The following is a 72,089-nucleotide window of genomic DNA, read 5'->3' as shown; positions in this document are numbered from 1 at the left end:
TCCCCTTGGTAATGACCTTGGTGATGGTTCTGACTTTAATGGGATATTAATCGATTTAGCTGCTTAAGTTTGCTGTGCCCTGTGCTGCTCAGGTGGGCTGGAGAACTGATCATTAAATGTCCCTAAACTGTTTATCCCCGTATTCCCAACATAAACTGTAAAAAATTTCATCAAATCAAACTAAATTACCCATTTTATCTGATGTGATTTAGCAACAGTTATACACAAAGGTTATTCTGACGCATTGATCCAATGAAAACCAGCTGCACCAATTTTATTTTAAAGTGTTCAAAGATTCAGATGCCCTCAAGTTATCCGGTCCAAGCGCATTAAACCTGCCTCTCTATTGGTTTCATTACACAAAGTGTAATGATGTTCTTATTAGACAGGTATTTGGGCTGGAAACCAGAAGCTTAGTAGAACAAAAGAGAATGGACTTAGAGGCTTTAATGAAGTTAAAACATGTCTGTAGTTCATAATTTAGAGCTGAAGTTTTATTTATTCACATTACTTCAAAAAGGGAAGATCACTAATATAATATGCAACAGTATTTGGGTGATCAGGATTACCAACTTCTGGAGAAAGGTCTTCTATTCTCGTGGGTTATAATCCCAAACTCCTGTTTCTTCATCCGGACAAGAATCAAGCTGGCAGCTTCCGGTTTTCCCGTCATCCGGACCAAGGCATAAGCGTACCCTGTCCAGCGTTTTGATTCACTTGTCCCAGGTTAACTGCAGAACTATCTTGAAAAAGATGACAGAACACTCTGGCCAACAAGACCCTGGAGAAACACTTAGAAGAACTCTTTCTGAACATGCAGATCAAATCCATTCTCACGGTTCATCTCTTCGTTCTCTTGCAGAGCAGCAACGACAGACTAACCAATAGTTGGAAACAAATAGCTTCCATGCTACAGCACTCCCTAAGCACTCAGTCCTCCACAAGTCTAGATGGCGCTACAGCACCTCCGGTATCTCAGCAGCTTCCTCACTCTCGTGATGTCAATTCCCCTAACCCCAAAAAGTTTTCCGGAGAGGTGGGTAATAGTAGAGGTTTTTTGCTCCAGTGTACTCTTGTTTTTAACCGCTCTCCACATTCCTTCCCAAACGATGATGTTAAGATTCCATATATCATTGGATTATTAACAGGTAGGGCTTTGCAGTGGGCAGAGGCCCAGTTCTCTTATTGTAATAATTTTAATTGCACTTTTGACGAGTTTGTGCAAGAGTTTAAGCAGACGTTTTCCCCCGAGTTTGATCAGACTGGTACAGGTCGCCAGTTGTGGTCACTAAAACAACGAAACAGACCACTTATAGAGTTTTCAACAGAGCTTTGTACCTTAGCAGCTGCATAATAATGCTTTGAAAGCAGCATTTTTTCATGCTTTGGATGAATCTTTAAAAGATGAGCTAGCTCATTGACGAGCTATTGACGAGCCTCCCACACTTATTGAGGTTATTTCTTTAGCTACAAGGGTGGACAACAGGATGAGAGAAAGGAGAAGGACTACAGTTGAAAGATCTGTTTATAAACCACAGTCACTTACTAGTTCACCACCCAATGCCAAGCCCCCACCTCAGCAATTAGCTCCTGAATCTGAGCCCATGCTGGTGGGACGTACATGCCTGACCCCAGAAGAGAGACAGAGATGCAGACAAACTAAGCAGTGTTTGTACTGTGGTTCTCCAGATCATTTTGTAGTTGCTTGTCCAGTCTGCCCTGGGTAGCCAAAAGACAGGGTCCGTCAATTATGAAGGGGGGTTTGGCGGACCACTCTCTAACTTGCAAAGCCCCCAGATTCAGCCTACCAGCTACAATCATTCTTAACCAACACACTTTGAACCTGTCTGCCCTGGTGGATTTGGGCAGCAAACAAAACCTGATAGATTCTGAGCTGGTTGACAAAGCCGGAATTGAAGTGGAACCTTTCTCTTCACCACGTTCAGTTTTAGCCTTAGATGGTCAAAAGTTACAACAGATAACCCAGCTCCATAGTTTTAGGTTATCCTTGGTTACTTAAGCATAACCCTCATCTAAATTGGTCCGAGCGTCGCATTGAGTCGTGGTCCATTAATTGTCATTCGTCTTGTCTACAGTCAGCCTTTTCTCCAAGTTTCCCCGAGCTAAGTTGTGAGGAGGCTGAGACTCTCACGTTCCTACTGAGTACCATGATTTAAGAAGGGTTTTTAGTAAGACCAAGGCTCTCTCTCTACCTTCTCACAGACCCTATGACTGTGCTATTGACCTACTTCCGGGTGCTCTTCTACCTTCGAGCAGACTCTATAACATCTCCCGACCAGAACAGAAATCTATGGAGAATTATATCAATGAGTCACTTTCTGCAGGTATCATTCGGCCCTCTTCTTCACCTCTTGGGGCGGGTTTTTTCTATGTGGGAAAGAAGGATGGGTCTTTGCATCCTTGTATAGATTTTAGGGGATTAAACCAGATTACTGTAAAGAACAAGTATCCTCTTCCCCTTATCACCCCTGCCTTTGAACCACTACATGGTGCAACAGTTTTTTCTACAGGGGTTGGACAATGAAACGGAAACACCTGGTTTTAGACCACAATAATTTATTAGTATGGTGTAGGGCCTCCTTTTGCGGCCAATACAGCATCAATTCGTCTTGGGAATGACATATACAAGTCCCGCACAGTGGTCAGAGGGATTTTAAGCCATTCTTCTTGCAGGATAGTGGCCAGGTCACTACGTGATACTGGTGGAGGAAAACGTTTCCTGACTCGCTCCTCCAAAACACCCCAAAGTGTCTCAATAATATTTAGATCTGGTGACTGTGCAGGCCATGGGAGATGTTCAACTTCACTTTCATGTTCATCAAACCAATCTTTCACCAGTCTTGCTGTGTGTATTGGTGCATTGTCATCCTGATACACGGCACCGCCTTCAGGATATAATGTTTGAACCATTGGATGCACATGGTCCTGAAGAATAGTTCGGTAGTCCTTGGCAGTGACACGCCCATCTAGCACAAGTACTGAGCCAAGGGAATGCCATGATATGGCAGCCCAAACCATCACTGATCCACCCCCATGCTTCACTCTGGGCATGCAACAGTCTGGGTGGTACGATTCTTTGGGGCTTCTCCACACCGTAACTCTCTCGGATGTGAGGAAAACAGTAAAGGTGGACTCATCAGAGAACAATACATGTTTCACATTGTCCACAGCCCAAGATTTGCGCTCTTTGCACCATTGAAACTGACGTTTGGCATTATCATGAGTGACCAAAGGTTTGGCTATAGCAGCCCGGCCGTGTATATTGACCCTGTGGAGCTCCTGACGGACAGTTCTGGTGGAAACAGGAGAGTTGAGGTGCACATTTAATTCTGCCGTGATTTGGGCAGCCGTGTTTTTTTGTTTTTTGGATACAATCCGGGTTAGCACCCGAACATCCCTTTCAGACAGCTTCCTCTACCATCCACAGTTAATCCTGTTGGATGTGGTTTGTCCTTCTTGGTGGTATGCTGACATTACCCTGGATACTGTGGCTCTTGATACATCACAAAGACTTGCTGTCTTGGTCACAGATGTGCCAGCAAGACGTGCACCAACAATTTGTCCTCTTTTGAACTCTGGTATGTCACCCATAATGTTGTGTGCATTTCAATATTTTGAGCAAAACTGTGCTCTTACCTTGCTAATTGAACCTTCACACTCTGCTCGTACTGGTGCAATGTGCAATCAATGAAGACTGGCTATCAGGCTGGTCCAATTTAGCCATGAAACCTCCTACACTAAAATGACAGGTGTTTCAGTTTCATTGTCCAATCCCTGTAGCTCCTTTAGTCATTTCATCTAGAAAGAAAAAACAGATAAACTCAGAGCCAGTTTTCAAGGTTAGAGTCTGAAAGAGAGCAGATAGAGTTAGTCACAGTAAAAGCTCAGTCAATTGCCGTGTCTAGGAGAGAGAAACGGTTAAACATTGAAAGACAGGGCCATGTGGGTCATCGATAGAGGGTGAGCATTAAGTTGTTGCCAACAGAAGCTTGGACGATGCCCCTCTCCAGAAAGGTGTCACAGGTAGACCCAGAGTCAGGCCATTTGTATCTTCTAGGAAGAGAAAAGAGGGAGAACATAAAGTAAAAAACTGAAATAACAGCAAATAATGCAGAATTAGACAGTAGTGTTAGAATGTCCTGTGCCAGACTCCCGCAAAGCATTGCAGCGGTTCTTAGGATTTGCAAACTTTTGTAGGCGTTTCATCAAGGACTAGGATAGTCAAACAGCCGCCCCCCTTACTGCATCAACCTCCTCCAAATTTACATTCTCCTGGACTCTGGAGGCTGACAAAGCCTTCCAGGCTTTAAAGAAGAAGTTTTCTCAAGCCCCCATCTTAGTTCACCCAGATTCTTCTAAACAGTTTATCTTAGAGGTCGATGCTTCAGATATTGGGCTCGGGGCGGTGCTGTCTCAAAATTCAGAGGATGGAAGACTACACCCTTGTGCTTTTTTTCCCCCTCAGTAACACTGAGAGAAATTATGATATGGGTGACAGAGAACTATTGGCTATCAAACTAGCCTTAGAAGATTGGCATCACTGGCTTGAGGGTGCCGAGTATCCCATTCAGGTTTGGACGGATCATAAGAACCTGGCCTACCTACAGTCAGCCAAAAGATTGTATCCTGATTCGATCCTGCCTCCCAGTTGGACTGTAGGGGCAGTCAGGTGGGAGATGGAGGACATTGTAGCCAAGGCTCAACAACCCGAGTCGACTGGGAGGGTTACAGTGCAGAGGACCGCTCCTGGGTGCCCCGGTCGTTCATTTGTGACTCTTCTCTTATTGATGACTACTGTGCTTCCCTTCCTTCCACAACCTCGGGGCCGCCAGGTGGCGGCCGTTGAAGGGGTGATGATGTCGGGGTCTGGAGTTTTGTGTGTGTTTTTTTGTTAATAACCATGTTCAGTTCTCAGAAGGTGCTGGAGTTCCTGGGTGCGGTGGTGACAGGTGTGACTAATCTACTGTTTACTTGGAGGCGTACTTAAGCGGGAAGCTGCCAGCACTTCAGTGTCAGAGTGTTTGCCTTCAGTGGTAACAAGCTCAGGCCACAACTTATCCTTGCTTTGTTCTAAGCTCCAGGTTAACCTCTGTGTGTGCTCCTTTGCAGGTTGCTTACCTGAACCCTTGGGTGTTTCTTGCTGATGCCTGACTTCGCTCCCAGAAGTATTTGGGTAATCAAGATTACCGACTTCTGGAGAAAGGTCTTCTATTCTTGTGGGTCACAATCCCAAACTCCTGTTTCTTCATTTGGACAAGAATCAAGTTGGCAGCTTCCTGTTTTCCCATCATCCAGACCAAGGCATAAGCGTACCCTGTCCACCCTCCAACGCAAGTACCTTCACCCTGAACTCCTCACTGTTCTTCGCAAATCTCTCAAGCACCATTAGAGAAACTTCTGTGTCGCGCACTCAGACTCCGACTCCCTCACCCCCACCGGCGGTTAGACTACTCCTGCATAGTAAGTTTTTTTTTTATTTCAGTAACCACATTAACTGTAGCGTTTTCATTCACCTGCTTTTCCCCTTCTTTTTGTGAAGTTGGCGATCTACCAGTTCCAGATCATTTAACATTTATCATTGTTTAAGAAAATAAATTCTATTCTTGAGCCTGTCTTCTCTCCTGAGTGTTAATCTGCATGTGGGTCAGAACTATCTTAAAAAAGATGACAGAAACAAGAAAATATAGTTTAATGTATGTTATCAGTATTTTATTTGAAGAACATATGCACATTTGAAGTAGAAAGAAAACAATTCATGGCTTTCTCTATTTTTGTTTATAAATGAAAATCTTAATAGTGTGGCAAACATGTATGTCCAGCCCCTGATACCCCTAAATAAAATCCACAGCAACCGATTCCCTTCAGAAGTCACATAATGGTAACTATGGAGCAGCTGCTGAAGCAGGAAAAATGGTAGGGATCAAAAAAAGGCTTACATGGTCAGAAGGTTTATTATAACAAAAAGGGAAAAAAAATCAACTAAAACCCAAATATAAAATTAGACCAAGCTAAATTGAAGCTGAAACCCCTTAAAAATCCCCAAAATGACTTAAATCTGTTGCCACTATCCTGCTGTATGTTCTCTTTTGCTTCTCCAGACCCATTTCCAACTGAGAATCAAAGGCAAGACTTGAAAATGTTTGTTCACAGACGCTCCTCATCAAATCTGACTGAGCTTGAGCTGCATATAACATCAAATTAAAGATTTCAGATGTTCAAAGCTAGTTAGAGAGACTCCATAAAAGTCTTGCAGTTGTAACGGCAGAGAAAGGAGCCTCTACAAAATGGTGACTTCAGGGGGCTGAACACAAATGCACGCCACACTTTTCAGATTTTCATTTGTAACATAATTGTAATATCAAGTATTATTTTCCATTCACTTCTTATTTAACTGCTATGTTGTTTAGGTTTAAAATAATACAATGTAGTTTCTTGTAACGTATCAAAAATGTGGAACAGTTTAAGGGTGTGAATATTGCTGAAAGCTACTGTATATTATGTATAGTATATTATGCTGAGCTATCAGACAAACATTTGAGTCTTTCTCATTTCAGTTTTGGTACAAGCTGAGAATAAAGAATTAAATTTCTCCATAGGTGCACAGGTGACTGTGAGGCGGGTTAGTATTAAAGGACATCATGTTTCCATTTGAATCAATTTGAAACCAGTCATTTATGCAGTTAACCAGTCTGTGGTTAGTTGAAGATTGCAAAGATGATGTGCATTGCATATTTTTTGTGAATGCATATATATTTTCCCTGTTCTTGAAAAGCAAAGATCTATAGCCACAATGTTGTGTCATTGCATGAGGTTCTTGTTGAGTTTAATGCTTTTGCTTTTATCTTTTTCAGTTTTTTCTGTTTTAGCTTTGTGGATTCTAGTTTTAGTTTGTGCATGTTAGGAATATTCTTGTGTTGGTTTATGGTCTTTAGATTCCTCTGATCTCCATGTTTCCTTGTATTTTACGTCTTTAGTCATTCTCATCCATACATTTCCAACAGTTTCCTCAAAATCCTGGTTTGTTGAAGCTCATCCATATAGCAACTGCTATCTATCCAGTTCTCAGCCTCCTCGGTGCACACATCCGATTAGGTACAGCTGAAGTACTGACTTGTTTTTATCAAAATATTAAAAGCTGGGATTTCTAACCAAAAAAGTTAGTTTTGCCTTTCAGCACCTAACATGTGGCCATTTTATGTAAGAATTAACATTTTCACTCTAATATACAATACTAAATTTAGTTCCTCAGGCAGCTTAGTTTTGTCACACTTCCAGCTGCTACTTTAAATGTTTTTATTATTGGTCTCAGTGTAGATTAAGGTGAGAAGACATTTTCTTCTACCCATTTTTTTTTAATTATGAAGATTAACAAACATCTGCCTTACTTGCAAAGCTTCTTAAATTAATTTTAAGGTTTTCACACATCATCACCAGTGATGCCAGTAATTGTTCGCTGAAGCGAAATAAAGATTCCACATGTGTTTATATAAACTTTTTAATGTGCGTTAGGTTTGACATCTAATATCTGATCTTAAAGTGATGAAGATTTCAGTCAAATATTCCTCCTGACCTTTGAAAAAGTTTATCTGTAAACACTGATAAATCCTCCACATTCATCTGAAGCACAAAACTCACCTCCTCGTTATATTCTCACTTTCGCCTCTGTAATTGCCTGTGACAGTTTGGTGGAGCATATCCATGTGTCATTAGTCCACGCTCCTTCTTCTGATGAACTTCCGAGTCCAGAGAGCTGCTGAGTTTCCAGCAGATGTCATAAATAAAACACATTAGCCTTGCAGCGGCAGCCTAATAACATTTTCTCTGCTCTCATCAACCTGCCAGCCACAAAGTTGAAAACATGTCTGTGTTTGTGTGTGTGTCTGTGTGTTTAACTTGAAAAATGAAATTTTTGTGTTCATTTCATGGTGATTTTTAATGGAAGCATTTTCATTTTCAATCTATCTCTTATTCAGGCTCCTCACTTGGACCCATCCATACATTTCTACCAACATAGTGAGCCAAAAAACTTTGGTGTCACAGATTCAGAAATCATTTGTCCAAGACTGGCAGTAACCTTGGATATGCTCCAGAAAGGTGAAGGATTTTGTCAAAAATTGGGGAATTGTCAAAAAAGTTCAATGAAACCAAGCTCTGCAATTTACAGAACATTCAGTGTTATTAGTCACATTCAATAATTTTCTGTCCATTAGTTAAAGTGTCATTTCTCAGTAGACGTGTAGGGGAACATGGCTGCACCAAATCACATGGCTAAACAAAAAGAACATTTTGAAAATCTAGAAAAAAAATTGTTAAAGCATAAAAGCTATGTATATAATTACTCCTTACACATAATAGGTGGTTGTTCCACCTTTGGCAGCAACAACTTCCATCAACCATTTAAGATAACTGCCAATGAGTCTTTTACATCACTGTAAATGGACTTTGATTTACTCTACTTTGCAGAATTGCTTTAATTAAGCCACCTTGGGGGATTCGAGAGTATTATTAGCAACTTATTTTATATCATGCCATAGCTCAATCAGACTTAAATCCAGACTTCGATTAGACCACTTCAAAATCTTAATTTTCTTTTTAGGCCATTCCAAGTTGGGCTTGCTGGTGTGCTTTGTATCATTGTCCTGCTGCATAACCCAAGTGAGCGTGACCTTAAAGTAATAAAACCAAAGTAAAAATTCTAACAGTGGTTTAATATGAATAAACTCAATACATTTGAGCAAAAAATATTAGGGCTTCAGCCTTTCCTTCCTGCAGTTGCAGAACTCCAGAGGCCTCGGCTCTCTGCGATGCTCTCAGACAGCCAACATGAAGGAAGAGATATCATTGACTGGAGACATCCTTTCATCTCTTCTATGTCATGCCGACACACACACTTTAACATTTAATTATCCTGACACACGGAAAATGATCTGCAGGTGTTTGTTTTAAATACAATTTATCATTTTAAATCACATGAATCTAATTGCCTTCTAATGTAATTTACATGGAAGACTATCGAGCTAGAACTACTAATTTGGGTAAAAGCCATTGTTGAGGTCACCTGAATGAGATCTAGTATCTTTGTGTTTAAAGGCCAGCCTAACCCTCAACCTGTTCCTGCAATGTTTGCTTCCCCCTGATCTCCATTTCATAGCCTTCCTCTGCTAAAGGAGAGGGCGAATCTTTTATCTTTACATTGTAAGTCTTGAGACTTCAGTTAAAAACAATTACTCGCATGCTTTTGTTTTTTTTTTTCTAGTAAGATGAATATAAGATACCAGAAAATATTAAATAAACTAGCTTTATAATCTGAAAGAAAGGTAATATTTACTCTGTTTCCTCTTACTGGATGCAATTCCAGTCTGTGGTATTATTTTATATAAAACAAATACACACCGAGTTTGTCCACCTTTAGATTTTGATTCATTTCTGCACTCATGGTTTTTAACTATGGTAAGTTGGAAGTAAGTGCAATATGTGTATAATTTAAATGCTGTAGCAACTTTGGTAAAAAAAAAAAAATATCTTTCAGGAATATCACAAATGGTGACATCCCTGTTAGTCCAGCAGAACACCTTTGAGATCCGGTGGAGTGATAGCAATTTAGTGATGCTATAATTTCAGTATGGACCAAAATCTCTGAAAGTTTTACATGCCTTATGTCAGAAACTATGCAACAAAGAACTATAGAAATTCTGAAGGCAAAGGTGGCCCAAACTAGGTACAAGCAAGGTATACCTAATAAAGTGACCAGCTTGTGTATGTGGGAAGAAAACAAACTGTGAAATAGCTGCTTTGTTGATTGTCAAACCATTTTAGTGTGAAAGCTCAATGCTCAATATGTTTTTTATAAGTTTCTCTAAATTGCCAAATACTTATTAGCTGATTCAAACAGAAGTTAGGTCAGGCTGTATTGCCTTTGGAGTCACTTCAAGCATTCTGCATGCTGAAGTTAGCGAATCTTCATCAGTGCTGACAGAGCGTCTGCATAGAGCAGCATGAGATTAAGTGATGGGTCACTTATAATTGGGATTGTCCTAACGTTTCCCCCTATATAGTGTCCCTGGTTGTGACATTCACACTTGAGAACATTTTTGACATCCAAAGGAAATATGTGGCAGTCTTTTTTAGTTGGTGATAACATGATATATGTTATAGTGTCAGATCCTCAGAAAATAAGCGCTGGTTCATCATTTCCTTGCTTCTTATGCTAACGCAAGGCAGGCATTCAGTAGAATGTGGAGGGCTCCACCTTGTCAATCTACATGACAGAAACTAAATGATTAAAGAGAATTAACTTTTTTGTGCTTTAACCAAACATATAAAATAACTTCCCACATTGTTCCATAACAACAAACCAACAAACACATACAGCTTATTATATGAACAACGTAAGCTCATCCCCTGACTCACAGCTCATTTAATACAGGAAACATAGAAATCAAAATGCACATCAAGTGCACAATCAGATGTTTTATGGAATCAAAACTGGAGCAGGAACTATTTTGGCTGCCTTTTAAATTGTTAAGAAAATTATCTGTGTAGAAGAGAAAATCTTTCATATGCTGCTGTTTTTCTTTACTCATCGTAGTTGGAGATTGAATATTAAGAGTTTTCACTGTCCATCAGATGCTGGAAACAGTCAGGCATATTGTTCTGTTTGTAAAGATATCTACTTCCAAAAAGTCTGTTTTGTTGGCTGACTCACAGTTTTTGTTGTATTTTGTTTGGTAGATGGCAGAGAGAAAGTATACAAATCCAGGTGCAAAAGCAGAAAAAAGCAACAAAAGCAGAAAAATGTCCTGTAGTTATCTATAGAAACTGTGAAGCAAAGGCTCTGATAAAAAAAAAAAAAGATAAAAAAGCTTAGACAAATCCATAATTACCATAATGTTAGGAATAATATAATAATGCTAATATATTAAATTACATTAAACCACATTAAAATAATTTGTTTTAGTCTTAACCCCACACATCCTTCTGGCTGAAGTCAGGGTTGTGAAAACTCCCTGTATTAATGTAAGCAGACAACACTTTGTGTTATGGTACATCTTTCTGGATTTTCTTTTTATCTCTCTGAGTATTCTTTCCTCTTCGCTCCCTGGTGCTCACAGATGCCCGTCACGTCACCATGAAGAGACAAGAGAAAGAGAGAGTGTGACACAGATGCATCCCCCTGACAGAGAGACAGACAGGCAGACTGAGAGGTGTAGCGGATCCCTGAGAAGCACTGCAGACTTAATATCCCCTCTTTGTGCCACTGGCTACCATGAGGTTCCAGGCTGACGTCAGGGATATTTCTGTCCATCTCCTGGTCAGGGAGGGGTCATTATTTCTAATGCATTATTCACACATGCTGCATCAACCTAGACAGATCTTATCTCAGCAGGGCAAAGCAACTATCAGCCTTGAATAACTGGCTGAATAAACACAAGGTGCACCAAATAACTCTGCCTTCACACTTTTAAATTAATCCTTTCAGAGGGAATTTAAAAATAAAACCAATAATAGTCCTTGTTTTTTACTGTGTCAGTCTTAAATGCCCCCACACATAAGGTTGAGAAGCTCAGCTGTGGATTTCTAAATGATGTTTTGAATGTCAACAGCTGTCACGAGGCTCACATGCTAAGATAAGCCTTCCTTTCTCTCATGGACCCGAGGGAAGATAAAACCCACACACAGGCACACACTTATTGAATACAGAATGCAGAATAAGCACTAATGTCCTTCCTGTCATCAAATGTAATTACCAGGTGAGGTAAAATAGGTGCAGGACCCCACATCTCCAATGTTGTATTTGTGTTTCTGATCAATGAATCGTTAAATCTTTTTTTCTGAGCAATTACCCCTCAGTGACAGTGATAACCTCTGATAATCTGTTTATTCTCATGATAGTCAGATGTATTTATAGACCTATTCCCATAAAGCACTTTTGAGCAGTAGTGGCTAAGCTTTGATATGAACATCCTGCTGGTATATATATATATATATATATATATATATATATATATATATATATATATATATATATATATATATATATATCTATATATATATATATATATATATATATATATATATATATATATATATATATATATATAGATATATATAGATATATATATATATATATATATATATAGATATATATAGATATATATATATATATATGTCATGAAATAGGTACGAAGCAATAAATTACATGTAGAATAACAGATCTGGTCAGAGGTTTATGTGGATTCTTCATCACATCCTTACACTTATAGGCTTACATATACTGCTGTGAAAATGTATAAGGCATGTTTAAGATCCTGCCACAGCAACTCAACCAGATTTAGATGGATTTTGACTTGGCCACTGCAAAACTCTTACTTTTTGAGCCATTCAGCAAGTGGGTTTCAGAACATTCTCCTAGGTGTGCTTGAGCTTAAGGTGATGAACTCATGACTGAACATCCTCCTAGAGGACCTTCTGGTGGAGAGCAGAATTCATGATTCCATTAATTTGGGCAAATCATCCAGCCCAAGACCATCACACTACCACCACCTGTCATGGTTGATGTCTTTGTTGGACCCAAATACAGTCAGACCAGATGCATAGATGTAAAGTGAAAGGTTTTAATATTGAAAGAAGGACTTCCAAGTAATGATAGAAAAGATCAAGAAATGAAACCAGAATGAACCCAATGAAATAATCCTGCAATGAACAATGAATACCAATAAGGTTACAAACAGAAAATGTGATCGATGACATGGAAAGGAGATTATTCTGATCAGGGGAATGTTGAACAGCTGTGAGACATCACTGAGTAAAGGAACTGAGGCAACACAGAGTAGATGACCCCAAACACAAAGGAGTAGAGGACTATCACGAGAGAATAACCTAAACAGAACAAACAGAACATCAGAAATGTGTAAGAAGCTATAAAACCAAAGAAATTAGGTAAAATGACAGGAACTAAATAATATTGAACACATGATCCGGAAGGCATACAATAACAAATTAAGAAAACCCAAAAATCTTTAGAACACAAACACAAAGAAAACCAAAACACAAACACTCGTAGATCATGACACCACCATGATTGACTGTCGGTTTGATGCTCTTTTTCCGATACGATGTGTTAGTTTTATAGCTGTTCAAACAATTAAATGCTTCAAAAGAATGAGATATTCCTGCCAGTGAACGGTGTATGTAAACATCTGACTGAATCAGTTTATTTTACTTTAAGACGGAAGCACATTCAGATATCCCAAAATACTCATCAAACAAATACAGACTTTATGTGATTAAAAACAAAATGACCTGAGAAGAAATATGAGTTGTTCTGTGAACATCGAGAACAAAAGGCTGAACTGTTTTTATTGCTTTGTATTTTGAGACCTCAATTTGTTGCACGGAGAACAAATATAAATAGATATATGTAGACTAAGACAACAAACCTTAACCTATATAGGTCAGTGGGAAACTTGGGATTAAGTGATTTGCCCAAGGGCTCTTCGTCATGTGATAGGAGAAAGCTGGAATCCAATCCACCTTCCGATTGCAGAACAACTATTTTACCCGTGGAGCCTGAGGCAAGAATTTGAAGGATCATATTTTAATACAATTCCATCTGCGGGTCTTTTGGGGTTGGTGTCCACCAGTTGAAACTGAAACCTTTTCCTATTCTTCTTTGCAAATTTGTTCAAGGTCAGTCAGATTGAATGGGGGGCATCGGTAAAAATCAGTTTTCGAGTCTTTCAAGACATATGTCCAACAGATTATCAGTTGGACATATCTCTGACTTTGGGCCATTCTAATATGCTTTGATTTAAACCATTCCTGTATATCTGGAGATGTTCTCCTGCTGGAAGGTGAACCCCCCCCCCAGTATGTTCACAACTGGGATAGATAATGTGTAGATGAAGGGTACGCTCAGGATAATATGCAGGGTTAGTTTTCCTCCACACATAGTTTTGCATTTTGGTCGACGAGTAACATTTTCATCTGAGCAGAGCACTTTCTTCCACATGTTTGCTGTGTTCCCTACATGACTTGTAAAAAACGGCAAACAGGACTTCTTATTGCTTTCTTTCAACAAAGCCTTTCTTGCCTCTCTTCCATCAAGGCCAGATGGCTAACAGCTTTTGTAGAGTTACAATGAGCCTCTTTCCTGCTTCTCTGATTAATGCTTTCCTTGCCTGGCCTGTCAATTTAAAACTTCTTCCTAACTTCCTCCCTACCTGTCTGTTGTGTTCCTTGGTCTTCATGATGCTGTTTGTTCTCTAATGTTCTCGAACAAACATCTGTGTCATATAATGCAGGGGATTTGGAGGACCAAAGTGCAAGCAGGAACATTGGAGCAGCATGGTGGGTAGAAGTTGTTTTAATAACAGAACTGGGAGGACATAGGAAATGGGCTGAGTTACAGGCATGGAGCAGGCAGGCAACCAGACATGGAGCATGTTGTCAACAGTTGAGACCAATGAAAGACAAAAAAGCTGAGGGAGGAGGGAACATGGCGAGAGCAGACAGGAAGGAACACAGAGACACTAGAATACACTAAGGAATAAGTAAATCATGGGAGGAACTAGAACAGCACCCAATGAACATAACAGGGAGAAAACAGATCCACAAAGATACTCAAACACCTAACACATGAATCATGACACTCTAGGGCCAGAAACAGAACCACTCAGTTGGGTTTGTTTATTAATACGGTGACATCCAAACTTAATTAGTTGCACTGGATTTTATTTAGGGGTATTATTTGCTGAAAGCAAATGCATTTGAAACACCTCTGATTTTTTTTGTAAAATAATTAGAAAACCATCAATCATTTTCTATCTACTTTACAATTATTCTGATAATTTACTACTTTGTGTTGGGATATCACATACAATCCTAATGAAATACACTAAAATTTTCTTTTTGCAAGGCTATGTGGTTCTGTTTTGTTTTTATTTCTTTTTTTGTGAATTAGGTTAAATAATTTCATACATGCAGTTTATATACCTTCAACAGTTCTTGAAAAATGTTTTAATTTAAATAGAGCAAAATGTCTGTGTTACTGTATCACAGAAAATGTCTTTACATAAATAAGATTCACTGCAACCCTTTCTATTTTTTTCTTTGCAAATTAAATTGTTCTTTGTTTTCATTTGCCTTTCTGTGGTGTTTGCCCTGATAGGCAAATATTATGCTATTTGTACTATTTTGCAGAGGTGGCTTTCTGTGTTTGTCATTCAAATCATAAATGTCATTGCTTTGCATTGCTCTAATGGCTTGAAGGTACCCAGCTTGTGAACTTGAACAAGCAGTTTCGAGTGTCCGGCTCTCCTTTCAGCATTTTCTTGTTTGTGTAGTCTCCCGTCGGATAACAACACAATCAACCAATTCCCTCCAACACACACATAGACAGGCACATATAAATCCAACAATTTATCAGACTAATTAATAAGCTGGACACAGAATAATTATCCATAAAAGCTGAGTGTTAGCTCTGTCCTGATTTTTGTCCTAATTGGGACTGTAAGGTCACCATTTCCGTGAAGTATTTGATCATCAAATGAACCTGGGGACAACAAGGAGCTTTGATTTTATTTACCTTTTGATGATAATTAGTTGAACGTGATCAGAACAAACTGGATCACTCAGGATCCCTGTGTGTCTGTATTTTCAGTGTCCTTGTAAAATTTATTTCATTAAAAAAAGCAACAGTTTTTTCACAACTCTCCTACCAGCTTTATTCTTTCTCCATAATGGTGCTTTTGGGAACATCATGTTTGAGAGTTGTTTTTTGTCTGCAAGGCTGTTTTGATGGCAGACAGGAACTGCTTTAGAGAATTAACCATGTACAATGTGTTTTCCTTTGATGCCACAGATAGTTACATTGTTGCAATCTAATATTCCCATCATAGTATTGCATGTATCTCTTGCGTTTAATAAAAGACACACGGCCTTCAATAAATAACACATCAGCATCACCTTCCTCCAGCTGCTGTCACACTATTTCTTATTGAGCTATGCATCTTGGCATCTCTAAAAATGTGTCTTCATGGGTCTAAAGGTGAAATGAGGCACATTTTGTGGAACATCAAGTCATTTCATGTCAATTAGGTATCTATCTTTCTGTAGTTGGAACACACCCTCCGGTCACCCTTCTTATGTAGGGGGACCACCACCCCTGTCTGCCAATCCAAAGGCACTGTCCCTGATGGCCATGCAATGTTGAAAAGGCGTGTCAACCATGACAGCCCCACAACATCCAAAGACTTGAGGTACTCAGGGCGGATCTCATCCAACCCTGAAGCCCTGCCACCGCGGAGCTTTTTAACCACCTCGGTGACTTCAGGCTGGGTGATGAAAGAGTCCAACCCCGAGTCCCAGGCCTCTGTTTCCACCAGGGAATGCGTGATGGCAGGATTGAGGAGATCCTCGAAGTACTCCTTCCACCGCCCGATAATGTCCCCAGTTGAGGTCAGCAGCTCCCCACCCCCACTGTAAACAGTGTTGGCGAAGCACTGCTTCCCCCTCCTGAGGTGCCGGACGGTTTGCCAGAATCGCTTCGGGGCCAACCGGTAGTCCTTCTCCATGGCCTCACCGAACTCCTCCCAGGTCCGAGTTTTTGCCTCTGCCACCGCCCGGGCCGCGGCACGCATGGCCCCACGGTACCCGTCAGCCGCCTCAAGAGTCCCACAAGCCAACCATAGCCGATAGGACTCCTTCTTCAGCTTGACAGCGTCCCTTACTGCCGGTGTCCACCACTGGGTTTGGGGATTGCCGCCGCGACAGGCAGATCAGCTACGGGCAGCAGCATCGACAATAGATGTGGAGAACATGGTCCACTCCACTCGGACTCTATGTCTCCAACATCCCTCGGAATCTGGTCAAAGCTCTCCCGGAGGTGAGAATTGAATACATCCCTGACCAAGGGAAGGGGTCCGCAAGACGTTCCCAGCAGACCCTCACTATGCACTTGGGCCTGCCAAGTCTGTCCGGCTTTCTCCTCCCCCAGTGGATCCAACCCACCACCAGGTGGTGATCAGTGGACAGCTCAGCCCCTCTCTTCACCCGAGTGTCCAAAACATGCGGCCGAAGTTCTGATGATACGACAACAAAGTTGATCATTGACCTCCTGCCTAGGGTATCCTGGTGCCAAGTGCACTGATGGACACCCTTATATTTGAACATGGTGTTCATTATGGACAATCCGTGACTAGCACAGAAGTCCACAGAAAACGCCACTCGGATTCAGATCGGGGAGGCCATTCTTCCCGATCACGCCTCTCCAGGTGTCACTGTCATTTCCCAGGTGGGCGTTGAAGTCCCCCAGCAGAATAATGGAGTCCCCAGGAGGGGCACTATCCAGCACCCCCGACAGGGACGCCAAGAAGGCCAGGTACTCCGCACTACCACTCGGCCCGTAGGCTAAAATGATAGTCAGAGACCTCTCCCCAACTCGAAGGCGCAGAGATGCGACCCTCTCATCCACCGGGGTAAACCACAACACGAGACGGCTGAGCTGGGGACGACAAGCAAACGCACCCCAGCCCGCCGCCTCTCCTGGTGGGCCCCTCCAGAGTAGAAGAGAGTCCAGCCCCTCTCGAGGAGATGGGTTCCAGAGCCCACGCTGTGCGTGGAGGCGAGCCCGACTATTTCTAGTCGATATATCTCGACCTCCCGCACAAGCTCAGGCTCCTTCCCCCCCAGCGAGGTGACATTCCACGTCCCTAGAGCCAGCCTAAGCATCCGGGGATCGGGCCGCCGAGGTCTCCACCTTCGTCCGCCGCCCAATCCTCTTTGCACCGGCCCCTCACGGTTCCCCCTGCAGGTGGTGGGCCCATTGGGGGATGGTCTCGCGTCTCTTGTTCAGGCTTGGCCCGGCCGGGTCCCGCGAGGAGCAACCCAGCCACCAGGCACTCTCCGACGAGTCCCGACCCCAGGCCTGGCTCCAGGATGGGGCCCCGGCTCCGCCGTACCGGGCGACGTCACGTGCCTCAATCTTGTAGTCGTCATGAGGGGTTCTTGAACCGCTCTTTGTCTGACCCGTCACCTAGAGCCTGTTTGCCATGGGAGACCCTACCAGGGGCATTTAGGCCCCAGACAACATAGCCTCATTCGAGCACTCAAACCACTCCACCACGTTAAGGTGGCGGTTCAAATAATTGTTAGCTGAATTAATCGGAAAGTGTGTCAGAGTGCGCCAGATGGAGCTGGCACTGCTCTTAGCATTTAGCATTCCAGGGTAAGTAAATTTTCATAATCCAGTCCCATTTAAAGTCTTATAGAAACATTGAGGCCAGTGAGGGAAAGCTGATGTGGAAATCCATAAAAACAGATTCAACAGCCTTCATCCCAATACACATGCTCTATACCAAACAGGGGTACAACATAACTGACACGCACACTATCCAATGTGATAGAATTTGATGTTCTATAAGTGTGCTTAATTTCTTCAGTATCGATAAAACACATTTTTAAATTGACATGTCACAATTTAAGATACTGTTTTTGGTCATTTGATTCATTAGTCTTTGTTTTTCCAGAGACTTGCCAGATATTACTTATTTTTCTCCTCAGTTTTTCCTTACTTTCAAAATTAAGATCATTTAATGTTTTTGTTGTGTTTTTTCAATGCTAATATTGTGATAAAAATCTGTTTCAAACAGGCAAAAACCTCATTCAATGTTTTTTTCAGTGGACCGTGAAATTTCTCCATTGTTTCCTCCAAATGAGACCAATCATTCATCTTCTTGTTTGATGAAGGGAAGTAAACATATCTCTGATCTAGAGTTCCAAAGGACTCCCCTTTCCTCTGCGTTGTGACACACTATTGTCTGACTTTCTGATCTCTCAGCAGGCCTCATTCAAATCAGAAGTAATATGATGTAAATCAGTCCGGATGAGGCTTACAGTGACAGCATCCGGGGCTAGGAAGCCAGGCGACCGATGATAGGAATGGGAGGAGGCACTATGGAACTGAGAGCCCAAACACAAAGACAAATCGGCCATGAAAAGGAGGGCCAGTGAGGCTGACATTATGTGCAGAGTAATTGGGGGTTTTTGTCTAGACTGAATTGAATACATTGTAGGAATAGACTAGAGACAACATGAAAATAAGGACACTTCATCTGTGAGGGCAGCAGATGTCTGAAAACATAGCTGTTTTAAGATTTCTTAAATTAAAGATAAAGACTGAAGATTTGTTAATGCAGGTGTTTAAAAATTCTGATATGGTAATGCTGCTGGGTTATTTGACATCTGTGTTTTAAGTAATTTCAGAAATTTTGGAAACAGTGTTGCTGCTCAGATGTTCGCATGTTTTCCTGAAGACTGATGAGTAGGCAGGGAGGTTTTCAAAGCTTCCCCTGCTTCTATCTGACTGAATACATTTATTTAAGTTCATTTATTTACCAGTGCCTTGCAAAAACATTTAAACTCATATTTTATCATGTTATAATGACAAGCTTCAGTGTATTTTATTGGGATTTTATTGACATACGAACTCAAAGTGCTGCATTATTGTGAAATGAAAGGAAAATGATAAATTGTTTCCAAACAAAAATCTTTAAAGGGTGCCATGAATTTGTATTTGTTCCTCCCCCGAACCAGTACTTTGTAAATTCACCTATTACAGTTTGAAAAGTGGATTTACTGGTATACTGCTATAAGTATGTCTTGGTACGACCCCTGCAGAACCCTGTGGTTTGGTTGGGCATTCACCTTTCATATGCAACACTGATTACTGGTGTGAGACACCTGAGGACCTGGTAAAGGCCTCGTTTTTAAACCTTAAGTGCCAACTATCTTGTCTCTGCCATTCTCCACAAGTATGCTGCCACCTTTTGCTTTGTAGATCCTTTTGATTGCACATTGCAGCCCTGTCACATACATTGTCCGCTATTGCATTGCACTGATTTTCACACTGCATAGTAGAAATGTCAACTTTAGTTTGTGTTAAATAAATAGATATTTCACATCAAACGCAAGCAATTCTGATGCTGAGCATTTTGATGTTTCTATTTGGCTCAAAACTACAATATTTTTAAAGGTTCACCAAAAACATCTGATAAACGGCAAAATTCCAACTCAACATTAGATATATTTTTGTGTTTGAAAAGCCTGACATTAATTAATGTGTTTGCAAATTAGCTATTCAAGTGCAACCATCTTTCTCTTTCTTTACATTGAGCAACAACAAGAAGTGACAAGAAGCGTGAAAAAGCTGAATTTGTAGCTTTATATGTTAAAACCACTCCCGCAGCTGTTTTGCCCTTTTAAAAGCTGCCCTGCAAACTGGTCCCTGATGGAGTTTGCAGAGATTATGAATGATGTAAAATGGTCTCAGGGTAAGACAGTACCAAGAGAGAGCAGTCAACAATGCTGAGGGCATGACCACTGCTGGAGAGTGAAACAAGCCCTTACAAAAAAGAAAAGCCTGAATGCAAGAACCTCCCCGGTAATGCTATGTACAATCATGTCTTCAGTATATCTTTCACATTGCATCAAGCCACAAACCTTCGACAGTGTTTAGCTTTAGGCAGCCTTAGTGGTAGTGGGCTGGTAGAGGAGGGGGAGATGGGTGTTCATCATGTTTCATTTTAGACTCCCAGTGCCCTCTGGCGGTCCTCAGAGCAGATCATACCCAACCACCTTATTTCTTACTTCAGCTCTTCATTAATAGCTTAGTGCTGCTCCAGCTCCCATTGTTATTCCTGCCTGGCTGCATACGGCCATGGATGTCTCATGTTTATCACTCCAGAAATATTGTGCAATTCTGCCTTGTTAGAATGAAACTGTGGAAAAAAGGTAATCTCTCAAAAATGTCTGATCATTTTGACTGAAGTTTAGCAGTTTTACCGGTTTTACTTTTGGGCCAGATCCCTCCTGTGTTTTTAACACTGCTGGAAAAGTTTGAAATCAGCTGTACTTATGGATTTCTTTATCATTTTGAGAGTCTATGTGCTAAGTACTGCAGATAGTTCTGACGGCTGTTTGCACATCAGTTCCTCTGATTTGCTTGTTTTGCGGATAAAGATTTTGACTGATTAAGAACACGTGAAATGAACATATATACAGTCACTTCAAGTCAGTTTTTTTAACAACTCAAAGATTTTATATAAGTAACAGTCACTGCGTGTGCATAATTAGGACACTGTGTCATCTGAATTCAAATGACCCAGTTGCCCTGAGGATCTGCCACATTTCCTGGAAGATAAACTGCATGTCAGCATTACAGCATGTGCATGATGAGTGGAAACATGCATTAATATATAAAGCTGTTCCTTCAAATTATATCAAAATGTCACTACAACAGCAAAGAGTAAAATACTTTTAAGTTCTTTACAAAAAAGAATAGAAAAAGAATTGATCCTTTTTTTTTGTAATTGTTATATTTAACAGAAATACATTTAAGGTCACCACATCTTCATTTTTACATTGTCCTTTTCAGCTGTTTTCAGGCTTGTAGTTCATGATAGCTGTTCTTATTTCATGTCCAAAATCAACAAATATGCAAATAAAAAATAGTGACAGAAGAAATGCAGCTGAGAATGTACCCAAAAGTTGCCAAAATGTAATGCTGTGAAGTTTGGCATGCCAAACCCTCGTGTCAAGGCATAACACAATGTCCAGCTGAAGAGTAGAAGTAGTGACAGCTCGAATTTATTTTTTTCACAAAGGGAAGATTTACAGGGGTTGGACAATGAAAGTGAAACACCTGTCATGTTAGTGTGGGAGGTTCCATGGCTAAATTGGACCAGCCTGGTAGCCAGTCTTCACTGATTGCATATTGCACCAGTAAGAGCAGAGCGTGAAGGTTCAATTAGCAGGGTAAGAGCACAGTTTTGCTCAAAATATTGAAATGCACACAACATTATGGGTGACATACCAGAGTTCAAAAGAGGACAAATTGTTGGTGCACGTCTTGCTGGCGCATCTGTGACCAAGACAGCAAGTCTTTGTGATGTATCAAGAGCCACGGTATCCAGGGTAATGTCAGCATACCACCAAGAAGGACGAACCACATCCAACAGGATTAACTGTGGACGCAAGAGGAAGCTGTCTGAAAGGGATGTTCGGGTGCTAACCCGGATTGTATCCAAAAAACATAAAACCACGGCTGCCCAAATCATGGCAGAATTAAATGTGCCCCTCAACTCTCCTGTTTCCACCAGAACTGTCCGTCGGGAGCTCCACAGGGTCAACATACACGGCCAGGCTGCTATAGCCAAACCTTTGGTCACTCATGCTAATGCCAAACATCGGTTTCAATGGTGCAAGGAGCGCAAATCTTGGGCTGAGACAATGTGAAACATGTATTGTACTCTGATGAGTCCACCTTTACTGTTTTCCCCACATCCAGGAGAGTTATGGTGTGGAGAAGCCCCAAAGAAGCGTACCACCCAGACTGTTGCATGCCCAGAGTGAAGCATGGGGGTGGATCAGTGATGGTTTGGGCTGCCATATCATGGCATTCCCTTGGCCCAATACTTGTGCTAGATGGGTGCGTCACTGCCAAGGACTACCGAACCATTCTTGAGGACCATGTGCATCCAATGGTTCAAACATTGTATCCTGAAGGCGGTGCTGTGTATCAGGATGACAATGCACCAATACACACAGCAAGACTGGTGAAAGATTGGTTTGATGAACATGAAATTGAAGTTGAACATCTTCCATGGCCTGCACAGTCACCAAATCTAAATATTATTGAGACACTTTGGGGTGTTTTGGAGGAGCGAGTCAGGAAACGTTTTCCTCCACCAGTATCACGTAGTGACCTGGCCACTATCCTGCAAGAAGAATGTCTTAAAATCCCTCTGACCACTGTGCAGGACTTGTATATGTCATTCCCAAGACGAATTGACGCTGTATTGGCCACAAAAGGAGGACCTACACCATACTAATAAATTATTGTGGTCTAAAACCAGGTGTTTCAGTTTCATTGTCCAACCTCTGTATGTGATGATGAATACCATAAGGAGAAAAAAAGTCAACTGTTGTCTGAGAGCAGGAGCTTGGAGACTCAAACAGCACGTTAGCGAGGGATTTAAAAGCACAAAATATTTCCATTAAAACCTGAAAAGATTAACTCCCTCTGGCCATTCACAAATCACAAGTGGAGACAGGAATTTCTTGCAAAACTGTAAGCTTTTAAAAGCAAAGCCAGCAGTAAGGGGGATACGATGTGTTGTGTGGCACTGGCGTTCAGCTCTGCGCATAAAAGCACTTGTGGCTGCATTCAGATTTCTGCCCCAGTTCTGACCGGTATTGTTACTGTAATGCTTATAGGCTGAGGAGAAATCTGTCCTTCCTACCCATGTTTACTTCCACAGAGCTCATCTGCATTTCACGATCTCTGTTAGAAAGTGCTTTCTGCAACCTTTTTTATGTATTGCCAAAAAACAGCATCACACTAAAAATTACATTTTCTGTCCACTCTGTGATTATTGTGAGAGCAGTAGACATATGCTTACACTATTGCCAGAAAAAACATAGAAGATACTTATTTCCTTTTTGTTTTCCAGGTTGAAATTGAGCTGCTTTATGATTTAAATTATGCATTTTGCAGATCGAAATCAAGCAACTTGCAACTTACCTGATTTTAAATTATCCTGACATGTTTTTTTCTGTAGATTGTAACACTTTGTTTTATTTTTTAAAGACCTCTAACCTAAACAAGACATTACAATGGCTGAAACTCAGACATTGTTCACCGTTTTTGTAAAGAGATCATCCCATAAAACAAAAATAGCGTGTGAGTGCCCTCTGCAGACAGCCTGAAGTACTGAATCTGGCAGCTCTGTGGTGCTCCTGTGTTATTTGCATAGTAGAGGTCACACATAGATTTATTTCTACTGTATTACACCACGACAACATGTAGCCCATATCGGAGGGAAGCTGTTCATAAATCCAGAAAATCTCCGTGAAGTCTACCTGTTTCTGTTGGTATAATGCTTTTTATTGGATGACACAAATGGTGTGAGATATGATAGATGTGTAAGTATCTGCTGAAGTGATCTACTTTTTAATTTGGCGATAATATTAGTAAACTCAGATAACTACTCATTTTGCTTCAACGGTTGAATTATAATGGTATAAACAGTAAAGAAATCCACCTTCAGCGTCCATGATGCTTTGAGGACTACCGGATGGCATGCTTGGTGTCAACCCAAAGGAAACAAGGCTCTCTGTGTTGAGTCATCATTTAAAAGGATCAGTAATCCCACATGGCTGACGAGGGACCAATCAAAGACAAGGACATGCAATGACAGAAGCCCCTCAGATGAAACTGAAGCTCAATACAGTTTAAAGAAATACTATAACTACATTTATTTCTGTCTGAGAGCTCTGAGGCAGATTTTATTCATTTTATTTATTCATTTAAAGAGCACATTTAAAAATATTTACCCAATTCCATGGTTTTATGATTTCATTCTGCTACTGCTGCAGTGTCCTCACTAATCGCTTTTCATTTCTGCCCTTTCCTTTACTTAATGACTGTGTAATTCAGAAACAAAAATATTAAGGTTTCTCTTTATGAGTTGTTGATCTGTCACCTTCTTCACAAAAATATTATTTTCCTGTTTTAAATCAATGCTTTTAGCAGTATGAATCAGTGGGGACAGGCATTGGTTGGAACTTGTGTTACACTCAGGGTCACGGACTCAGTGACTCAAATAATTCAAAAGCCCAACTCAGTTGGTCTCAGTTTGGAGAGTGACTCACAATAACTCGAGTCAGTAAAAAGATTTTAATTTCCCAGACCATACTTTACTTTGTTTTATTCAATGATGCAGTGTTTTACTCGTCCAGTGAGATCAAGACGTTCATGCCTGTGACCTCCCCAATGCAGTCTGTGGAGAGCTGCAGGCAGAGAGGAAGAGCACTGCTGCACACTGGGTTTTGTAGCTCTGATGTCACGGGGATTGCAGCATGAAAATAGGTTTCTACTGTGCATTCTGGGATTCAGAGTTCTTACCAGTCTCTTTTGTCCTCTGTGTGTAGTTAAGTTCCTGTCTCCTCTCATGACTGGGCCCAACCTTAGTGCCAGTCCATGAAGACTCCTCAAAACAAAGGATAACATTTTGAAATGAATTCTACCATTAGACTGAAAGCGAATACAAAGAAACTAAATCTGGGGATCGTTTGCTGGCTTTGCCTAGCTCTAGTAGGAAGGCGAGTGGCTGAATTTTGGAGAACTTGCAAGTGATGAAGTAAAGACTGATACTGGCCAATTTATAAAGACTAACCATAATCAGGGTGTGAGGAGATAACGCCATGTATCTGTCTCTAAATGTCAAAAAGGCTCAACTCAAATAAGCCAAATCTTTGCAACTGAGCTAATTTGAATAATTTGAAGTTTAAAATTTTAACCAACTGGGAATCTTGTTTAGATTTTTAGAACAGTTTTACTTTTATTTTAAGGTTTACAACATTTTCTTCAATTGGACATTCAGTTGCAACATAGATGGCAACCTACTGACCAAATATTATTTAATAAAAAGAAATGTCCTCCCACACTATTATTGCCATTCTTTGTGGAAATGTTGTGCATTTATTGCAGGAAAAATAACTACAAAGAACTCCTAAAGCTTAAAATTACCTTTATATTTTAAAACATTCCTACATTTTTTAGCATTTGTGGCCAAAGTTAACAGCCACAGTGGAGGGTCTTAAGAGCCACATGCAACTTTGTTGCAGCAGGTTGCAGACCACTGAAATAAACGATGCAAGCTGCAAGCTAGAGGAAAATAACATGAACAAAAAACAATTGCCAAATGAAAAGAAAAAACTGGAGATACCTATAATAGTTTGTTGTTGATATGTTTTTCAGTTTTGTTTTTTGTATGTTTCAAATTGATCTAATAAATATTGGTAGTGAAAGAAGTACCACTCCGGTACAGACGGTGGCAGCAAAGATCCACGCTTGCTGTTAAGTTCCGAGCTCATGGTAAAAAGAAGAGCGCTGCAGTTTGGTAATGTTTACACTGGACTGGAACAGGTGAGAGATCAACGCTGTTTCAGAAATGTTGAACATTCATTTTTAACACGTTACAATATTATAATGACAGAAAACTAAAGAAAACTTGCTACATTTTTTTACCAAGAGGACTTAAAGTGAATCTGCTTCTTCGAAAAACAAATGTTTTGTTTCAGTATCCCTGTTTGTTGTGATCATGATGCTGACCATTATTAAAATACGTGTGTCGACGGTACATTTTTTATTTAAATATAAATACTGAAATTGAGTTGTACAGCGTGTTTCCAGGCTCTTGTGTTCTTTACCTCCTTATATTCTGGCCGGACATTAACATTCAGTTGTCCCTATGCTGGTATGGTGTTTACACTTTGCTCCCTGGCTGGTTCGGGGGGGTCAAAAGGGATTTCCTTGTCTTCCTGACCCTTCCTGTGCGGTGCGGGGTGGGTATCGGTGAGGGCGCCTGGTGACAGGGTTGCGGCACCGACTGTGGCGTAGATGGATGGGGGCTTGGGAAGGTCTTGGTTCTCTGGGTATATATATCAGTGGCGGAGGCTGGTCTTTCAAGGAGGGGAAGCTCAATTTCAAGATCGCTGATTCACTGACTTCGCTGTCAATCAAAAAGGGATTCAGTCTCAGACAGATCATCCAATCATCATGCAGAAGCTGAGCTTCCGGGCCAGCCGAGGTCAGCCCACTGCTCCACAGACCCCCAGAGGAGACGCTGAGTGTCCGATGGGCGGGACTGTGAAGCTGCGGGGATGAGTGAGATGAAAGCCGCGTCTTTACCAGTGATAAGAAGCTGATTCTGAACAAAAGTTGAGCGCGTTGTAGCGCATATTTAGTCAATGACATGAACACACAACAGTTTATATTTGATCACTTATTTGTTTTGACATTTTAGGGGAAGCATGCATATATATATATATATATATATGTATATGTATATGTAGCCTGTCTTCCTTCATTGGTTTCTATCATTTCTACTATTATAAATTCCTCTCTTTCCAATGGAACTCTTCCTGCTTCATTCAAAACTGCAGTGATCAGTCCTAATCTGAAAAGATCTGCTGCAGATCCCACTAACTTCAATAACCTTCGACCAATTTCTAATCTACCCTTCATCTCCAAAATTCTAGAAACAGTAGTAGCAACTCAACTTCACACATACTTATCTCATAATAACCTGTATGAACAGTTCCAATCTGGTTTCCGCCTCTCCATTGTACAGAAACTGCTCTCATAAAAGTCACCAATGACCTCCTCATGGCAGCTGACTCAGGCTTACTTTCCATCCTTATTCTGATTGACCTAAGTGCAGCATTTGACACCATTTGTCACGCCACCCTCCTCAATAGACTCTCCTCCATTGGTATTACTCAGATCCCTCTAAAGTGGTTTAAATCATATCTCTCCCATCGCTCTCAATTTATTCAGCTAAAAGCATTTTCTTCTCAACCTTCTTCTGTCATTTCCGGTGTGCCCCAAGGCACTGTCCTGGGTCCCCTTCTTCTCATAATCTACCTCCTCCCCCTTGGCCATATCTTTCGGAAACACTATGTTAGTTTCCACTGTTACGCGGATGATACCCAGCTCTATTTTTCCTGCAAACCCATTCCCAATGTTTCGTCTACCTCCCTTACTGACTGTATGGCTGAAATAAAATCATGGTTTTCCACCAATCTACTCAAATTAAACAGTAAAAAAACTGAGGTTCTCCTAATTGGCACAAAAACCACATTATCCAAAACAAACGGTTTTTCCATTGATATTGACAACTGCTCTGTTTCCCCTTCACCTCAGGTAAAGAGTTTGGGTGTCATCCTCGACAGTACTCTCTCTTTCCAATCTCACATCAATAACATGACCCGGTCCGCTTATTTTCATCTGCGAAATATCAGTCGTCTTCGCCCCTCCCTCACTTTACATACTACTGCCATACTCGTTCATTGCCTTGTCACTTCCCGTCTTGATTACTGCAATTCCCTCCTGTTCGGTCTTCCACATAAATCTCTTCATAAGCTTCAACTAGTTCAAAACTCAGCTGCCCGTATCATCTCTAGAACCCCTTCCTTCCATCACATCTCTCCTGTTCTGTCAGAGCTCCACTGGCTCCCCATCAAATTCTGTATAGACTTTAAAATCATTCTTCTCACTTTCAAGGTGGTCCATAATCTCGCTCCACCTTATCTCTTCCATCTTCTCAACGTTGCTACTCCCTCTCGCACTCTCAGATCGTCCTCGTCTATTCACCTGATTGTTCCCTCTGCCCGTCTCACCACCATGGGGGGTAGAGCTTTCAGCCGCTCTGCTCCTTGGCTCTGGAACTCTCTACCGACCGATTTAAGGAACATAAATTCACTTTCTCAATTCAAATCTTCTGCACTTGATTATTTCGCACTGTTACATTTTAACTGCTTGATCGCTCTGTTTATATTTTTATTTTATTTTTTATTTGTTCTTGTTTTTCATATTGATTTGTATTCATTGTAAGGTGACCTTGAGTGCCAGAAAGGCGCCTATTAAATAAAATGCATTATTATTATTATTAATAGATGTATTTATAATGATAATTTAATAATTTATTGAGATGTAAATGATTGAATGTTGGTATTTGATCAGAAATTTAGTTATGGAAATACTGGGGGTGAAAGGAAATACAAGAGCATTCTCATCAGATTAGGTTTAGCTCAATCTCAATAAACTAATTAGTTTTTTCTTCTTCTATAAAAACCTTGTTTCATGTTGATGGTGGAGAACAGAACAGTCTTTTTCACCATGGAGGCTGCGTTTGACTTTCTAAATACCTTCATCACTGAGACCAGCAGAGCGTCTGTGACTGTCAGCCTCTTCATCATTTTTCTGTGTCTCCTGTACTGGTAAGTACATTCCAGTTTAGCATCATGGTAAAAAGAAAGTACATCATTTTCACATTTTCAGGCCAGTTTTATATATCTCGGGTTTTTCGGGTGTGCTTTTTATTTCACAAACATTTGATTTGGTTTTCATGTAAGTTTAATAAATAGTGGCAGGCTGTGGTGTGTGTTTATCTCCTCCTTTATGAATATGCGAGTACAAATGAATGTAACTGGATAGAAATAGGAGTTAATATTGGACCCTTACATGTTTATTGTATTGACTTTATTCTTTAATTAAAACCTCCTCCTCTCGTCATGTGTAGGTATTCAGTCTATCCATTCTTAGTCCTCTCTCGATGTGGCATCAAACATCCAAAGCCAGTGCCTTTCTTTGGCAACATATTCTATTTCCGGGAGGTAAGATACCCCACTACCTAAAATATGAAGAATTTAAGGGCTGCAAAATATTAGGAAAGACATACGATGATATTGGTGCATGCTGCGATAATGATAAGACGTGATAATTAAAGAAATGGCTTTGACCATGTATTGAGTCGTCTGTCCAGCTACTGAGAAGAAATCATCATTATTTCCATCTAAACATAAATGTTTTATTAAAAAGTTGCTCCTGGGCTGTATTAAAGAACACGCATCCAGAAGATAATACAGGCATAGAGTCTGAATGCATGCTACATAAGTAATCATCTCAGACTTATTACAGTCCAGCCAGTTCTTTTGTTTTATTGTAATAATGATAAATATGTGAAATTTGGCAGCCCTAAATAATTTGCAGTTTTTATAAGATTAGGTTATTATAATAATCAGCAGTAGATTCATATGCAGCTTATATAAAGAGCGGCATGTTTCTGTACTCCAAGGCTGTCAGTTTGTCTCCATTTCAAGGTTCAAGTTTACTTTATTGATAACCATATGCAGATTTGTTTTGCAGTGATTAAAACATTCATGCATTCATACAAACATCTTAACACAATCAGAATCATTCAGATAAATATAACAGCACTCAAAGCGCTCCATGAATCAAATCCAAGCAGGACACAGAAGAGACTTAAAAGCAGGATAAATATGTGAGGAATAAAATCTTAATAAAACAAAAGGGTAAAACCTATAAAACCAAGACAATCTAGTCTTCATAAAATCTTTTAAATCCATTAAATCCATTTAGGGTAGTATCATTTTAGCTTGATTAGTTCTGTAACAGCAGTCAGAACATAGCTGTTTTCCTAACATCTGGTCCTACATTTAGAGACTAGAATCTTCTTCCAGAGAGAAGAAGATAAAATGGCAGTTTCCTCAAGCAGAAGAGGCACTGATGTGACTTCTTGCACACTGCATCACACTTTGCTTGAAAATTTAATTTATCATTTAAAATAGTCTCAAAGTATGTATAAGAAAGCACACTCTCGATGGCCTGATCTTTGATAAAAGTGGTTTTGTGCTTAAGAGGTTTTCTCCTAAAATCAATCATCGTATCTTTAGTCGTATCCGTGGGACCTGACAGTTTTCATCTTTTTGGAACAGACCAACAATGGCAGAATCATCAGCGTACCATATGATGAATCTTATTATATCTGCGCTAACGCATGTTAGTACAGAGAGTAAAATGTAGAGGGCCTTTACTTAAACTGAAGTTTAGACTCATGCTGTCATTAGTCTGATGTTGTTCCTAACATCCTTCCAGGGCTTTTTCAGACCTATCTCTGAACTTATAAAAACACATGGCAGAGTATGTGGGTAAGTAATGCCTTTTTTTTGTATCTATTTATATTAACTCCCTCTCAGTATACCATGACATGATAATTGGTTTTCATGCGGTTTATTTAGCTGTGACTCCACTGAAATGGTGCGATTGTCATGTTTCAGGTATTATTTGGGCCGCAGACCAGTGGTGGTGGTAGCAGACCCAGAGATGCTCAGATCAGTGATGGTCAGGGATTTCGGTAGCTTCCCCAACAGAATGGTGAGAATGTCAATCAAAGAAGGTGGATGTCCACAATGTGTTTAACATGATTTCTGAATAAGCTAAATTATGCATTAGAATTGTTATAACTCTTCTGTGTTTTTTTCTTCCTGTGCAGCAATTTCGATTTGCCACCAAACCCATGACGGACTGCCTGCTTATGTTGAGGAACGAACGGTGGAAGAGGGTTCGGAGCATCCTGACCCCGTCCTTCAGTGCTGCCAAGATGAAAGAAGTGAGATAAAAATGATCTGATGTCCCTTAAACTTTATCACATTGTTTCATGTTACAGCCACAAACTTTATTAAACTTATAATGGGACTTTATGTGGCAGACCGACATGAAGTAGTGCATATTTCTGATGTGGAATGATGGTTTTATTTTATATATTTCTTTAATAAATAATTGAAACTTGGGGCAATCATTTGTTGTCAGACCCCAAAATCAGAACTCTGGCACAACTGTGTATGTACCATATCCCACACCACTGTGTGTTGCTCTAGAGCATAAAATCCCAATAAGATACGCTGAAGTTGTGGTTGTAACATGACATTGTCAAAAAGTTCGAGATATATGAATATCTCTGAAATGAGATTAGCAATGCTAGTTTTTTTCATACTTTTATTGTATTTTGTTAACATAGCACTCCGGTGTGTTTCCCTCTTTCCATATTTCTTCTGGACAAAATCTAATATTTAATATCAGACAAAGAAAACCTGAGTAAATGCAAAAATACATTTTCATTTTATTTATTATGGATAAAAATGTTCCAGACCAACCTTGCCAGAGTGTTTTACATCAGTGGAGGAATTCTAACCCACTCTGCCTTGCAGAATTGTTTGAATTCAGACACAATTATAGGGTTTTCCATCATGAGAGCCAGTGTAAAGTCAAGCCATAGCATGGGTAAGGTTTTTCCAGTGTTTGACTAGGCCAAAACCTAAACCTCTAAAACCTTCATTTACTTTTTTTGAGCCAAAGCTTGATGTTGTGCTTTGCATCTGTTGGACCACTTGTTTGCTGAATATTGGACCATTTGCACGTTGCTGGACACCACTATGCCTTTCCAACGTCATTGGCCATTTTGTACCGCAGGATAGTCTGTCCTACAAATCCCAGCAGCCACTGCGGCTGATAAGACGGCGCGTCCCAGTTCCGATGCCCCGCTGAACCATATAAACGGACTATGAGACGGCCCACACTTTGCTTTCACGTCGGAGACCGGACCAACATCTGAAGCATCTCATTCTGGAGAAGAGGCCCCACGTGGATTTCATTTATTCTCCTCGTTGGCCAACGAAAAAGAAAAATTCATGAAAGAGGTTTCTGTAAAAGAAGGCCAGAAATTTCACTTTGCCGATCGAAGACGTGAGTTTAACACGTAACAGAAGAAAAAACCCTCACAGTGGTTTCAAGGAGACGGATCGTCACCTTGTTTTGTTCCAGTCGACTGCTGACGGTCAGATCATATTTTTCCCTTTCGCCAAGGAGGCCAAAGGACGGAGATTGACCGCTTTCTTGGAGTTTAACTGCGGACGCGCAGAAACTCTTCACCCCCCTTTTCTCTCTCACTCGCTGCCCCAGACGGAAAACTTCAACAGAGTAAAACCCATCCTTTTATTTTCATTTCTTTATTAGGAATATCTTGGGCAGGTTAGAGTAGGTTTTAGTGTGATGTAGAATCGCCACTTATAGTCTAATGTGTGCTGAATTGTATGTGCATGCCATCTTATTGAAACTTGATTGCTGTTGATTTCTGAGGCTGCCGAGTCTCGCAAGATTGTGTTTTTACTGTGCGAACACCTGAGCGCAGGTGCGCTGTGAAACTGGACTGCTATAATAACCTTATGGTCTTCAGCTTCATTTTTTTATGAGTTGCCGCCAAACGTTTTATAACCCTTTGTGGTCTCAAACATCCCCAGCGGCGGAGGATGTTTTATGGCTCACTGTAACTAAGCTACACTTTCTGGCAGGCCGCTTCCCACAACTCCGTTCAACACCATATTCCTTTGTCATATTATCACGTTTGCTATAACTGCTGGTTTGATTCCATACACACCCACTGCTGTTTTGTTTTATTTTATTTAGTGAGATTTTTTTTTTTTCCTTCTGTGTAGAACTTTGCATGTTTGATTAGGTGAAGATTATTGAATCGGAATAGCGAGGTGTATCAGGCTGTTGATTTAATAAATGTTCACGTAGATAAAGAGAAGTCATTTGTGTTTATTTTGTGTAAGAGTGATTTGTCAGTCAAAATAAGGTTAAAGTTCCACACGTTTCGGTAGAAACGGTTGATTAAACAGTGACATCTAGTAATAGTTATCAATTATTACAGAGTATTTAACGGTTGTAATTATCAATGGCGTTGAGCCACAATTACAACATCAGAAGACATCTCTGGTTTAGATTCATAAATGAGGATTTTCGGTTAAGAAATAAAAAAAAAATGTATTATGCTTTTTAATTATAATTATTGATAAATATTAATTAATCAATAATCATAATCCCAACACATCATTGTCCTGCTGTGGAACCCCAGTGTGCTTGAGCGTAATGTTCTAATATTATCCTTACAAGGACTTTCTAATTGATGTTTCCATGAACTCTGGCAAGTTGTCCAGGTCCTGAAGCAGCAAAGCAGTCCCAGAACATTATGCTACCACCACCATGCTTTTCAATTAGTTTTACACCAGATGTACAACAGGATGCTGTTTGATGTTTTCTCCAGGTTTAGGTCGTGGTTTTCACTGTGGTTCTCCTGAGAAATTGCTTTGTGATCCTTTCTAGATTGATGGATGTTTTTGATTTTCTGATCATTATTGATAGTGGAAAAATTCAAATAGGTCATCCTGTTTAGTTTCTGTTTTACTATGTGTGTCCCAGATCAGCTTGTTGTCTATGAAATGTCCAGTTCAGACTAGATCTACTCTTGCCAGCTCAGCATGCCACACTTAGAGATGTCTGGAATACAAGGCCTTTCTGATATGAAGGTGGTGTTTACCCAAGAGCACCCAAAGTGCCACTTTGATTCTAACTGTTCTCCTTGTTAAGTGGATTTGCTGAAGATGCATTTAGTTTTTTCCATTAACAATGATCTATTCTTAAATCTCTTCAGATTGATTCATGATGTTTTGCTTTTTGAGATCTTCCAGCCTACTTAGTGCTAGTATACAGGTTCTAAGTAAGTCCTTTTGTAATCGATGAGACCTGGTTTGACTAGTGAAATTGAACGCTGTGTAAGCTGGTAAACGTCTGGTCTATAGAGTCTAAAATGTCTGTTTAGTTTTTATCTGGTGAGGTGGTGGTACTCATGGAGCATTCACAGCACATCCACCTTGATGTTGGAGTGGCTTCCTGTTTCTTAAAGACTCGTCAGTGTAGCTCTGCACACCGTAAACAGTTTCTCATCCAGGCTGTTAATGGAGGAAAGAAACACGATGGTTAATGTTTTAAATTGTATTCGATATTCGGTTCGGTTTTATTGGCTGGTTTTTAACTGAGCTGGAAAGTTATTTGTTTGCTAGTCGCCCTGTTGTGTACTTCAGCGCCTCTCTCGCGAGAATTCAGCACATCCCGCTCTCAGCCGCTCCCCCGTCCACAAAGTGTTCGGTCAGAGGAGCTGCTTGTTGCAAGCTTGTTTGGTTGGTTTCGATAGTTGTGTTTCCCTTAATAAATGAAACCATTGTTTAAAAACTGCAGTATGTATTAAAGCAGGTTATCTTTGTCTGATATTAAAATTTCTTTGCTGATCTGAAACATTTAAGCAGAACCAGAAGAAATCTGATAAATTTATTGATGAAATTGAAAATGATGAACAGAAAAAGAACTTGCAGTAACTATTAATAAGCTGTTGTTCTTCGGACATGGGATAAAGATTTTTAACTTAATTTTTCTATGTTTTAGTTTAAATCTAATGATTCATATGCTTTAATCAATGACATCTTGTGTTTCTTTGTGCTTGTGTGCTTTACTACTGATTTCTTTATTCTGTTAGATGTGAGGAAAGACATTTTCTTTGGAATGATCTCATGAAAACATTTGCTTTAAACTGCGTCACTTTGTCTGTTTCTTCTGAAATCTTCTGTATTTTCATCCTATCTATTTATTGACTGTTCGATCCAGAAAAGCCTTTTTTGGGGATGAGCTGTTCTGCTTGTTGTATCTAGCCTCTGGTCTGGTTCTGGATAAACACATCAGCGATGTTTTATTCGCGGACTGGCCTGAGTCTCTCTTCTTCAGTCTGTAGTTATGAAAAGACCAATGGGTTATACTTTTATCATCTTCTTCTGTAGATGGCTCCGCTCATCAACACAGCTGCTGATGCACTGATGAAGAACCTGGAGGTCCATGCTGATTCAGGGGAGACGTTTGACATCCACAGGTAACCACAGAATAAGCAAAGGCAGTCACCACTGATCATTTTCTCTTTTTCTGTCACGTTTCAATTTATTTGTTCCCTTTTTCTGCTGACAGGTGTTTTGGCTGTTTTACTATGGATGTCATTGCCAGCGTGGCGTTTGGCACGCAGGTGGACTCGCAGAACAACCCAGATGATCCGTTTGTCCGCCACGCTCAGATGTTCTTTTCCTTTTCTTTCTTCAGGCCCCTCATGTTGTTTTTCAGTACGTCACATAAATTTATCCCATGCAGAAGATCTTAGGAGTAACCCAAAAATACTAGAATCACATTTGAGCTATTTAGGCTCATTAAATCAGCATCAAGAGCTTTTTTAGAATGGGATCCGGGATTGGACACAACCGAGCAGGCGCTGGTCTGGCATTGTCACGGCATGGTAACCATGGTTTCACAGTATCATGGGATTAAAGCAAAGATTAAACTGAGAAATGTATGACATGACCTAATAACAGAAAAGTGATTCAATACTGATGTTTCTGTTCTGCTTCGGTCACTCCAATATGTCATTAAAAGGTCTTTAAACAGTAGGAATGCTATGACAGAAACCTGGAGCACTTTTGTAAAGCTTTTTGTAGCTTCATACCGGTAACCAGCTGATGCCCTTACACACCATCTCTATTAAGTTAGCATTTTATACTGAATAACTGTTCTTCTTGCCTTTGTTTGCACAGTTGCTTTTCCAGACTTCATGGCTCCCATTGCGAGATTCATCCCAAACAAAAGACGAGACCAGATGAATGGTTTCTTCATCAGCATCATTCAGAAAATCATAAAGCAGAGAGAAGAACAGCTTCCCAGTCAGGTGGATGTCACATTTTAAATCTGTGCAACAAACAGGGTCTCAGAAAGTATTCATAGCATTTTCACATTTCCACAGCTCAGGTGGGAGAATCTGTCATTCCCCTAATCCACCCTTTATGGAAGAGTGTGGAAAACAAAATCACTGTGGAAAGAAAGCCACCAGAAGTCCTGTTTGCATCAAGCCACATAGGGGACACAGGAAATATGTGCGCTGCATGGTGCTCATGTCGGATAAGACTGAAAACTAACTTCTAGGCCTACATAAATGGTTTAGATCAAAGCAGTTTACTATATTAAAATGACCTAGTCAAAGTCTGGACCTAAATCTAAGTAAATTTTCAGAAAGATTTGAAAACTGCAGTTCACAGGTGCTCTCAATCCACTCGGAGGTTGAGTTATTTTACACTGAAGAATGGGCAAAAATATTATTCACATATGTGCAAAGCTGGTAGAGACAAAGACTCTGAGCTGCACCTGCAGACAAAGGTGGCTTAAATAGAAATGTCTTCCACACTTTTCAGTCTTTTATTTGTAAAAAATATTGAAAAGAATGTGTCGTTTTTCTTCAACTATGCACTTCTTTATTTGTCTGTCACATAAAATCCCAGTAAAACACACTAAACCTTAGTGTGGTACCAACACGATAAGGTGGTATGAATGCTGCATACAGCTTTCCTTGTTCCTACATTTCCTGAGATGTTGAAAAATAAATAATGTTTGCTTTTAGAGGCGTAGGGACTTTCTCCAGCTGATGTTGGATGCTCGGACCGGTAAAGACAGTGTGCCTTTGGAACATTTTGACACAGCAGACCACTCTGATGAGTTGGATCACAGGAGGCAGCAGACGCAGCCGTCCTCCTCGGATCAAGAGAACGAATCTCCTCACCACCAGGAGTCACCGGTAAGGCGTCCACAAAGGAAGATGATGACTGAGGATGAGATTGTTGGGCAGGCTTTTGTCTTCCTGCTGGCAGGCTATGAGACCAGCAGCAACACGTTAGCCTTCACCTGCTACCTGCTGGCTCTCAACTCTGAATGTCAGCACAAAGTTCAGGAGGAGGTGGACGACTTCTTCACCAGACACGTCAGTTTCTTGTCTTTTGGTCCGGTCAGATTTTTCTCTTTCTTGTTTGTTCGTGACTCCTTTTGGTTTAAATCAAGCAAACCTGTTTTTTAGGATTCACCAGATTACTTAAATGTCCAGGAGCTGAAGTATTTGGATATGGTTGTATGTGAAGCACTGCGGCTCTACCCTCCTGGCTTCAGGTAAGAGAATCTAACCAAAAACGATTAATATTTCACTAGATTTACTTCCTTTAAGCTTTTTCATTTTGTTGCAGAGAAAGGGCAAAATAAGCCAGATTTATGAGACCTAAAGAACATTTTTTTCTCGTCAAGGTTTGCTCGGGAAATTGATCATGACTGTGTGGTGAATGGCCAGTTTCTTCCCAAAGGAGCGACACTGGAGATCCCAGCAGGATTTCTGCACTATGACCCAGATCACTGGCCCGAGCCGGACAAGTTCCTCCCTGAGAGGTGTTTCAGCTCTCTCTAAATGTGTTAAAGATTGGCTTTTATTAATATTCTAGTTAACTATTAACTCTGTTTTATGTCTTGATAAACTTTTCCTCGTCCTTCCTGATGTTTTATTCTGGCCCAGACTTTATGGGTTTCTCTGTGGTTCAGTGCTGAACTTGTCTTTGATAGAAGGGATGGTTTGAGGTTTGGAGCATTAGTTTAAATTACCTCTAAAACAGTTTTCAAACCAGTGGTTTTCCATCAATTTTTTTCATTTTGCAAAAACGTGTCTCCTCCCGTGACTCACCTGCAGATTCACACCAGAGGCTAAGGCGAATCGGCATCCGTTCGTGTACCTGCCGTTTGGGGCTGGACCACGTAACTGTGTGGGAATGAGGCTGGCCCAGCTGGAAATCCGAATGGCTTTAGTCCATTTGTTCCAGAGGTTCACCATCGAGGCCTGCTCTGAGACCAAGGTGGGTTTGTTTGTTTTAGTCTGCTTCCCACTTTGAAAAGTTGCAGCCTGTCTTTCTTTCTGTCAATAAGCAAAGCAAACGCATAAATTAGAAATAACGAGATATTTGTTCTTAGTTACCTGAGTTAAGAGCCAGTTTATGCGATGCCAAAAGCTGTTAGCTTTGTTTGCAGGTTTAGCCTGTAAAGTTATTGCACCCATAAACAGTCTGGTCTAAAAAAAAAAGCTTATTTGAATTTTTTTACACTGTCGTTACTGATTTTCAGACACTTTTAAAATTAGTCAGTTATTTGGGTATCTCCTGTTATTATGTTTTGCAAATACTAAAAGTTTCATATTCAGTGCCAAGCAAAAGTATTCACACCCCTGAAACATTTTCACATTTTGTCACATTTTAACCACAAAATTTAATGGATTTTCTTGTCTTGCATAAATATTACTCCCCCTTCTTCACTCAAAATCCCTTCAGAAGTTGGGATTTGGTAGAACTGTTATGGAATAATTATTATGAGAGAGTCTTCATAAGAATATCCAAGTTTTATTAAATTTTATAGATAAGGAGAACAAACTCAGATCACAGCATCTGCATCAGTGGGTCTGCTCTGACCAACAGAGTTGTCTACCTATCTTTCTAGGTTTCCTGGGGGCGGGGGTTGTAATAACGAGTTGTTATTCAGAAGGGCAAACTTAGTGCTGGTATTAACCAGTACCGGCTGGTATTAACCAGTACCGGCTGGTATTAATCAGTACCGGCTGGTATTAACCAGTACCGGCTGTTATTAACCAGTACCGGCTGGTATTAACCAGTACCGGTTGGTATTAATCAGTACCGGCTGGTATTAATCAGTACCGGCTGGTATTAACCAGTACCGGTTGGTATTAACCAGTACCGGCTGGTATTAACCAGTACCGGTTGGTATTAATCAGTACCGGCTGGTATTAATCAGTACCGGTTGGTATTAACCAGTACCGGCTGGTATTAACCAGTACCGGTTGGTATTAATCAGTACCGGCTGGTATTAACCAGTACCGGTTGGTATTAATCAGTACCGGCTGGTATTAACCAGTACCGGTTGGTATTAATCAGTACCGGTTGGTATTAACCAGTACCGGTTGGTATTAATCAGTACCGGTTGGTATTAACCAGTACCGGCTGGTATTAATCAGTACCGGCTGGTATTAATCAGTACCGGCTGGTATTAACCAATACCGGTTGGTATTAACCAGTACCGGCTGGTATTAATCAGTACCGGTTGGTATTAACCAGTACCGGCTGGTATTAACCAGTACCGGTTGGTATTAACCAGTACCGGCTGGTATTAACCAGTACCGGCTGGTATTAACCAGTACCGGTTGGTATTAACCAGTACCGGCTGGTATTAATCAGTACCGGCTGGTATTAATCAGTACCGGCTGGTATTAACCAGTACCGGCTGGTATTAATCAGTACCGGCTGGTATTAATCAGTACCGGTTGGTATTAATCAGTACCGGCTGGTATTAATCAGTACCGGTTGGTATTAATCAGTACCGGCTGGTACTACAGCTGGGTTTTGTCTGCAGGGAGACTCAGGAGGAGGAGCGACTCCCAAAGTTCAGTTATACAACAAGCTACAGATGTACACTTCATCTGTAAAATTAACATTTTCATTGCAGGACCCCTGATTAGTTCACCTGTGTGACATACTGCGCCCCCGTCTCAAGTTCTGTTGCCGCTAACTGTGTTTATTTCTGCAGTTGCCCTGTGTTTAGCCACAGCAATCTTCCCTTGAAGGAAAGCATCACTACAGCATGATGCTGCCACTGCTGTGTTTCACCTTGAGGATTTTCTGCTCAAGGTGTCTTCAGGGAGGTTTCCTTGACACCCAGCGTTTTGCATGTAGGCCAGAAAGTTAGATTTAGGTCCAATCTGACCAGAATGCCTTCTGCCAGGTGTGAAATGTCCTTTACATGGCTTCTGGTACACCTTAAACATGACTTTGTTGTTTATTCTTGAAAAACAACTTTTTTGCCACCCTTGCATTGTTTGCAGTTGGTCCATCCGCTCTCCATGTTCAGATGATGGATTGGACAGAGCTCTGGGAGATGTTCAAAGTTTGGGATGTTGTTTTAGAAACTAACTCAGCTTTGAATGTCTCCACAACCTTCTCCCTGACCTATCTGCTGAGTTGCTTGGTCTTCATGATGCTGTTTGTTCTCTTATGTTCTCTAAAGAACCTCTAAGGCCAGAAACAGAAATGCTGTATTCATACAGAGACTAAATAAGACACAGCTGGACCCTATGCACTGATTAGGTGACATTTGAAAATATTTGGATACACTTTTGATTTTATTTAGGGTTATTAGATTAAAGGGAGCTGAATAGATGTACATTTTTTGCTTATACTGTGATTAAATGTGAAAAAATGCAAGTGGTATGAATATTCCCACAAGGTACTGTGCATCTGCATATTTTAAGATTAATAGCCAAATAATATTTTTCCTACTTTTGTCTTCCAGGTTCCTCTTGACCTGAAATCCTCCAGCACTCTGGGACCCAAAGATGGCATATATGTGAAAATCACAAAAAGAGACAGAGGAGAAGGACAAAAAGCCTCTCCATCAGAGGAGTAGAAACTCACCTGTAATTCTTCCACGAGGCAGAAATCTTACAAACAATCCTGCAAGTTGAGGATTACCGATAATAAAAACCAGTACAATAACACTAGGGTTCCCAGTTCCACTGGGAGCAGGCGAACGCCGTATTTCTGAGATATTACTTCATGATTTGCATAAATGTATCTACATAGTTACTGAAAATATTGAAACCTTAATTACTATCATCATATGTGGCCTGATCCAGACACTATGTTGCCGATAAAAATAAAGACAGGCCTGGGTCCAAATACTCCTCACATCTATGGAAAATATTTTTTTATCTGTAATTTTTAGTAAACTTATTGAAAATGTTTGACCTTTGCATTAAAGCCGGTCTGTGCCAGGAAACCAGCCAATTTAAATGGGTTCTACCACTCCTCTCATACAAAGAGAGCTCAAATATCCATCCAGATTGATACCAGAAGCTTATTGATGGCCACAACATGTGTGGTTTATCTGCAGCTTGCTAAAAGTCATACTGGTGCAAGTGTTTGTATGAACGGGGCTGTGAATGAATTTCCCACCACACAGATTGTTTTTCTCAAACTTTGATACAGAAACAGTGCTTTGTATCGCTCTTATGATTTCAGGAAGAACACAACTTTTTAACGCATACAGGTGTGTTTTCTTCTGTCCAGTACTGCTTTTAACTAGAAATGCCCGTCTATTAACACAAACTGTAGACATATGCATGTTTCATTTGTTAAATTTTCACATTTAAATCCTGTTTCTGCGTCACTTCAAGATGTTTGGACAATGTTGGACAATAGTTACCTCATCTCACATAAACCAAAGATTAATTACAGATTTATTACAGATGTAATGAAAAACTAAGTGATTAACTTGAAATTAACAACTCAACAACCCAGAGTTACCATTAGCTTATTGGCTGCTTCTCTGATTAATGCTCTTCTTGCCCACCCTGTTAGTTTAGATGGATATCCATGTCTTGGAGGGTCTGGAGTTGGTTCATCCTCTTTTCATTTTCAGATGATGGATTGAACAGAGCTCTTGGAGATGTTTTAAAGTTTGGGATATCCTTTTAGAACCTAACCCTGCTTTAAATGTTTCCACAACCTTCTCCCTGCCCTGCTGTGGTCCTTGGTCTTGATAATGCTGTTTGTTCTCTAATGTTCTCTCTCTGAGACCAGAAACAGAACAGCTGCAGTTAGACTCAGATTATTTTACACACTGCTGGACTCTGTTTATAAATGTAGGTGACTTCTAAAGTCACAAATGATTGCAGATTTTATTTTGTGGCATCAGGTTAAAGGGGTGTTCATGAAAATGCATGCCACATTTGTGAAATTATGTTAAAAAACATGCTTTTTGTATTTATGCACCACTTTGTGTAGGTTTGTGATCTAAATGTAAAACAATTTTGAATTTCCAGGGATATGATTACTTTTGCACCATGAACAGCACCTCACCACATCCAGATGCTTAAATCTGTTGCAGAGTTTCTCCACGTGGTGTCACTACATGCATAAACGTCACACCAAGGCCAACTCAAGCAGCAAGGCAGCTCTCTATTCATTTTACAAGATGCTCCGTTTTTTTCTGGGTTCCCTCATTCATGGGAAGATTCACATTTTGTTTCACACTGCTTTTTATGAGTCGGCTGATAAAAAATACATGTTCTTGACCTCAGTATTTGCACCGGACTTGCTGCAGGCTGACCACGACCGGTGCAGCCTGTGCAGAATGCAGCAGAGAAGTTTTGTGAAGAAGCATTAAAAGTGGAGCATTAGTAATGAGAAGACAAATGTTCTAGAAAGAGACGGTAAAATTCATCTTATGATGCCAATAAAGCTCCTCGAATTGGATTGAGGGAGGGAAAATGAGTGGGGTGCTTGGCGGGGTGGTGGTGGAGGAAGACAACGGATGACAGATGGCGGATAGTAGACAGAAATATAGGAAGAAAGGAGAGGGAGGGAAGGGGCAGAGAAATGAAGCTGCAGACAGTAATCAAAATGGAAAGAGGGTTATACAGAGAGATGGGGGAAGACAATGCAGCCAGCAGGGAGGGATGGAGCAAAAACATGAGAGAAAGAGGGGATAAAAGCAAAGAACGAGTGTCTCAGAGGACCTGCGCTGCTCTTTGTGCAGCTAAGGTCAGGGCCTCTCAAGCTCTGCAACACGGTGCTACATCAACACCCCCATGATTGATCGCTGCTTTGTCTCTTTGATTAAGAAGCTTTGTCTGCTTTTATTGATAACTTGTGTATTCCTTCGCACTGCCAATCTCCCAGCTCTTTATTTTGTTTCCTCCCTCTCGATTAACATTCTCACTTCCTTTTTCTTTTCTTCAAAGGTCAATATCATCTATTTGAGGTAAATTTGCTGATTTGTATTATTTCTCCAAACAAGGAAAGAGGACAAGCTCAACTTACTGTGTTCATCTGCATCAGAGAGATGGGGAGCTTTTTGGGTTGTGTGGAGAAGCCTTGAGCAGTCAGCTTCTTACCTGCAGTAGCAGCATTTAGAGACATCTCAGACTGTTTTTGACCTGTCCACTTATTTACTAGTCCATGATGAGTCAGTTCTGCAGTGTGTTTTAAAACGTCAGCTGTGATTCTTTCATGCCCTCATAGCCCACTAGAAATGTGGAACGTAGAACATTAAAAGTAAGAGGTTGTACACATTGGTGTTTGATTTGCACTCAGATGTTTAGGGTTTCTGCAGGGTCCAGAAAAGTGTAAAAGTGGGGAAGTTGATTTAAGTATTTTCCAGGTCAGTATAGGTATGGGGGAAACATGGAGTAAATAGCCAAAAATAGTCCTTATCTCATAGTCTAAATGTTGTTTTCTTCTTAATAAATCAAGCTGCTAAATTATGTCTTTAATATTATTTATGAGAATTTCTTCCTAATCTTCCAAACTGAGATTACTCAGACTCCTGTTTACAACGGATAAGATGCTGACTGACCATAGTTTACATAATCTCAACTACACAAACACCATCAACCCAAACATCCCCCAACTGAAGCTCACCCAGCTCACAGTGCCAGCCTTTAAATTATTTGTACAGAGGCAATACTAAGAAAATAATCTCAGTGGATCACCAGCTTCCTGACTGACCGGCATCAGCAGGTGAGACTGGGGAGCATCTTCTCCAACGCAGGAACCATCAGCGGTGACCCCCAGAGGTGTGTTCTCTCTTCACTCTTCCCTGAACACAAATGACCACACCTGAGTGGATCTGTCTGTGAAACTCCTGAAGTTTCTGGATGACACCAATGTTTTTGGTCTGATATAGAACAATGATGAGTCTGCATACAGTCGGGATCGTCTGGTCCACTGGTACCAGTGACGTGCAGTCGGCGGAGGTCATCATGAGAAGTGAAATACTAGCATTGATAAGAGAAAAACAATTTGTCCACTTGACTGTTCTATAAACTTGTTTTCTGTATGATTTCAACATGTTTATGGTCAAAATCGCTGAATTTACGCGTTGCCAACTCAAAAACATGGAATTCAACCAAGGTGAGGCAGTGAATAGCTGTGGCTCACCACCAAGGGTGCTGTGTCAAACCTGCATTTATTTAAATTTAGTCTGATAAAATGGAAGGTTACTTCTCAAAACTGGAAATGGATTTTTGTAACTGGAATTTTAGTTGAAACAGGAGGTTTTAGTGAGAGGAAGACCAACTCCAGAGCTGAAAGATCTGCTTCTAAGAAGTGAGAGAAAGAAAAGCTGCTCTTTTAGCCGGAGTGGTCCACCTGAAAACAGTGTAGAGTCCACGGGTTTGTATGGCACAGACTGAACATTAGCATCCACAACGCGAAGATGAGGGAGCACCGAGAGATTTTAAAAGATTGATTAATGTAACCTGCTTCTATGGACTTCATGCTCAAATAAAGGTAAGATCATACATGATTTCCAGTTTTAATAAAAAAAAATAGGGATTAGCCAAAATGAAAAAGTTATTTTGTACAGTATGGAATTGATTAAAGCATAATTAAAAGCTTAAAATAATTAAATGTTTCAATTAAGGTCAAACTTTATATACAGGTCCTTCTCAAAATATTAGCATATTGTGATAAAGTTCATTATTTTCCATAATGTCATGATGAAAATTTAATATTCATATATTTTAGATTAATTGCACACTAACTGAAATATTTCAGGTCTTTTATTGTCTTAATACGGATGATTTTGGCATACAGCTCATGAAAACCCAAAATTCCTATCTCACAAAATTAGCATATTTCATCCGACCAATAAAAGAAAAGTGTTTTTAATACAAAAAACGTCAACCTTCAAATAATCATGTACAGTTATGCACTCAATACTTGGTCGGGAATCCTTTTGCAGAAATGACTGCTTCAATGCGGCGTGGCATGGAGGCAATCAGCCTGTGGCACTGCTGAGGTCTTATGGAGGCCCAGGATGCTTCGATAGCGGCCTTTAGCTCATCCAGAGTGTTGGGTCTTGAGTCTCTCAATGTTCTCTTCACAATATCCCACAGATTCTCTATGGGGTTCAGGTCAGGAGAGTTGACAGGCCAATTGAGCACAGTGATACCATGGTCAGTAAACCATTTACCAGTGGTTTTGGCACTGTGAGCAGGTGCCAGGTCGTGCTGAAAAATGAAATCTTCATCTCCATAAAGCTTTTCAGCAGATGGAAGCATGAAGTGCTCCAAAATCTCCTGATAGCTAGCTGCATTGACCCTGCCCTTGATAAAACACAGTGGACCAACACCAGCAGCTGACACGGCACCCCAGACCATCACTGACTGTGGGTACTTGACACTGGACTTCTGGCATTTTGGCATTTCCTTCTCCCCAGTCTTCCTCCAGACTCTGGCACCTTGATTTCCGAATGACATGCAGAATTTGCTTTCATCCGAAAAAAGTACTTTGGACCACTGAGCAACAGTCCAGTGCTGCTTCTCTGTAGCCCAGGTCAGGCGCTTCTGCCGCTGTTTCTGGTTCAAAGGTGGCTTGACCTGGGGAATGCGGCACCTGTAGCCCATTTCCTGCACACGCCTGTGCACGGTGGCTCTGGATGTTTCTACTCCAGACTCAGTCCACTGCTTCCACAGGTCCCCCAAGGTCTGGAATTGGCCCTTCTCCACAATCTTCCTCAGGGTCCGGTCACTTCTTCTCGTTGTGCAGCGTTTTCTGCCACACTTTTTCCTTCCCACAGACTTCCCACTGAGGTGCCTTGATACAGCACTCTGGGAACAGCCTATTCATTCAGAAATGTCTTTCTGTGTCTTACCCTCTTGCTTGAGGGTGTCAATAGTGGCCTTCTGGACAGCAGTCAGGTCGGCAGTCTTACCCATGATTGGGGTTTTGAGTGATGAACCAGGCTGGGAGTTTTAAAGGCCTCAGGAATCTTTTGCAGGTGTTTAGAGTTAACTCGTTGATTCAGATGATTAGGTTCATAGCTCGTTTAGAGACCCTTTTAATGATATGCTAATTTTGTGAGATAGGAATTTCAGGTTTTCATGAGCTGTATGCCAAAATCATCCGTATTAAGACAATAAAAGACCTGAAATATTTCAGTTAGTGTGCAATGAATCTAAAATATATGAATGTTAAATTTTCATCATTACATTATGGAAAATAATGAACTTTATCACAATATACTAATATTTTGAGAAGGACCTGTATATGCCTCTATTTTAGGTTCATTGTACATCTGATTCCAGAGGAGACTGTACCTCCCCAGCTATGAACCAAATCGCACATCACTACGTACGGTCAGAACCACCTGGTGTTCAACCCACTCAAGACTGTGCAGATGACGGTGGACTTCCGAAGAACCCCCCTTACACTTTCTCACCGTCCTCAGCAACACCTTGTCTGCGGATCATTTCCGGTTCCTGTGGACCACCCTTTCTCGGGACCTGATTTGGTCTTCACACATTGACACTGTTCAGAAGAAGGCCCAACGTAGACTGCACTTCCTGTGGAAACTCACGCACAACCTTCCGCAGGAGCTGCTGGTCATCTTCTACACTGCCATCATTCAGTCTGTCCTGTCTTCATCCATCTCAGTGTGGTTTGACTCATCCACAAAACAGGACAGGTCCAGACTGCAATCGGGTCTGCAGAAAGAATCATCATATTTAAGCTTCCCTCCATCCAGGACTTGTACAGGTCTAGGGTCAGGAAAGGGGAAGTTAACATCTCTGCAGGCCCCACACATCCTGCGCACAAACTGTCATTTACCCTTGACTTTTACTTTCAGATTGGCGCTACAGAGCGCTGTTTGTAAAAACCAGCCACAGAGACAGTCAGGGCAAACCCAAGAAACAGACACCAGTTCTTTCATGTCATAGTAAACTCTCTATTGATTACTACAGAGGCATAATTCTCCCAGGGAGGAATGTATAAATACTATACTGACACCATAGGAGATAAAAATGTCATAAAGTACAAGATGCAACTTGTTAGGATATTATTTACAACTGCATAGAAGATATTAGTTTCTGAGGGGCTATTTTTACATTAATATACAGGATCTTCCGCTCTTGTTGAAGCATGACATGACTTTCCTTAGATGCTTCTGGGGTTTTATGTCTAAATCACCTCAGGTACAATTTCTTATATATGCAGGCTGATTGCCAGAAAGCTTTCCTAGGCATAGGTCCCCAATTAATAGGATGAATGATACAGCCGAAATATCTGTCAGTGTACTGATCTGTTAATAGATGGATTATATGTGTCAAGCAAGAACCATGAAGGCCCACGGACTTTTGGGGACTTCTAGAAAGACCAATGTTACAGTGAGAGGTTGTTTTTATTTAATGTTGCTATAGATCCATTAATAATGAGAATTGCTTTATTTTTAAATTGCACCCAATTTTTCATTAGTTGTTATTAAATGAAGAGAATTAGAGCAACTTATAATGAAAGCCAAAGGTTTAACTTTTCCACTGGTTTTAAATGTAAAAGTTTTATGAGTCAGGAAAAAAAGGTTTTTGAACAGTTTTACAGTCATATCCAATAAATTAGAACATGTTCTCACGAGGATCATTTGTCAGATTAAAAGTGCTTAAAGCAGGCACTAGACATAATTTTTATTAAGCCCACATTTCTGTATTGAAATGTTTTTATGGCTCTAAAGTAATATTCTAATCTTAAATATCATGTTTTTATTAGTCGTCAGCAGAGAATCATCATGATTAACAAAAGGCTTGAAAACATCAGTCTGTGGTCATATCAGTCATATTCTAATTTATTCAATATATTTGTCACGCTGATGTTAAACCACAGGTTTAGTCCTAAAAGAAATAACTTTTTATAAAGAGAAAAAATATACAAAACAACAGAGCAGCAAACAACGTTTTGGAAAACGGACTAATCATGAACTCCACTACTTTAAAGACACCACATTACAACCATAAATACTATATAGCAGCAAACATGAGAGTTATTACAACACAAGCAAAGGTTGTGTCCAAGAAAACAAAGAAATGCAAATATAAACCAGCACAGAAACGGTGCTACAGAAGGAAAGAGTCATTCCATCCTTTCAAGACATGCTTCCTTTTCTTTCTATTCTCATGAAAGCTGTACAAGGCCAGATAGATCAACACAATCCAGCAACTTTACAGCAAAAATTTGACAACATTAATAATTAGTCAAGTTTAGATTACTTATACCGAGGCAATACCAAGAAAATAATCTCGATCCAGATCCAGTTCATGTGCCATTTTATACAAAATCCACGGCCAGTTAAGTTTAATACATGCCAATTCAACCAAAACACAGCTTGGTCAGCAAGAGTTCAGTTCAGTCTGATGATAATACAACACAGTCAGATTCAATAGATCCTGAAACACCAACAATTATAAAGAGAGAAACCTTTAACGCAACATACCAATTTATTCATCAACATCAGAGAGCTGGACACAAAACTACACACAAAAACCAGCACCAGCTTCCCTGGTACCATGCAAGGATAAGCAGGTATAGGCAATGGATGGAAAATAGTACAAGCAGAACAAAGAGTAAAATAACATTTAGTCATTTCATACTGGGTCAAAGACCAGAGAGTAAAGCTGTGTTTTTAACCCAGATGTCAATTTAGCAGGTGAAGGTATCTGCCTGACTGGTAATGGAAAAGCATTTCACAGTTTGGGAGCAGCAGCACTTCTGAGTTTCCACCGAGTGCTTGGAACTGTCTGATGTTTTTCTTCTGGAGAAGAAAGATAAATCATTGTCTTGGCTTAAATTAACATTTCTAATTCTGTTTTTATGTTTTTCCCTTTAATTGTTTTTGAGACATTTATTTACAGCGTTTTGGCTGACTGTCGTTTTAAAAGTGCTTTGTAAATCAAATTAATTTGTTTTGATTGATACATAAAGTCCTGCTAAGTCCATTTAGTCTAAACAGCATGACTTCAGTCTTGATCTCATTTAAAGTCAGGAAATTCAGCAGCATTCATATCCTGATTTCAAGAAGACAGTTCAGGAGAAGCTGCCCTGAGCTTCCATTGATGTTCCACAGTGAACAGTGAACCTGGCAGCCATCTGCATAACAATAAACAATTGTTTTTTTAGGTGGAGCCAAAACAACTGGAGAGCTGAACCTCTGATGCCCATCCAACAGATGAGAAACTCACTGCATCAAATCTTCATCACAGACTTTCATCGTGAACAATCATATGGCCCACAGTGAGAAGGAACGACATTCAAACAGGAATACATGTGGACCGTGTTTCTTGACTGGTTTGGGGCTGAGAAGACAGAAAAAGATGGAGACAACAAAGCAGCACCACAGCATGGAGTCAGGGGTACTTTCTATGTAAAAGCAAAACAAGTGGAAAAAAATGCAAATACACGAATGCAGAAGAGAAAAGGAGTCTTCAAACACAATAATGGAAAATGTTCTTTAAAATAAAAGACAGAAAGAAATGAAACTTTGGTGATATTCTGATTTACTACCTACTTCACTACTGACAAGAAAAACAATATAAATGGTAAAAAATTATTTCATAGTTAAAGGCAGCAACAGATGCAATCAAACATAATCAATGAGCCATGCATTGTTTAACATGAAAGTGTTTTACATGATTGATATACAGTTGATCAGGCAAAGATATGTTTTAAATTTAACCAATTTGATTTTAATTAATGCACTATGTAGATTCTTCTGTTGCCTATTTCTGTTTTTATGAAACTATCACTTTCTGAACATCTCCTGCAAAATAGATTTTAAATCTTAATGGAATTCTCCTGGTAAATTAAAGGTTAAATAAAGGTAAATAAAATATGTAAAGTTAAGACATGTTTCATCTAAATCCATTAGGTACAGTATCTAGATGAAGTAAACAAAGCTGACAATGTTTGTTTTTTAAAGCATTTGGTCCGAATGGAGTTATTTTACAAATTAACAAAGAGAGACAATGAATTTAGTACGTCTGTTACCACTCTGTGGTCTTCTTCTCTAGTTGAGGTCAACCTTCTGATGACAGCACTGTCAGTTTTACTCAGTATGTTCAAAAGGAAACCACAAATAAAGCTAAATAGAGAAGCTTCAGAAACAGCAACGCAGAAAGGACCATATTCACTAATTTAAACAACTGCTTAAAAAATGTTTTCATCACTAGCCCGTGTTGTTAAGGATGAATGATCAGATATTACTTTGGCCAAACAAATTCAACCGTTTGTAGGCTGTTTAACCAGAATTCAGCTTTGAATTTGTTTGGATTTGTTCATTATTACAAAATTCCAACACACAAAAACCTTTCTGAAAAAATGATTTTTGAATCCATCTTACATCTGATTTACTTTTCTCAACCTTCAGATATAATTTTTCTACCTCAGATTTTTTTTCCTTCCGAAGAAATGAAAGACGTTCGAAATAACACCCAAAAAAGAAAAATGAATACTTTTTAATGTTCTGACCAGAAGATCGCTTTGATTTTCAATAATATTGCCTTGAACCTTAAAAAACAATTCGGAAAAAGAAGTGAAAGAGTTATCAGTAAAGGATGTTGTTCTCCCTCACATGGCTGGGGATGTTGAAGGTTCACAAAAACAACAGAAATCAGATTTTTCTTCTGTGCTGTTTCTCTCTTGAGTTGAAAAAATGGTTACAAAATCCAGTCCTTTCGTTGTGCAAAATTCAGCTTTTCAGTTCTGAATTAAGCCTCTTCATGATAGTCTACTTATCTAAATCTACATTAAAAGAAAAGTAACACACACTTAAGCGCTTAATTGATATGAAGCTTAGACGAAAATTCAATTTGGAAGACTCACCGCTACTACGGCTCTGTCTAACTACTCCACTACGTTCTCCGTTCCAACCAATCAGTTTCTAGTCCGCATTCCTCTTCAGCCAATCATCCCTCAAGGCTTCACCTTAAAAGACCTTCATACGCAGAATCTCCTGCTCTTCAGCTGAGCTTCGACCCTCCTCCACCCCATCTCCACCATCAGGCGTCAAGCTCCTTCCGACTCCCTTATCTCCTCAGGCCTCCACTCCACCACCAGTATCAGGATCCCGGGGGAAGACTTCAGAATCAGAATCAGAATCAGAATCAGAATCAGAATCAGAAAAGCTTTATTGCCAAGTACGTTTTTGGACATACAAGGAATTTGTTTTGGCGTAGTCGGTGCAATACAGTACAAATTAAACAGTATAAACATATCTACAATATAATATAAATATATGTGCACAGTTTTAAGTGAGTGAGAGTAAGTATAGAGCAGTATAAGATGCAAGAGCAATACAACAGTGCAGGTGATCATTGTGCAAGTATGGCAGTGCAAGTAAAGCAGGAGTCCAAGCTGAGCGTTAATGTAACGCATAGAGTTACAGGTTACAGGTGTCCTGTCAGCAAAAAAGGGGGGGTGTGGGGGAAAGGGAGAATGTCAGGGTGGTTTCCGGGCTTTGTTAACAAGGCTGGTGGCAGATGGGAAAAAACTGTTCTTGTGGCGTGAGGTTTTGGTCCGGATGGACCGCAGCCTCCTGCCAGAGGGGAGAGTCTCAAAGAGTCTGTGACCAGGGTGGGAGGGATCAGCCAGAATCTTCCCTGCCCGCTTCAGAGTCCTGGAGGTGTACAGTTCCTGGAGCGACAGTAGACTGCAGCCAATCACCTTCTCAGCAGACCGAATGACACGCTGCAGCCTGCCCTTATCCTTGGCTGTAGCAGCGGCGTACCAGATGGTGATGGAGGAGGTGAGGATGGACTCAATGATGGCTGTGTAGAAGTGCACCATCATAGTCTTTGGCAGGTTGAATTTCTTCAGCTGCCGCAGGAAGAACATCCTCTGCTGGGCTTTCTTCTCTAATTCTAACCCTAAGATGTTCATCCAAGCTCATGTCATTATCAGCATCCATGTCTTCCACCGGGGTCCAAGCGCCAGAAGAAAACAAACACCAGCTAATAAACTCCTCTAATTCCCATCACTGTGTTTCTCTCATTTGTGAGTCTTTTCAGGTTGAATTAATATTCAAACAGTTTCTCACCTATCAGTTGACTGCTGGTGTAGGGTCCAGAAGTTTTAACGGACATAAAATGGGATTTTAGCTTCTTAGAAAGAGGCCTTCTTAGAAAGCAAGACTGATGCTGAAGAGCATTGTGTGGTGGATATATTCATATGTCTATCTGAACTCTCTCTGCTGATTATTGTGCTTTCACATCAAACGAATTAAAATATCCTGAAAAATAAGCATATTTATGATTGAGGGAGCTGTACCTTAGGCAGGAGAAGAAAGTCGAGAAGAGATTTAAAATCAGTCAAATGGGATGCTGAAGGTCAGGGAGAGAAGAAATGCGTCTTTAGCTTCATGTTTTTCTCTGTGAATGTACGTAAAGAATTAGCCTAACAGGTTGAATATGTTCCTGAATTCGGGGAGAGCAGCTAATCAGAGACAAAGATCTCAATGTTAGATTAGAGCATTAAAGACTAATTTATTTGGGAACAGCTCACAGTTTGAAAAGAACAACTGAAATGTTCTGAGGTCTGACCAGAGTTCATGCCACTGAAGAGAGAAGAAGACGACCAGTGCACAGTGTTATTACTAAATAATGGTAAAACTTTAGTAGGAGTTTCGTTGTCCGATGAGCTAACCCCTCCCTCCTACTTCCCTATGTCTAAAGGGATTGCTCAAACCAGCTCTCCATCCAATGGGTCCGGTCTTCCCTAAACCTGACAGATCTTACTAAGCAGGTTTAATGAAAGTTCTGTTTAAGCTGGTGTCGGGAAATGACTCGCCTAGCCTCTGACAGCCTTCATACAAAAGTCTCGCCCTTCTTCAACTGGAGGTCAGGACGACTGAGTAGCCTCTCACAGTCATCCACACCTTCAACAGTCACTTTTGTTCACAGCTGCTCATTCCCTAATTTTACAACTGGCTCTTAGTATATGGGCTAGGTTAATTTTAGTGGCTCAGCACGAGCCCCAAGGGCGCTGTTTTAACAAACTTGACTAAGGCAACCTATAAAAACCTCCTAAAATATCTTAGAACCAGGCAACAAGACTTTTTACTACCAATGAAAAACCAACAATACGGTGAATCAAATAATTGAATGTCCACGATTTAACTAGAATTTTATATGCTTTCTTTAATTAGTAACACTTTTGCAGGGGTCAGTAACAGATTAAATTCGGCAACACAAAATAATTTCAATAATAGAAATGAATCAACTCTACCTGTCTTTCCCTGATGCTGAAACTAGTGAGTTTGAAGAGGCTTTGAAGACGGAGGCTCATCCATCCACCTGATGGAGATGTTTCTTCTGGTAACAACGAGTGGTTTCTTGAAGGGAATACGACTTAATCTTCAGTTTTCTTCCTTTAAGTGGCAGGCACTGATGCTCCAGACTTTGATGGTTAAACAGGATCTTTGTTGTTATATGTGTCGGAAGACAGTAGTTCTCTCCTTCAGCATTGCTTTTATGGTGCTTGATGCTTTCACCAGTCAGCCCCTTATTAGGCTTCTCGGTTATTACGCAACCTATTCAGCTCAGCTTCTTGGTTATTGCTCAATACTTTAGTCATGGTCATCGTGACCTGCTGACTCTGTTTCTCAGCTTTGGAGATGCCGGTAATAGCCACGCTGGTCTGTAGACTGATCCTCCCTTCCTTGCGCTGGCCTTCAAAGGATTCGCTGTCAACATGCAGCTGGCTCTCGTCACCCTTAGTCATCCTGCAGTTCTCTCCCTAATCTGCTCAGTTTTAAACTTTACACAGTAATACACATTCCATTCTCAGCTTTCAATCATACATCTTTTAACTTGATAATCAAATATTACTCATTTAATTTAATACTTGTAAGAATGGAAAATCATCATACATCATTTCTTTGGATACACTTGTTTATATTTCTGCAAAGGATAAGACAGATAATATGTGGCTCCACACAGGCCCCTCCAGTCTCTCATCCACAGAATATGAGAACATGCTTGTTTTCACTCTATACCACTTCAACTGTGTATTTTAATAATTATTGCATGGATTACACATAAGGATATTTATTGTAACTTTTATGGAGTTAACTGTGAGCAGTTACTAAATGTTGCATGGATTACATGGAAAGATCTCACCTTATTTTGAGTCATGTATAAAAAGTCTGATCAGGAAATGGCACTAACCTGTTTCCTGCATAAGTTTGAATAGAGGAAGTTGGTATAAGATTATAAAGATCTGATATATGATCATAAAGAAAGAAAAAAAAACTTGTTTTCGATCACAAATGTAATGTATTTTTTTTTTTTATTAAAAACTCCAGACATCCCTAGAAGCAGCGTCACACCCAAAATTGTTCTGCAAGATCTCGAGATGTTTCCAGAACAGAAATATTGAAGCTCTTCGGTAAGTTTCTGGTTTGTACACAGGGTCTCCTTCTAGTTGTAGGTGTCCAGAAAACCTCCCAAAGGAAGCATCCAAGAGTAATCCAAATCAGATACTTGAAAAATCTCAGATGACTGGTTTTAATTCGGAGGAGCAGAACCAGGAATAACAGAGCTCTTCACCAGATCTCTAGAGCTCAGTCCAGCTGCTTTACAGAAGAACCATATTTCAGTCCGTGGTAACTGGGATCTCATCCATTCAGTCATGAGCCATAATTGCTTGATCATAGGTGAAGGTTGTAACCAGTAAAGGTGAGATCTTCACCTTTTGGCTCAGCTATGTCTTCCTCACTAAAGACCAGAGCAACACCAGCTTTATTGTAGACTAGAACCCAGTCTGTCTTTCCATCTGAAAAACTTCAACAGCTGATGAAGCATAGTTCTGGTCTGCAACAGTCGGGACTAATCCAAAACGTTACGATGAAAGAAAACCAGTGACCTCTGGGATTTTACCAGTTGATAAAGCCTGAAGGTGGTAACATTCAGGTAGAGTTACTAAAGCATTTGTTTCGGAGGCGCACTGACAAACCCAAGCTCATTACTTCCTTCAGCTTCTGGGCTAATTTTAAAAACTTCCCTGCAGCAAACTGTACAGACTGTACACTTGTCAGTGTTGTAGAGCTCAAGCAGGAGGATCATACCTCATCTGCTGTATTCTACTTATTGCCTATGACCCTCCTTCCTAAGCACTGGTCTTTAGACATTAAAAGCAGATTATGAGTTCATTACAGGCAAAATTATCACGAGATAATGACCTTCTGTGCAATTTGCATAACGTCTAGAAGCTCGAGGCTGCGAGGACACTGAAAGGACTGAGCGGGATACACCCCAAATTAAAGATGCATAATTTATTGTGAGAAGATAGATTGTCCATAACTTGAAAATCTAATCATAATGAAGCACAGCAGTGTTAAAGCAAGGACTCCAGGTCACTCAGCACAGAGACATAAACTACTAGCATTTGGTCAAACACGTTACGTGAGACATTATTCACACTGCAGCCAGCTATGTGGTTTAATTACATTGCGCATAATGTTCATTTAATGACCTTTAAAGAAATGAATAAATATCAAACATGCTGCCAAATCATTTACAAAAGTAAAACACACCTTAAAACATACAGGAAAGTGCTCCATTATGAGCAGTCACACAAGAACAGTATGAAGAATACATTTGGGTCCAATCATAAGCAATGCAGATAAATATGCAGAAACTGCAGGAACGTGGATACAATTTCTATCCCAGTGTTGACCTCCCGTGGAGTTGGAGAGTTTTTCCAGGTGAGTATTACAGAGGTGGACTGAACTACAAAGTGACCAGAAGATGGAGAAACAGATTGTTAGTAATGATGGATATCACAGAGGGCTGCTGGAGTATCACAACCATAGACTGACAATCTGGCAAAATGTGAGTTGTGCTGGTCTCTGGAAGGTAGATGAGCAGATGACTTTCAATTTGTACAAGTGGGATCAGAGAGAAAAGTTATAATAGATCAATCTCAACTAAACAAATGAACATTAATGTGTAGGTAAATTATTTAAAAAGTGAGAATATTGCAGAGAATTCCATTTTCAGATGTTATCCACAGCTAGTTAATCAACAAAAAATTAAGTCAAACTGTGATCCAACAGTAAGGAAAACACACATAACTCCCAATCTAACATTCTCTTCTCTCACGTTTTTTCATGGATAATTCATCGGTGTTCCTTAGAGCTGCTGTCTGCTGACTGTGATTTCCACTGGGAGTCTTTCAAGGACTATTCCCACTTCAAGCGGGAATTAGAGCCACAGCTACAGAGGGGAAATTAATCACAGCCACCTTTTTCTAACATGCACATACACACAAACACACACACACATACACATTCAAAAAGCCAAGGGGACACTGAACCTTTATTTTTTCCAAATGCATTGTTAGTTTCCACTCTGTAAAACATTACACACATACCTGCACGCCTTTTCTATTTGTTTTAAATATTCGATCCTGAAGAACACACACCATCAGCCTCTCTTTGAAGAGCAGTGTCCCAAATGGCCCGGCATCATACCAGGACTGCAGCAGACATTGTGGTAATGGTTTGTAGCTTCTGGAAAATCTGCTGCAGTATGTGAGTTCAGGGAGAACTATACCTGTGCACAGACGTTTGTGAGCCAAAAGACTGCTGCTCCTCATATTACACAGATATACTAGTTCGTAGCAACATTTTCATACATATGGAGGTGTAAGGAGCAAAGTCGTAATCTGGTTTCTATCTACATGATAATGTGATGAGAGGAAAAATAAAAGAGAAACAGAGATGAGAAAAAGGGGCAAAGGGGATTTGTAATAGCTGCAAGTGTGTGTTTGTGTTTGTGTGTGTGTGTGTGTGTGTGTGTGTGTGTGTGTGTGTGTGTGTGTGTGTGTGTGTGTGTAGGAAAGAGAGAGAGAGAGAATTGATCAGAGATCGAGAGACTCCTACTGTGAATGCCACAGGAAAGATTGGGACCATGGTGAATGTCACACTGAAAGCTTTTATCCATCCATCCATCCATCCATCCATCCATCCATCCATGGAATATACAGTCCCATCAACGGGAGCCCAGGAGGCATCCTTCACAATCAGCTGTGAACTGCTCCAGTGCACTGAAGGCTGATGAACCACATCCTCTGCAAAAGCAAAGATGGCATCCTGAGATTTCCAAACCATCCACCTTCCTCTCGAAGTTTACGCCTTGAAATCCTGTCCATGAACACCAAAAACAGGATCAGGGACAAGGGGCAGCCCTGGTGGACTCCAACTTTTACTGGGAATAAGCTTGGCTCAGAGACCCCCACAAAGTATCTTCTGATCCAGATCCAGAAATCCCATGCAGACCAGAAAAACATACTTCCATGACACCCTCGGCAGCTCTGGGAGGGTAAAGATCTGGCAGACTGTTCCACGACCAAGACAAAAACCACAACATTTTTTAAATTTTTTTAACAATTTTGTCTTTGTTTAATGAATATAGATCAAATTTGCCAGGAAATATTTAATAAAAAAAAATACTTCTGATTTCAGGTCTTTAAATAGCCTATAATACCTAACCATCACAAAAACCAACACAGTTGTTCCAATTGCCACACAATCGGTCACACATTTATCAAAACATAACCTTTTTATGTTAAGATGTCATCATGGGCTGCTGTCTTTCAGTTTTTAATAATTAATCCACCAGATGGCACAATTCTTTCCCGTTTCAAAGCATCCAGCAGTTTGTTTTTGCAAGTCCGTCTCGCTTCTGATATGGATTTTATGTTACTATGGATGCTGGATGCATGTCTAAAAATTGTTTGTGTAATGTGCTTTAGGGAAATCTGGTTTTTTTCCCCCCAGGATTATTTCTCGACAATATCTTTACTCTGATTTTCTTTCCAACAGAAAGTTTTCCTGTCTCATTTCTTCTGTGTTTAGTCGTGTCTCTTTCTTGCAAAAAAATAATAAAATAGAGGTGCTTCTACCATTAACTTTGTGGCCTCTTTGTTTTTCTACCTCATTGAAGGTTCTCCTGGCCCAGCGCTACTGTGTTTAAATGTGTCTCTTTCAAGGGGGAACCTTTGATAGAGATGATAGTGGCCTTAGACTTTGTGTTCACTAGTCTTTCTTTCCATTGGAAAATGCTGTCTTTTTCCTGTTCCGGGCATTGAATGAGCTGTTGGTTGGCATTAGCTGTTGGCTCCCATTAGCTGAGTTTGTTCTCAGTTTTTCCATCTACAGAAAGTATTTCTGGGCATTTTATTGCAAATAGACAATAAATATCTAAATTTTTCCTCACAGAAATAAGTTTTTCGGTCCGGAAAACCTCACAGAAATGATGAACTAAGTGGTTTTATGGTAAGATAAATCCTTGATTGCAACATGCAGCGAATAAGAAGCAGAATCACCCCCCCTTCAAGCTCAATTGATCAGAGTTAATTAGAGAAAAGGTCGGGTCACAGCTGGGGCACCAAGGCTACTGTCAACAGGACCAGTTACGAAAACACACACACACACACACCTGCACATCACAACAGTCTACTCGAATACACTGAGTAGAGACAGATGAACTGAAAGTTGGTGACACTTTTCAAGCTGAGAAAGCCAACATGCACACTCTCTCACCCCACGCTGGGTATCTGATTGCTGCTCTGAACACTGGATCAGTGCTCCTCATGTTTAATGAGCCTCACAGGAAGTTTACTATTCCATTAAATCATCTTTACACTGAATATGTGTGTCCATGATGTTGTGTTTTCTACCTTTTATTGGCTGCTCAAGGTCTTTCTTTCACTCACAGAAATTCTCTTTATATCAACAAACTTTCTTTTTTATAAACATCCCACCTCACCAGCTTCTCTCTGCTTCTTCATCATTCCTTTCTTTGTATTAATAAGTATGACCTTCACCTTCTTTATGTCCTCCATCTTTTATCCTTTACTCCAGCCTTGAATACGTATTCAAAGTTTTACTTCAGATCTGCTCAGAGTATTTTTTCTACCTTCATTTGTAGTTTTATTAATCCATCCGCCTGCTTAGTATGATCTTAAAGACATACTGTAAATTTAAAGAAGTGGGACTTTACAAAGAGTTTATGAGCAATCAATATCTTACCTGTAGTAGGCTTTATGGCCCTTACCGATCCGGCGTGGGTTGACTCAACTCTGCTTTCTTTTTAGGGTTATCTTCAGGTACTTGGTACCAGCCCCTTTTTAGTATCTCCTTGGCTGGGAATGCAAGTGAGCCGAGTCGGGCAGAAAACGTGACATCACAAGACTGTCGGTCACTGATTGGGTGGGGGGCGTCATCACTAGTTGCATCACTAGACCGATTCTGTTGATGGCTGCTCACAGGTACCAGCAAACACCATTGTGTTTGGGCTCAGTGCTGGGAAGGCCAGAATACTTCTATGTATGCAGCACCACAAAACTGCTGCACACGCCTACACGGGGTTGTGATGCTGACTCCTACAAGATGTCCTATTAACCAGGAACAGTAACATCCCAACAATAGTAGGCTTGGTAAACACCCAGACTGTCTGTTGTGCTAAATGTGCGACAGGACACCCATCTGAAACACACGCAGCTTACATATTACAATAACTAATATATTCAACCATAAAATTGTTGTACGCTGAGCTCATGCTGCATATTTCAGATCACTATAGCCAGGTAGCATTAGGTAGCATTAGCGCCCCCTGCGACAACGTCTAGCTCGTACTCTTCAGTTTGATAACGTTCCATGTCTCCCCACAAGCTATTCTACTTATCCAGAGTGGTTTGTCTTGCCGCCTACAGCCTTCTCTGCGTCTCTTCTTTTACTTTGAATCTGACAACAGCCACAGACTGAGCAGCAGGTTTAACCTTGCTCCCATGTCCTCCATTGTTGTGTTTGTGTGGCATAGAGATTACGTAATGTTACTTATTGGAATCTGGTGCCCCCTTGCTATGCGAACCACACCCATATTTAGTTGGTACACAATAGTAATGGTAAATGAACTGATGGACCATTTGTTTGCGACTATACCTCCCAGTATCGTCTACTACTAAACCTCTCAGCATGAATTGCAGTAAACAGGAAAGGGGGTCAGAGCTCTGATGTCACGGTGGGCTATATAAGAACACGGGAGATGCTCCAGCATTGCTTTTTCTCCCACTGGAAAGCGAGACAGAAGTGCGCTTCATTCTGGAGAAGAAACTCACACGTGGGTTTGATTCGTTCTCCTTACTGGCCAAACAAATGAGAGGCTCAACGAGCTAAAAACTTACTTGGATAAGAAGACCAGCAAGTTACCCTACCGATCAAAGCCGTGGACTTGATACGCAACTCAAGAAAACCCACGGAGGTTTTCCAAGGAGACGAAATTTTCCACTTTGTTTTTGATCCGGTCGACTGCTGACGGTCCGTCATATTTTTCCCATTTTGCCAAAGGAGAAGTAGCCGACCGTTTTTTAGGTTTTTCAGTTTGTTACGGACGCGTAACAAATCCAACCCCCCGCTCCAGAGAAGACAGCGCCAAGTAATCCCTTTTTGTTTTATTTCTATTTGAAATTGCTTGGGCAGGACAGAGTAGGATTTTAGGGCAATTTAGAACTTCTTGTACTTGTTGTAGTCCAGTGTGTTCTAAGCTGCAGTGCATACAAAGTCTTATTGAAGCTTTGACTGGTGTTGGACTCTGAAAGCTGCAGTGCTTTGAAGCTGTGTGTGTCTCACTGTGTTTTGAACACCTGAGCGCAGATTCAGGTGAACGTAAAAGTTGGACTGCTAGAGGTTCTCAGAAGCTCTGAAGCTCCAGCTAGAACCTCATGGTGGAACACTCACTGTTCCATTGTCTTCACTCTTAGTGTTTTTCCACTGGTTGCTGCCTAACAGTTTTACGACCCTTTGTGTTTCACTGAGCTCCGACTTTGGGGGTTTTATGACTGTGGGCTGGTGGAAGCCGCTCCCAAAGCTTTGTTCCATTACCATTTTTGCCCATAAACCACTGGTTTGACTTTCATAGACACTGAATGTTCTTTTATCTTTGTTTGGTTAGTTATTTTACCCCTTTTGTGTAGACGTTTTGCAGGCTTGATTAGGTGAAGATTATAGAATCATAATAGCAAAGTGTATCAGGGCTGTTGGTTTAATAAATGTTTGTGTAGATAAAGAGAAAGCGTTTGTGTTTATTTTGAGCAACATTGATTTATCTGACAAAATAAGGTCAAAGTTCCCCCACCTTCGGTGAAGCGGTTGATTAATTAATAATTATCAATTATTTATGATAATTTACTAATTGTAATTATTAAGGGCTTTGAGCCCATAATCACAACACCAGAGGACATCTCTGATTTCTATTCATAAGTAATAATTTTTGGTTTGGAAATTAGTTTCAGAATTATGATTTTTAATTATAATTATTGATAAATATTAATTAATCAATAATCATAAGACAAGTTATGCTGAGTAGGTCCTAATGGAAAAGGGCCATAAGTTCTGTTCTAGTCACAAGTTTAGATCCACTTATCTTAGACCTCAACCTTCATATTAATTTGGGGCTTTTTTTACAGCATCGGAACCCCTCTTTTTCTCCAGAGTGGACTTAAAAATAGAGGGCTTTGCATGCAGCACAGTGTTTATGACAAGTTCTGTCTGCTGTAGGGACCACCGATCACAGAGTTAGCAGATGCTTTCAGGAGTTGAGAGGCTGCTAGCAGTCATGTTCAGACATCTTAGCTGCAGTGAGGAGAATGTTGTAGTTGATCAGATTACCTTATAGTTCTTAATATTAACCTTCAGTGCAAGTGATCAATGGCACAGGGATAAACCAATGGGACAGAACCTTTTTCTTAATTGGACATTTAAAACAGAACAATGAATGCCATCTGCAAATGTTAAGTATTTTTAGCCACCATGTAAATTATATTCTGCTTCCTGCACTGCTGTCTTCATGGTCCATTTATTTCAGACAGTAGCTAATCAATACTTTCACAACTCACTAGGTTTCTGGTAAATTGATATGCAAAGTGTAATAGCTAAATGGAATGTTTTTTGTGATCAAATATGATACAGAATAGACAAACATAACTGAACAATCATTGGCTGCTGTTTGCATACTTTCTGTGTTTGCAGGCTTCATGTGTTCACATGTTGTTTGTAGGTTCAGGTGAAACGATTTTAGTCTTATTCTAGTCAGACTGCAGTGATATCTGTAGATATTAATTTTACTGTTAATGTACTTTTTGACTAATGGAACTTTGCGTATTGTGATGAATCACAAATATATGAAACTATACAAATCTTCACATACCTGAACCTACAGCTGCCTTGGTTGATTCAGAGATGAACCGAGTAGATGATTTTAATATCTTTTTTAATCCAAAAGGGTCTTTAATCAAATAATAACACACATCTTAAACATACAACCCTCAACAAACTCCACACACTCTGATATAGTGTGTTGCTTTACTGATGTGGAAATAACAGCAGCCAGCTACGAGCTCCAGATTAGCACTACTGATATGTGAAGGATTACCCATCGAGTAAAACTAAACTTAAACAGATTAAAATGAACAAATGACAATATATCTTTGGTAAACAGCAGATGACACATGTACCCTGAAGGCTTGCCACAGTTTTGCAGCTCATTCTTATATGCGCTAAATAACTCTCCGAGCAGACGCTGACAAAAATGTTTGAAAACTGTGTATCTTTTTACTTCAGTTTCACAATTATGCACTACTTTGATTCTGGCCACAGAAAAACATCATGGAGTTTGAGGTTGCAAAGTTTAAGGGGTATGATTACTTTTCAAACAAACTGTATGCCAAAACTAAAAGTGTGTAAATCTTAGAGAAATATGCTCTCAAAAACTTTAACCTCTTTGGCATACAGCTGAATTTCTGAGTTAGTTTTGATCACTTGGATCCTCTGACATGAAACGTTTCATCTTTCACCTGATTGTAGCTGTTCCTCTGCTGTAAAGTCCTCATGTGGAGTCTTCAGCGCCTGTTTTAAATGAAACTGGCAGAGATTAAGCTTTTGTAAAGCCATCTATTAATGATTTGTTGAGCTCAGCAACATTCCTAATCCATAAAATACTTAAAAGGAACGACAACACAGAACACTACACCTGTCTGTTACATTTAGTTACGTTGATGTTGCTGTGTTTTACATTTTACTTTATGTGAGAGCACCATTCAAGAGTTGTCCAAATGAATAAAAAATATTTTTGACAGATTTCTCTCTGCAGAACCTTTTCTATAATAGAGGCCACTGTAGCTGCAGGTCTGCTGCTCCCTGGAAACCGGTGGAAGGAAGACGACCTTTGAAACAGATTGCTGAGTCTGTAACATCACACCAACACCTTCACACTCAAGTAGAGATGCACTGTTTGAGTCGGTAGGAGTTCGTGTTTAACTGTCCCGGACTGTTGCACTATGTAATCACACATGCTTGCTCACTCACTGTGTGAATTTGAGGAGCTGCAGGGCCTCATCTCCACTCCATTAAATGCTGCTTATGTTTGCCGAGGCATCCGGCTGTAATTAAAGATTCATTCAGAAAGAAGTAAACATCCAAATAATTTGGAGCAGCTCCTGCCTGATGTAAAGAAGATGCTCTCAGCTGAAGTCTCTTCATACCATCTGCCGAAAGGATGAAGGTAGCAATGGAGTGTCAATAGTTATTAGCTAATTTGTAAGAAAGTCACTCGAGTCAAGTCAGGTCAAGTCAAGTCAAGTTTATTTATATAACGCTTCTCAGCAACAAGGCACTCAAAGTGCTGTACATGAGGTAAAACTTTACAATGATACAGAAAATCAAACACAGAAAAACAACTCAAATGACATTAATAATCCTTGGGAGTTTAGTGGTAAGAGCTGGCTCTAATCCAATCTTTCTAATAGAGGTAGTTAGCTCATTAAGTCCTCTGTGGTAAGGAATTCATTCTGTGCTAGAAGAAAAATGATAATATCAATCCTTGAGGTCGCTGGTATGAGGCAACTGTGGTCCCATCATTCACATAGTAACAGCCATGGGCACTCACTGAAGTAGAGAAGCTGGGTCACTGGTAGGTCCAAACTTTTTAAATACTAATAATGTTTGGCTTTCACTGGTATGAAATATTTGTAATACAATCCTTCTAAGAAATTTAAAAATCTATGGTCATTGGTGTAAAAACAGCTGTAGTCAAATTTTCAAATGCTAATAATATTTGGCTTTTGCTGGTAATCCTGATAAATCTGAAAATCCAAGAAAAGTAATGAAATCACACATTTAGGTAAAGTAAGATAGGAGGGAAATAAAATCATATTTCAGACTTTATTCTTAGCAGAATAGAGTCTGAAATAGTACAAAAAACCTCAGCAGGGGTAATCAACACACACATAAGTAAAGATTTAGCAAGGGTACGGTGGAATCTTGAGGGTGTGAATATATATAAGTCTGAATGTGTTTGCAAGAATTATGTGTCAATACTGATAGAAGCGCAATTGTCCTTGAGAAGAGAGGTGGAAGTTTTATCAGTAGTCCTATCAGCACACAGCTGGTAAGGGAGTGCTGGGGAAGACCGTCGTGTTCATATAACATCCAGAAGATATTTTGTCGATAGCTAGTTAGCAGAAGTTGCCAAGGCCACATTGGGGCGCCAGATTTAGAAAAACAATAAATGTTGTGGTTCAGGCAGTTGTGAATTTCCAACTACCTTAAGAGTTTTACTGATATGTCTCAATTGCCAATCCAAATAGCCAAATTTCTGGTACTTTCTGCAGATCTCGAGCGTACAACTTCTCTAAGATTATATCCTTTAACCTCTGAGTCCAACCGCTGCCAGGTTGCGATTCTGTTCAAGAATCGTGTCCACCTTGCGATTCTGCTCTCTTAACATTTCAGTCTGAGTGCTGATCGCTCTGCAGGCTCCATCGAACATCACAGGAAGCTTTTGAACACTTTGAACAGCTGGCCACGTTTTGCGAATCACTCGATAAGCCAGGTAACCACCAACTCCAAAAAGCAGAAATCCTGTTATCAAAAGTCCAAATATGTACACATTTTCTATGTCCTCCACCGACATTGTAGTCAAGCACACAATCTTCCACTGCTGCCAAGAATCCATTGTGAGAAGAACGTCCCGTCTGGACAAGAGGGTCTCCTTTACCCTGTCTTCCCGTCGAAAAAATTTGATCAGTTACGTTGAGAGACCAGCTGACCAAATCCATAATTTACAAGTTTGGAGCATATGCAAAGCGAGGCTCTGAGAAAAATACAGACAAAAAGCAGAAGCAGGGATCAGCAGGGAGGGAGTGAGAGAAACACGTATGTCTTCCACCGAGAGCGAGATTAAGACTCAGTGCATTCATGTTGGCCAGCATGTCTCAAGTATGCAATGGACAACCACACCAGTCACACAGAAAACAGTGCAAGATGGAGAAAATGTAAGAAAAATGTAGATGGTTTTTAATTCCATGATAATTTTTACTACAGTGAAAGCTGGAAACATTTTGGGGTATGTCTCTACCAGTTTTGTAAATCTGGAGTCTTTGACCATTCTTCTTTGCAAAAACATTCACACTAAGTTAGATTGGATGAAGTACGCTTGTGTAAGGAATATATGATTATTGATCAATTAATATTCATCAAGAATCATAATTTAAAATAATAATTTGAAAAATATTAATTTCTTAACCAAAGATCATCACTTACGAATATAAATCAGAGATATCCTCTGGTGTTGTGATTATGGGCTCAAAGCTCTTTAATAATTACAAATTATTAACCAAAACCACAAACTGTCACTGTTTATTCAATCACTTCACCAAAGGTGGGGGAACTTCGACTTTGTTTTGACAGATAAATCAGTCTTGCACGAAATAAACACAAATGCTTCTCTTAATTATATATATGAAGATTTATTGAAGCCGAATAATTCTGATATACCATTATTCTGGTATATGCCCACGCGTCCGTGATCAAATTAAGAAAAAAAAACAGTAACTTCTCATCCGTCCACGAGGGGAAAAGATGAAGAACCGTTAGTCGACTGCATACCCAAGGAGGAAACTCATCTCCTTGGACATAGAACCTCTGTAGGTTTTTTACCTGCGCCGGTCGTGGCGTGGTCTTCGATAAGCAAATAAATCCTCTGATCTTCTCGTATCAGACAGATTTCCAGCTTTCAAGCTCTTCTGGGAATGGCCTTGTGGAGCAAACGTTCGCCTGCGAGCTTTGTCTCACCAGAAATGCGCCTCCTATACGCTGTCCTGCGACAAGCGGAAATGGCCCCGAGACTATGCATCTCAGCCGATTTATACTTCCAGTGACGTCAGAGCTGCGACGTCTGTTGAGCTGCGTGCGTCAAAATGTGCGACCAAATGGATGGCCCCAACACTTGTAAACAACAATTTTCACATCTTACAATTCAATCAGTCATTTCATCATTTTGTATACCGCTTCTTCCATAGTGGGTCGCAGGGAAGCTGGTGCCTATCTCCAGCAATCTATGGGCAGGAGGCGGGGTACACCCTGGACAGGTCGTCAGTCCATCGCAGGGTTACACACAAACAACTGTGCACACACTCATTCATACCTAAGGGCAATTTAGAGAGACCAATTTACCTAACAGGACTGTGGAAGGGAGCCAGAGTACCCGGATAAAACCCACACATACACGGGGAGAACATGCAAATTCCATGCAGAAAGACCCCTGGCCAGGAGTCGATCCCAGGACCTTCTTGCTGCAAGGCAACAGTGCTACCAACTGCACCACCGTGCAGCCCAATCAATTCAGTTCAGTTTATTTATATAGGCCAATTCACAACACACGTTGTCTCACAGCACTTTAAAAAGTCAATTCATACAGATTTCAAGTTAGGTACATACATTCCAAGTTTTTCTGTCTAAGGAAACCCAGCAGATTGCATCGAGTCAGTGACTTGCAGCATTCACTCCTCCTGAATGACCATGTAGCGAGGACAGTGGAGAGGAAAACTCCCCTTTAACAGGAAGAAACTTCCAGCAAAACCAGAACCAGGCTCAGTGTGATCGGCCATTTGCCATGATCCACTGGGGGTTTGAGAGAACAGAGCAGACACACAAAAGGAACACAGAAGCACTGATATAACAATACTTTCCATGGGAAAGACAAGTAAAATATTAATTGTAGAAGGGTTAAACACTGAAAGACAGTGTCATCTGTAAAAGGAGAACACATTACCACACCTTCTCAGTTGGATTTAGATCTGGACTTTGACTATGCCATTCTAACCTAGCCTTTAAAAGGTTTTCTTCCAGGATCACTTCCCTGTTCCTGCCGGGGATACGCATCTTCGCAGCATGATGCTGCCATCACCATATGTAACCTTGGTTATAGTGTATTCACATTGTAAACAAGACATCTTATGGCTTTCTTGTAGCCACTTTTTTTTATACAAAAGAAGCCTTTTTAGTGGAGTAAATAACTCATTGCTGTTTTTCCACAGATCCTCTCACCTGAGTTGTGGGTCCCTGTACACCTCCAGACTAACAATAGGTCTCTTGGCTGCTTCTCTGATTACTGCTCTCTTTGCTCAGCCTGTCAGTTTAGGTGGACGTTCATGTCATGGTAGGTCTGCAGTTGGTCCATCCTTTTGCCATGTTCAGAGGATGTATTGAACAGAGCTCTGGGAGATGTTCAAAGCTTGGTGCAATGTTTTAGAACCTAATCCTGCTTTAAACTTCTCCACATCTTTCTCGCTGACCTGTCTGCTGTGTTCCTTGGTGGACTCAGTAGGAGACATGGGTGCACTAGAATATTTTTAGGGGAATGGGGTCTGAACACAAATATATGACAGATTTTCAGATTTTTACTGCATTGATATGCTTTTTCTTCTACTTAATATATTTCTGCAATGCACCATAGTGTTCTTGTTCTAAGACATAAGGCACAGAGAGAGATTTCTTTTGACCATGCTGCTTTATACGATTTCTCTTAAAGCTCTTAAAGCTCCCGATTCCTCGGTCCTCGCTTACACTGTCTCCTCTTCAGCTCTCCTCAATGTTGAAAAATGTAGTTCTCTGGTAGAGGCCACCAGAATTGTCTTTAAAAAAGTCTGGTATTTTATGCCGTGAACTCTAAAAGAGAAACACAAGCACAGCATCATAGGTCTTTCACCTTACTTTACAGCAGATCAACCTGGAATCTTAGTTCCTGTAGAACGCAGTTTTAGTCTTGTCATGGTTACAGTTAAAGGTAGCTCAACACATTTACATTCGTAAGACAGAAAGGTTTTTGTTTTTTCTGGCATGTTTACTGTTACAGGTCTTGCAGATTGTGTGTTTCTGTTTTCTTTCTCTTCTGTTTGTCCTTTGGTACACAGAATGCCAGCTGGGGAATGCTAGCTCTGATTGGATGGGGGAGAATTTGAAAGGACTAACCTAGATTGAGGACTCTATCCAGTAGGAAACTTACCTGTGTGGGTGGAGCTGGTCTCCTCCCACACAGGATGTTGATGACTGCTTGGCAGACCTGCTCTGGAGCATTTCGTTTGCTTGTTAAAGGTTTTTGGTGGGTGTTAGAGCATTAGATAAGCATGGTGTACCTTGTATGTCTTCATATGCAGGTTCCTCTCTGTTAGACACACTAGGTAATTAGGAAGGTGCCACCTATATAATCCTTACTGCTGGTTATGAGTGGTGGACAGCTGGTTCTCATCCAACCTTGTAAATATTTCACTGAATGTAGATTTCAGGGCGAGTTCAGGTAGAAACTATTTTTTTATATCAATTTCCTAACTAACTTATGAAGATTAACAAGCAGAAATATATCATTGTCATGGGGAGAAAATTTAACACCAACACATTTTGAACCAAAACCAGGCAATGCATTCAGTCCACCGCCTCAGGTTTATACTGTATCCAACCAGTGTTTGTTTATTCAACCAATAACTGTGAATATGTTATTCCTGTGAATTATTATTTCATGATGTTTATTTTTCCTGTGCTTCGGTGAATATAAATAGAAGAGAAATACGCTGTTAGAATTTAAGAAGGTTTGCTCAAACCTTTTAATAGTTTTAAATATTTTTATTGTCTCTCAGATTTTTATTTAGTTGTTTCTGGTCATATTCTTTGTAATGTGTCAGTAATTGATTTACCAGTGTTAGTGGCCTTGTGTTGAAAAGCTCTTTACTTTAAGGACATACGGGAACACTCATGGGCAACCTCTGCTACAAGGTCTCCAAAATCCTCCAGCTACATCTCCTCAGGCCAGATGGTTCAACACCTTTGCTTTGTTTACCAAGGTTTCCACAAACAGGAGATTTACAAATGTCCTTTGTCAAAGATTTGTATTAGACAAATTTGTCTGAGTTTAAATTTAGAAATTAACAGGGACACAATCAGTTTGTCAGTCACCATAGGTTTCATTACTTTCTATAAAGGTAGTAAAACTGTCTGCATGATGAAGTACGGCACGGAAAGAAAAATCTGTAGGAGGAGCAGAATAATGGGATATACATACAGAAAAGGCCAAAATGTAAAGCAGTAAAGGGACAGAGAGTTGGAACCGAGCAGACAAAACTAAGGACAGCCAAGGACAAAGTTTCCTGTGGGAGCACAAAATGCTGAGTTTGCAGGATCTGACAAGAATCCTGGTTGGTCTGATGTACAGTACAGATAGTTAGTCCCCAGTAATTATATTGAAACAGAGTGCTTAATGTGTGCACCGAGCTTTAGACATAGAACATGTGTCTGCTTCTCATCGCTGGAATAGGGCACTTTCTGTTCATAACATAGTACCTGCCCTTAAGAGCAGCAGCAGTATTTTTGTTTTACATGATATTTAACTTGTAAGTTCAGTTTTGTCAGAGGATCCCACACATGCACACTGTTCTGGTTCATCTCTGATTTGTACTACTGTGAGCTACAAACAGCCCTGAATGGTGGACACAATCATAGTTCTAAGGCTCAACATACTGAAAAGTATGTTTACTTTAAGCTTGATTAAAAATGTATTTACAAATTATTTGACGGATGCAATACAATATCTGACCAGGTTTTTTATTTACTCCATGCTGCATTTTTCCTGAAACAGTGAAACCATTTTCTTCCAGTCAGCATCCTGGAAAGTTTGGTAAATTTTTGTAATTTTCCAATGTGTGTAAGATCCTCAACTATGAAATGCTATCAAAGAAAAACCCTGGGAATAATCTCTGTCTGATTAGGGTAAAATTACCTATTAAACTATTATTTTAATCTTACAGTTTTGCAGGGTTAGGGTTATTTTTTTCTGTATTATCTCTGGCAGGAGTGTGCATGTGCTGCAACCAAGAAACAATCAAACCTATGTCTCCTATTCACTTCCTAAATCTGCCATTAAGCCCAATTTTACATCTAAATTTCCTTCATATGATCAACAACTAGGGCGCCCAAGTCCAGTCGTCCAGAGTTTCCATCCTGCAACATTTAGATGCATCAAATGGCTGAATTTCCTCTTCAGCTCTGCAGAGGTCTGGTAATAAGCTATTCTTGTCTGTTAGAAAAGCAGCAGGATAGAGCATCTGGAGGACTAGACTTGGGCACCACAGGGCTACCACTTTAACTTCAAACTGAAAAATGGAATAAAACTAAAATTAAAATTAATTACTAACTTTTAATCTAATTTCAGTTAGCATCTAGACTCTTATACCAGCTGACTATATTTACATATTTTTAAATTACAGTCCATTAAAATGTATTCAAGTAGTTTATGTTTACCTTTAGAGTTGACAAGAATTATGTATTATCAAAATAGGATTTAATGTACAATGTAAACAATTAATGTACAACAAAAATGTTAATAAAAATGATTTTGAGGAGGAAATTACTCTAATATGACCACATCTATAGTCCTTATTAAATGTAAAAAGAGAACTTGCATTTATACATGTATTTAATATTTATTACCAATGTTGAAGGAAACACAAACTTCATTTCTTACTGTGCAGATTTATTTCCTTACAAGAGGACAACTTTACCAAATGTTGTAAAATTAGATTATGTTTGAAAAGGCGATTTTAAAGGTGAGGTGATAAAACTGTTAAACCCATGTTTTGTTTGAACCTCTGTTGGTTTCTACGAGATCTGGTTAAATCAGTAGCACACAATTTGCTGTTAGCAAACACATTTCTTTAGTATTTAAATACACATACAAACATGTAGATACATATTTTGTTACTATGGGATTTTATTTCTAGTAGTAGCTACCATGGTCACTCAACAGATCTGTTAATAAACCTCAACAAGGTTAGGTTGTGTATATTGACATTCCAAAATCCATCTTCCGATGTGAAGGGAACACCTGGAGAATCATGCACTACCTGGCCGAAAACAAAAGTCACCACCAGAAACAAAAGGTCACGCACTCTAATATTTGGTTTAGCTTTGATTACGGTACGCATGCACTGTGGCATTGTTTCAATAAGCTTCTGCAATGTCACAAGATTTATTTCCAGCCATTGTTGCATTCATTTTTCACCAAGATCTTGAATTGATTATGGTAGAGTCTGACCGCTGCACAAAGCCTTCTCCAGCACATCCCAAAGAGAGATCATATTTCTCCTATTTTAGCTTCCCTTCATTGGCTCCCTGTTAAATCCAGAATAGAATTTAAAATTCTCCTCCTCACATATAAAGCCCTTAATGATCTAGCTCCATCATACATCAGAGATCTGATTGGTCCATATGTTCCTAACAGAGCACTTTGTTCTCAGACTGCAGGTTTACTGGTGGTTCCTAGAGTCTCTAGAAGTAGAATGGGAGGAAGATCCTTTAGTTATCAGGCTCCTCTCCTGTGGAACCAGCTCCCAGTTTTAGTCCGTGAGGCAGACACCCTGTCTACTTTTAAGGCTAGGCTTAAAACTTTCCTTTTTGATAAAGCTTATAGTTAGAGTGGCTTAGGTTATCCTGAGCTATCTGTGTAGTTATGCTGCTATAGGCTTAGGCTGCTGGAGGACATAATGACCACTTTCACTCTCTTCGCTACATTCTCACACTGTTCTCCAATTTTGCATTATTTGCTGGTATTTCAGCTTTTAACTTTGTTCTCTCTCTTTTCTCTCCCTAGAGGCTACACCTGGCCTGGCTCTGTCTCTACCTATGACACCTTTCTGGA

The 72,089-nt window shown here is 40.2% G+C and overlaps 1 protein-coding gene and 1 long non-coding RNA gene across 2 annotated transcripts; one reads left to right on the top strand and one right to left on the bottom strand.

The window, feature by feature from the left end:
• The first annotated feature begins 25,903 nt into the window (after nt 1-25,903).
• Nucleotides 25,904-40,923, top strand: tbxas1 (thromboxane A synthase 1 (platelet)). The gene is made up of 14 exons (XM_047345592.1): nt 25,904-26,008; nt 28,747-28,863; nt 29,166-29,259; nt 30,542-30,594; nt 30,724-30,820; nt 30,939-31,055; nt 35,113-35,201; nt 35,294-35,442; nt 35,908-36,038; nt 36,765-37,121; nt 37,215-37,303; nt 37,436-37,573; nt 37,869-38,031; nt 40,529-40,923. The coding sequence occupies exons 1-14, from the start codon at nt 25,986-25,988 to the stop codon at nt 40,640-40,642; spliced, it is 1,731 nt and encodes a 576-aa protein (XP_047201548.1). The 5' UTR covers nt 25,904-25,985; the 3' UTR covers nt 40,643-40,923.
• A 6,916-nt stretch (nt 40,924-47,839) lies between these two features.
• On the bottom strand, nt 47,840-51,082 carry LOC124855617. Its single transcript, XR_007035112.1, has 2 exons — nt 49,251-51,082; nt 47,840-49,158 (listed from the first exon to the last, which is right to left on the bottom strand). It is a non-coding gene; the product is annotated as an uncharacterized LOC124855617 (long non-coding RNA).
• Between the last annotated feature and the right edge of the window lie 21,007 nt (nt 51,083-72,089).

The sequence above is a fragment of the Girardinichthys multiradiatus genome, chromosome 2 (assembly GCF_021462225.1).
Source record: "Girardinichthys multiradiatus isolate DD_20200921_A chromosome 2, DD_fGirMul_XY1, whole genome shotgun sequence".
In the NCBI taxonomy this organism is placed as follows: domain Eukaryota; kingdom Metazoa; phylum Chordata; class Actinopteri; order Cyprinodontiformes; family Goodeidae; genus Girardinichthys; species Girardinichthys multiradiatus.
This window is presented reverse-complemented; position numbering and strand designations above follow the sequence as displayed.

Coding starts and splice junctions, on each gene's coding strand:
- tbxas1 (XM_047345592.1), top strand. CDS start 25,986: ATGTTTACACTGGACTGGAACAG. Junction 30,595..30,723: donor ACACATGGCAGAGTATGTGG/GTAAGTAATGCC, acceptor GTCATGTTTCAG/GTATTATTTGGGCCGCAGAC. Junction 37,574..37,868: donor GACAAGTTCCTCCCTGAGAG/GTGTTTCAGCTC, acceptor ACTCACCTGCAG/ATTCACACCAGAGGCTAAGG.